Source organism: Helianthus annuus, chromosome 10, assembly GCF_002127325.2.
Source record: "Helianthus annuus cultivar XRQ/B chromosome 10, HanXRQr2.0-SUNRISE, whole genome shotgun sequence".
Lineage (NCBI taxonomy): Eukaryota > Viridiplantae > Streptophyta > Magnoliopsida > Asterales > Asteraceae > Helianthus > Helianthus annuus.
In genome coordinates, this window is record NC_035442.2 from 123,402,465 (window position 1) to 123,474,553 (window position 72,089).

The window sequence follows — 72,089 nt, forward strand, 5'->3', positions numbered from 1 at the left end:
GGTATATTGCACAGTGCTTTGATGTTGTGGTCTAGGGTTTGAGCTGGGATGAGTTATTATTGGACCAGTGGTTTGACTCCTGCATTCCCTAGCAAAATGACCTAGCCTATTGCACTTGTAGCACTTCAGTTTTGATTTATCCAACCCCACTCTTAGATTCCCATGTAACCCTGGGAATTTTCTCCCTGTTCTTTTATAGAATTTGTTTGTTCTTACACTAAGTAAAGCCAATTGATGCAAAATGTCCAACTCTTCTAAGTCAGTGGGATCAAAGTGTTGCAAATCATTTAGTTCAAAACACAAGTTATCTGACATCTAGTTTTCACAATTTGCAGCAAAAGCATAATTTGCAGAGTGCGAATCAGAGTTGTTAAAATTTCCACCAGCAGTTATATCAATAAAGTGATCAAAACTCTGATCCTTACTACTGCTACCAAATTCTTCCTGACCAAAAAGAGCTGTGCTGCCAAATGAATAATCATCAGCAACTTTGCCAGACTCTTGCAACTTCTTTTTCTGGTTTAACTCCCTTTCATAACCATTGGGTATCAGCCCAATGGCCACCAGCCCGCATTCTAACCCGGAGGTGGCGGGTTCGAGTCTTGCTCGTTCCCAATGCCCCTACGGTAGCGGATTTACCCCCAGACTCAGGCTTGCTGGGTGGCGGTCTGTGAGGTGGGATCACCTCAGCGGTTGGGAGGACCGTGGAATATCCCCCCCCCCCTTTCATAGGTCAGGAGTCTACCATAAAGTTGGGTCAGGGTCAGATCTTTAAATTCAGCTGAATTTCTAGTTACAAAAGCAATTGTATCCCATTTTTCAGGTAGTGATCTAAGAAACCTGTTATTTTGTGTTGAATTAGGAAATGTAACATTAACAAGTCTTAGTTCACTAATGAGACAGCTAAATCGCTCAAAATGTTGGGTTAATGATTCACCCTTGATGTGACAAAAAGTTTCATACTGCTGATTCAGAATTTCCCTATTATTTTCAATAACTTCTTCCGTTCCCCCAAATTGTTCCTTCAGTGCATCCCATAGCTCTTTGGCACTGTTACAATGTAACAGTCCAGCATAAAGTTCATTGGGTAATGCATATGCACTGATGCTAAATGCTTTGGCATCGAGTTCGAACTTTTGGAAATCAGGTTTAGTATAATTTTCAGGTTTTTTAGGTTCGAACTTCTTTGTATCCTCAGCACTTGGCACCATGGGAACATGTGGTCCAAAAATAACAGATCTCCAACATCCAGTATTCTGTTGAGCAAGGATGTGACCCATCCTTCTCTCCCAGATGTTGTATTCATTACGTTTAAGCATGGGTGGTTTGAAAAGCGAGCCAATGTTATTCTTATCATCTTGTGATTGTGACGTCATCCTGGTTGTTTTACAGGCACTGATTAATCAACTTTAATGGTGATTAAACCTTACACTATTTTTCAACAAAACGAACAAACTATCAGTATCAACGATTTTGAGCTGAACTATTTATGTCAAAATGATTGTTAAATCAAATTTGACTGTCCGAGCTCTGATACCAATTGTTAGGATCTGAGTTTGGTTTTGATTGTGATTATTGTTTGAATTAAGATGAATAATGAATGAGTAGTGCAGCGGAATATAAATGGAAATAAACTTTTCACAATCAAACAGGAGAATTGCTTTCAACACACATTTTCAACAATGAACCGAATGCTTAAATTTATTCCAAACACTGATTACAATTGCATGTATGCAACAAACTCCCCCTCAGCCTGAGCTCAGTGATTTGTTCGTACAGAAAGAAGATGGTGAAGAGCTGATAGAACAGTACAGGGTACTGTTCTATTTATAGGCACGGACAAACCACTGAAGCATCTAAGCTGACGTCACCATGAAAGTGACATCTAACCTCCTAACAAACTCTAGCATCTGATCCATACAACCACTGCTATGCTAACAACTGTTATACATTACATTTCATAAAGACAAACTAAACTACTGCTGAATCTTTCCACGGATGTAAACCCAGCAGTACTTGATATAACCCAGCAGTGCTTGACTCAAGGCAGTAGATTGAACAACAGGGCTTTAGTCTTCATTAGTCTTTGACTTGATCAGCAGTTGTAGGTCAGCAGTTGTACCGATCAGAGGATTGGAGGTCAGCAGATGTTGAAACCACTTTCAAGGGAGAGACTTGATGACATAACATCTTCTTATTCTGGATCCACTGCTCTGATCTAGTTTTGGCTTTAATTATCTGTTCCTCTAATAGGGTTCAATCCCAAAAACATACATACATACATACATACATACATACATACATACATACATACATACATACATACATACATACATACATACATACATACATACATACATACATACATACATACATACATACATACATACATACATACATACATACATACATACATACATACATACATACATACATACATACATACATACATACATACATACATATATACATACATACATACATAAGTAAATGATTTAGTTATAATAGATACGATAATATAGGTAAGGTTATCGTACAAATGAGTTTAACATACTAAACATCAAAAGTAAAGGAGGGGATTGTTTTTTTTTTTTTTTTTTTGAATTTTTTTCCCATTTTATCAAGCACATATTTTAATCCTAGAATCTAAAAAAAATCGTGTATTTACACAAGTAAAGTAATTATGTAATCACTCTACTGTAATTTCACATAATTACTCTACTAGAGTAAATAAACGATTTTTTTTACATTTTTCAACTAAACACTATGGTCAAGTAGATGGGAAAAAAAAATCTTCTTACATTTCTCATGTTTAATTGTTAAAACTCATTTGTATTTAATCTTTACCCATGATAATATTATGCAACAATATATTTATTGTAAAAATTCAGTTATATATAATGACTAAATTCATTAGGTTCACACGACTCAAGTCAATGAGTTTGACTTTTTTAACGAAATATTTGAATCACTGACGTACCACTGCAGTATCATCGTGCCACCAACAAAACCACCCGATCATATCTATCTTCACTAGGTAATAATTCCTATACACTAATTCAGAAGAAAACTCAACCCAATTCGGGTCTTGTTATCGCACCTTCTAAATGTCACTAGGCTAATTTCATATTTGAGGCTTTGAGCAATTGAGCTTCTAAACCCAATAGGTTGAAAGAAGCCCAGTCACAAAACCCAACCCAACTCGGGTCTTGTAATAAGCCCCGGCAAAATCACGCATCAAATATTTATATCTCTAATGGCTAGTTACAATAGAGAGTCAACAAGTTCAAAACCCAAACAGATCTCACACGCACAAATAAATCATCATCGCAATTGTAATTCAACTTCTAGATTTTTCTCTCCTGTAATGGATGAAACAGTTATTAATGCGGAAGAAGTTAGGAAGGAAGATGAGGAAGTTTATGAGATAATTGAAGCTCCTAAGTTTGTCGATTTCACTAAACCCTACGCCTTTCGCACCGATGATGATCGCTACTGGTTTTGCTCCCGCGTTGGTATGCTGTTCGTTATTATCAGTTTTATATATGAATTTGGAATGTTTTGGATGGTGAATTTTGCTGAATAGTTAAATTAGGGTTTGATTTGATCAGTTCTTTGTTTTGTCTACCTAATTAATTACCTTCTAGATCTAGAATATATATAGAATTTGGTTAAAAAAAACTAGAAGCTCTAATTTGATTATTATCAGGGGGTGATTCGGGTGAATGTAGCCAGCCATATATAGAGATTTAAGCCATGATGTTCCTTTATATACTTTCATTTAATGCATCTCAAATTGATAATTTATGTTCTTCAATTAGAATATACAAACACACTAGGTTAGAAACCCATGAATTTACATAGTTAGTAATGAAGATTTAGGAATTATAAAACGACATTCTGAGATAAAACATCATCATACTCAGTAAATCCCACCAATAGCAAAGCTAAGGTAAGATCTGAGAAAAAGTAAGATGTAGACAGCCTTACCTCTACCCCGTAGGAATACAGAGGCTGCTTCCAGTGAGACCCCCGACTCGACATTTTTAGATAAGATACATACTGTAAATAGAATACGAAGAAGTGAAATAAGAGAAGTGGGAACAATAATCTTGGGCGCACATAATTGTGACATGTGGCGCAAGAAGCTACTTATTAGTTTGAGAGGAGACAAGGGCATTTTTGACATTTTCCTTTTAACCTTTTGACTGGTGAATGTGTAAGTGTGTAAGAGACTTGATGCCGCAGACTTTTCTTCTTTTCATTAGTTTCATTTAATAGGTTTGTACTTGTTGTATCTCCCTCCTCTCTCACATATCTTCTCTTTTGTTTTATATAGATATCCATATCTCACATCTCATTTATCCCAACCAGAAAGTGGAGTGAAAGAAAAAAACCATACTTACCATTGAAGAGTTTTTGCATTAAACATGGCCGAGTTGAACAGCCAACAACCTCGGACTGTTGCCGGTGGTACGACGACACTCAATGATCATCCGGGTTCACCCTTCAATGTTGTCCACATAATCTTTTACCTGATTTTGCATTTAATGAAGATGAAAATGCATTGGGTGAGAGTAGAGTTGTTGAAGATCCTGAACCTATTTCTTCAGAGTTTCCAGGTGAGTGATACTTTTTTTTCAGTTTTATTAAATGTACAGCTTTAAATGCATACGAGTAGTTGTGTAAATTAAGGTTTTCTTGTTTAGATTTTGATTGGATTCTTCTTGATTTTTTTTTTTGGTTTTTGGTATTTGTTTATGTGTAGCCTCAGATCTGCATCAAAATGGCACAAATGATGATGAGGATGGTGTTCAGAATTGTACTTTTACAGAGCTGCTATCTACATGTCATTGTTTATGTGAAAGCATGAATTTTTTTCTATAGGGTTATTATAACACCTCTAGTTTTAATGTTTGTAGTTTGTTATTATTATTATTTATTTTTGTTGGTAGAGGAGGAAAAAAAACAGAGGATGTGTTGGTTAGTTTGGTTGAAAATGTGGTAAACTTGTATTAACAATACCATTTTTATTTTTTATTTTTATGAAACAAGCTTTTATATTTTGTAGAAGGTAAAAACATGTGTGGTTACACTTGTATTAAGTTTTATATTTTTTTGGAAGGGAAAAACATTCGAGATTACATTTTTGGATCACATAAAAAAATGCACCAGCGTCTACACTTTTTGGTGACATCAAAAAATGTACCACCATGTTTTGTTTGCATTGTAGCAAAACGTGTTAAACTTGTATTGACAATACAGTAAAATGCATCAGTTTGTTAGGTTTCATGTTACAAGTAATTTTTTTTTAACTTATATGTGTTAAAATTTATTAACAATACAATGTTTTCTAAAAGACTCGTGACCTTTTTTGTAGGTATTCATACGGACGAGGAATTTTATGTTCACCACACACCCAATGGCACTAGAATGTGGTGTCCTAATGTTCCTATTGTTCTAAAGCCTGTTGTTGGTTGTGTATATGAAACGTGGAAGAAAGTTACACATAATGTAATACTTATTGCTCATTTTTTTTGTTTACTGGGTGTTTACATTTTTTGAAATTATACAGAAAATGTATGTTTACACGTGGTGTAACTTCATATATATGTATAATATATGTAACATCTTTTTTTGTAGTGTACGTACCAACATGTAACATCTTTTTGTAGGAAGACGACTTTTGTAACAATGTGATGTAATATAACACTTCGTGTTGGAGGAGAAAGAAAAGAAAACGCGTTACACTCTTATGTATGTGGATATCCTTTAAATGGTAAAAAAAACAAGCATTTTTTCTTGTTTACTGGGTGTTTACATTTTTTGAAATTATACAGAAAATGTAACGTTATTTTTTGTACTTTTTTTTGTAAAATGTTACATATAATTTAATACTTATTACTCATTTTATAGAATGTAACCTTAATAAGATGGTACATATAAAGTAACATTTTTTCCTCATTGGTTACATTTTTTGTTTTTGTTTTTTGTTTTTTTTTTTTGTAAAATGTTACATATAATGTAATATTTATTGCTCATTTGTAGAATGTAACCTTAATAAGATGGTACAAATAATGTAACCTTATTCAACGTGTATATCCAGTTTTTCACCTAATGCTTTTACATTTATTTGTTATATACAACACCAATGGCCCAAAAAAGTATCGTAAAACAGCTTTATGAATAAAATACTTAAGTTACAAAATTTTGCCCCCACAAATGTTAAGGTGCAACATTATTATATAACCTAACAACGCATACAACACACTTGTTCCCTAAAAAACAAAATACTTAAGTTACAAAAATATTTTTTTCTTTTCTTTCAAATCCTTTGCTGGTGTGTCCGATTCACTGCCTTCCAACACTGTTACAAAATAAATTGTCAAACATAAATGTAACAAACCATCTAACAATTTAATGTTACATACCAATTAGTTTCTTTTTTATTTTATTTTCTATTTTTTTAGACACCCGCTTTTGTTTGTGAAAAAGGAGTTCTAACTTATAAAATAACCAAAAGAACAAAAATAAATATGACTGTTACTTTATTTCAAAATAATTGTCAAACATAAATGTAATCTTTTCTTCCCAATAGAACAATTTTTGTAACAGCTTTAAAAACATGAAACCACTTTTTATGAACATACAAACCAAAAAATAGGGAACGTACATTGCCTTCCAACACTGTTTATGAACATCACATAAAGTACATAAACCACTTTTTTTAAAAAGGAAAAAAAAACCCAAATGTCTATGAAAATAACAACCAAAAACCCTAGATGAAACCCCAAATTATACAGAAAACAAAGCTCGTAAATTTGCCAAGAAAAAACACATTTTTACCCCCAAAAGAAAGCCGGATGGCGGACGCACCTGAAACTTTGCAGTTGATGGAAATCTCCGGGAAGATCATTTGCAAATCTATCAGCGTTATTTAGGTTTGGAGGAGGATAATTGTTTATTTGCGGTGTGTTTTTCTGCAGGAGCTTTTTGGATGAAGATGAGATGAAGAGAGAGAGAGAGAATAGGTGCTTTACTAAAAACTGATAAAAGAAAATTGAAGTTGTGCAATTATGGTTTTTGTATTTTTGTGGTGTTAAAAGTTGTAGCCAGGTTTCATAGGCATGCAGTTCAATTCTCCCAAGAAAACAATTGTCACACTTCATTCCCATTTTACCCATAAGGGTACTATTACTAATTATTATATTAAAAAGTAAGAGAGATAATACCCAAACACGTCACAACCATCCATCTCTTCTAATCAATGGTAGATATTGAGTTTTCAAGGTTTTCTCAACTGGAGGGGGTTTTGATTTATCCTTGCCCTATATATATATATATATATATATATATATATATATATATATATATATATATATATATATATATATATAGAATTAGGTTCAAGAGTGAACACTAGTGTAGCTTGCGATCTGAGTGAACTAATCCTGGCCATACACGTGTGTAGATCAATGGCCAGGATTTGATGTTGAAATACACTAGTGTATTTTACGATTTGATGATGAAGTCCTGGCCAAACACGTGTGTAGATCAATGGCCAGGATTTGTTCACCCAGTTCGCACATTAGTGTTCACTCTAGAACCCCACCCCATATATATATATATATAGGGGAGGGTTCATTGGGGAACACTAAAAAAGCGGGAAACAGGGGAACACTCTTCAAAATTATACTTAACACGTTAAAAATTATTTTTTTCTAAATTTTTTCGGCGCTTTTTCTTATAAATACAAGTAGAAACATTTTTAATAAAAAAAATCAAAAATTAAAAATAAAAAAATGTTTAAAAAACAGTTATATCTTATAGAATTAACTTAACATGTAAAAAATCATTTAAAAAAAAATGTTTCAGCGTTTTTCTTTATAAAAAGGAGGAGAAACTGGTCAAATAAAAAAATATTTTTTCTAAAAAAAAATTAGCCTTTTTTTAATTGTTTTTTTCAATATTTTTAGTTTTCTATTTTTTTTTATTAAAAATGCTTCTACAAGTATATATAAGGAGAACTGCCGAAAAGTTTTTTTAAAAAAATTAATTTTTAACATGTTAAGTTAAATTTTTAAGAGTGTTCCCCGGTTCCCCACTTTTTTAGTGTTCCCCAATGAACCTCACACTATATATATATAATGTAAGTATCTATGAAAAACCCATTTAATCTAGAAAACTTGGGAAACCTGGATTGTGTGGACAGGATTGATCCAAATCATCTATTAAAAACACATGATCAAAGGGCAATTTAGTCATTTTGTTCAAACCATCACCTCACCCTTCCCCATCCCATCATTTTCTTTATGTCACATCTCTCTCTCTCTCTCTCTCTCTCTCATATATATCACTTTTCATCCAACCATTTTCAAAATAATTCATTAGATATTAGAGAGAGAAACATCACCTTTTCATCAAAGCCACCATCAAAGCTACGAGATCTGAATATCGAAGATCAAAGCCACCAGATCTGAAGATCAAAGACACCATGTGTTCATGTACTCATCCCTTTCTTTTGAAGCCACCAGATCTGAAGATCGAAGCAGGCTGAAATCATTTGGTTGCATGAGCTTCAAGAGAGGGAAAATTATTGGAACACCAAGACCAAAAACACACACAAGTGTGCGAGTGAGAAGCAGGTCAGAAATCATTTGGTTCATAGGTTTTAGAGAGAGAAAGTTGTTAGAACGCCAAGAACACACACACAATTGTGTGAGAGAGAAGCAGGTCAGAAATCATTTGGTTCATGGGTTTTGGTTAAGAGAAAAAGTTGTTAGAACACAAAGAACATACTCACAAGTATGACATGGACTGGTTCCATGTCTTAATGTTATTTATTTGGTAAAAGTTGAATGATTTTGTGTGTGTATGAGTAAAATAGATTGATAGTTTGTTGGGTATTTTTTTTTTTTAAATGTACTAAAATTTTTTTAGAATTGAGATAATGATTGTTGTTGTTGTTGTTGTTATATATTAGTTACCATTAAAAAGTCCATAATCTAATCGTTGATGATCTCGTATATTTTATAAAAAAAAAATTGTGTTTGGTTTGGTTGCTTGTTTGAGACTTTTGATCTGAACAGTAACTGCTTATGTTAGTTTGGTTGCTTGGTTGGGGCTTTTGATCTGAATACTAACTGTTTTTTTGTGTTATACTAGGCGGTAACACATGTATAGGCATGTTACATGTGTTACAACAAAAAGTTTACACATGTGTAACACGTAACACATGTTATACATATGTTACCACTCTAGTGTAACACAAGTTACAAACATGTGTTACATATGTGCAAGCCCCTATATGTTGCTTGTTTGGGGATTTTGTTTATCCTATATGTTATGCGTTATGTGTTACCTTTAGAAACTTCATAATTTATTAAGAATATCTCGTTTATTTTAAAAATAAAAAGTAGTGTCTTTTTGTGGGATAATTAGATACATATATAGTAACAACGTTACACATGTTATTTATAGTCACCCCAACCCTTTTTGGACATAAAGGGGGCTGCACATATGTAACACATGCTTGTAACTTGTGTTACATTAGAGTGGTAACACATGTATAGCCACATTACACATGTTACATGTAGTTGTTACACGTTGATGTAGTGCATAGTACGATAATGAAGATCAAACACGTTGATTCTACGAATACCCGTGTAGTTCTTCCCCAACCCCCAACCCCCAAATTGCAACCCAAAGGCCACGGAATTTGAAGTGAAAATTTCAGTAGTTTCAAAATTCAATTCTGATCATTCATATTACTAGAGGGACATATAAATAGAAACCGAAATTCGAAATGGGCCTAAAAAAGATAACGGGCCAAACACACGGCCTAAAACAAAAAGCCTAAAATAGTTCAAAAAACATAAAAATGCAAATAAGTAAGAGAAATAAGCGTTTTTTTTGCCCGGACGATGACCCAAACCGCCGTAGGCCGTTTGCAGCAAGATGGAGCTCGTTCTCACGTTCGTTTCGCCTGGTCTCACGCCCAAAATGGACCCCCGTAGCCCAAGTTAGAGTCATTTTAGTGAAGCCCCTTTTGTTACACGATCTTGGGCCTCCAAATACAAGATGGACCGCTCTTCCACACTTAGGCCTGCATCATTCCCTCCTGGGTAGACAAAATTCGACCTCGAATTCGCAGCAACATCACCATCAGAAGAATCCCCATGAAAAGGCAGCAAATGTTTGACCTTGAAAACATCGGAACAACAAATGTGGCTTGGTAACTTCAGACGATAGGCATTAGAATTTATCTTCTGCACAATCTCCACTGGCCCAATCTTCTTGGCTAACAATTTATTATCCTCCCCCACTGAAAAACGATCCTTAGTCAAAATGGCCCAAACAAAGTCACCCTCTTCAAAATCAACTTGGCTACGCTTTTGGTCTGCAGCTTGCTTGTACTTTGAATTAGCGTTGGCCAAGTTATCCTGCACAACTTTATGAACTTCATGTAACCCAACCACAAAATCTTGCACCTTCTTGGGAACAAAACCTGGGGTAGGAAGTGACATCAAATCAAGAGGACCCCAAGGCTTAGCAGAATAGACCACCTCAAACGGGCTAAACCCAGTACTCCTATTAACAGCATGATTATGAGCAAACTCAGCCTGACAAAGCTTTTGATCCCAAGACTTCACATGATCACCCACAAGACACCGCAAAAGATTACCAAGTGATCGATTAACAACCTCCGTCTGCCCATCAGTTTGTGGGTGGTAAGCACTGCTAAAATTGAGCTGAGTGTTCACCATTCTCCATAGACTTCGCGAAAAATGACTCAAGAAACGAGTATCCCGATCAGAAACTATAGAGGATGGCAAACCATGCAAACGATAGATATCCCGAAAGAATAACTGAGCCACATTAACTGCATCTGTTGTCTTCTTGCAAGGAATAAAGTGCACCATCTTTGAAAACCGGTCCACCACTACAAAGATCGAATCATTACCACGCTGAGTACGGGGTAACCCCAACACAAAATCCATGCTAATATCTACCCAAGGTTGCTGAGGAATGGGTAGAGGCATATAAAGCCCTGCATTGGTAGCTGTGCCTTTTGAAACTTGACAGATCCTACAACGTCTAACAAACCGATCAACATCCCTCCGCATAGTAGGCCAAAAATAAGAAGACTGCACCAATCGTAAAGTACGGTCTCTACCCACATGCCCTTCTCCATGCAGTTCTTTAATTATTTGAAGGCGGAGGCTGGAATTAGGAATACATAATTGATTTTCCTTAAAAAGAAAACCGTCATGCACAAGAAAAACTATCCTCTTCCCAAACTGCACATCCTGCAAAATGACAGAAAAATATGGATCTGTTGTGAGTTGTTCCATGAGATTGTCTAGCCCGAGTACAACAACTCTCATAGAAACAAGCAGGCTACAACTTCTGCTCAAGGCATCTGCCACACGATTCGAAATCCCAGACTTATGCTTCACAACAAAAGTAAACTTTTCCAAGAAAGCCATCCATCGTGCATGCTTATGTGATACTTTATCTTGACTGCGAATATGCCTCAACGAATCATGGTCTGTAAATAAAACAAACTCCTTGTGAAACAAATAATGACGCCAATGTTTCACAGCCTGGACCACTGCATAAAATTCAAGATCGTAAGTGTTATAACGTAACTTTGGCCCAGTCAACTTCTCACTAAAATAAGAAACTGTACGTCCCCCCTGACTTAGGACTGCCCCAACACCACCCTGCCAGGCATCTGTGTGCAGCTCAAAAACCCGAGAAAAATCTGGCAATATTAGAATTGGTGTTGTTGTAAGCTTTTCCTTGATTAACTGAAAAGCTGATTCCGCCTCCTCAGTCCATATAAAGGTCTTCCCTTTCATGCAGTCAGTCATTGGCGCCATAAGGGAACTGAAATTTCGAATGAATCGTCTATAAAAAGAAGCAAGACCATGGAAACTATGTACTTCAGTTATTGTAGTTGGAGTTGGCCATTGCTTGACAACCGCTACCTTTGATTCATCCACCTGTGTGCCGTCACCAGAAACAACATACCCCAAAACTAGGACCTTAGGGACCATAAAGACACACTTCTTTTTGGCTGCATACAAGTTATCCCTACGGAGCAAGGTCAAAACCTGTCGTGCATGCTTCACATGTTCATCAAAATTAGTGCTATAAATAAGAACATCATCAAAATAAACCACCACAAATTTTCCAATAAAGGGTCTAAACAACTGGTTCATGACCCGCATAAACGTACTAGGGGCATTGGATAAGCCAAAAGGCATCACTAACCATTCATACAACCCCTCCCGAGTCTTGAAGGCGGTTTTCCACTCATCCCCAGGCCTGAGTCGGATCTGGTAATACCCACTCTTCAAGTCTAGTTTTGTGAAAATAGTGGCACCGCTAATTTGATCAAGTAAATCATCAAGTCGAGGAAAAGGAAACCTGTACCTCACAATGATCTTGTTGACTGCACGACTGTCAACACACATACGCCATATCCCATCCTTCTTTGGAGTCAACAGAGCAGGAACAGCACAAGGACTCATGCTTTCCCGAACATACCCTTTAGAAATTAAGTCTTCAACCTGCCGACGTAATTCCTCATGCTCCTTTGGGCTCATTCTGTAATGGGGCTTATTGGGTAGCTGGGACCCCGGTTCCAAATCAATGTGATTTTGGATATCTCGTAGGGGTGGCAACCCGGCAGGTAAATCATTTGGGAAAACATCAACAAACTCCTCGAATAACGGAACCATACATTCAGGAATGTCGACTTCCTCAGGCACTGGCTTCCCAATCAAAATAAAAACATTGTCTGCTTCCTCCAACTCATCTTGAAACTGACTAATGGTCAACAGAGTACCCGACTGTTTTGTGGCTAACTGCTTAGGCTTGCTAGGAACAAGAGTGATCTTCACACCACCAAACAGAAAGCTATAAGTATTGGACCGCCCATTATGTTCTATATTACGCTCGTACTCCCAAGGTCTACCCAACAATAAGTGACACGCGTCCGTAGGGACCACATCACACACAACATCATCTTTGTACGTGGATCCAATGGAAATTGAAACAAGTGCCCTTTCAGATACCGTCACTTCACCTCCCTTTTTAAGCCATTGAAGCTTATAAGGTTTCGGGTGACTCTCTGTCTTCAAGGCCAACTTTTGAACTACCTCTTTAGAAATCAAATTGTCACAACTCCCCGAATCAATGACAAACGTGCAAACCTTTCCCAAAATAGTACATGTTGAGTGGAAGATGTTATGCTTCAGCCAGTCATCTCCATCTGCCTTTGGTGTATAGCAAGAACGCCTAACCACCAAGTTCACCCCAACATCACCGGTCACAACCTCCTCTTTATATTCAGTTTCTTCATCGTACACTGGGTTATTCTCATACTCTTCATACTGATCATCCTCAGACTCAGCAAATAAGTGTCTTTTACCAGCCTTTTTACACTCAGCTTGACGATGGCCTGTTTCACCACAATTGAAACATCTCGGACCACTACTGCTAGCCCCCTTAGAAGTAGGCCCGCCACGAGGTGCCCCACTGCCTGACCCAACATTTCCCCCAGCAGGGTTAAACGAACCGCCCACCCGACGGTTTTGCTTCTCAAAGGCCAACGCCCGTTGGTGTGCCTCAGGAATGGTTAACGGATCAAAAAGATTCACGGACTCCATGATTTGAACCCTTAGACCCCCAATATACCGAGAAACAAGTTGCTCCTCCGGTTCTTGAATATCATTCCTCGCAATCAACTGGTAAAACTCTGTTGTATAATCATCAACCGATTTAACCCCCTGTTTTAAATTCTGCAGACGCTGGTACATCAACCTTTGAAAGTTATGAGGCAAAAAGTTGGACCGCAAGCATTTCTTCATCTTGGTCCATGTCACGATCCTTGACTTCCCGAGCCTGTTTCGTGTTAACTTCAATTGTTGCCACCACGCAGAGGCCCTACCACGTAACCTGGTAGCGATCAAGGCCACCCGCTTGTTTTCAGGCACCTCCTTGTACTCGAACACCTCCTCCACGGTAGCCAACCAATCGATGAACCCCTCCGGATTCAAACTAGCCCCATCAAATTCTGGAATATCAATCCTTATCCTAGAATCCCAACGCCTGTTACCCCCTCCACGTTCACCCCTTGGCCGCCCTTCCTGTTCGTCTTCGGAAGTCGAACCATCACCAAATGGGTTACTAAAATCAGAACCATACCCGTCATTGGGTCTCTGCCTCCTACGATTGTTATGGGTGAAATTCTGAGCCCATATCCTGACTTTGTATCTTGATTTTTTATTAGTTGTATATGATCAGGATATCGGATCAGGATACCATATCAGGATACTGGGTCAAGATATTGGTAACATCCTGAGGCAGTATCCTGACTATTACTAACGATTGGCTTGTAAAATGTTGGTTACAAGGGACTAACGTTCATAAGGACCAAGTCATCCTGAAGACCCGCTCAAATTGGTCAGGATAAAGACGTTGATGGCAGAAGAATAGCTCTTGTAAAGGTCAGAATAGAAGAAAGGCATATTCCGCAAGAATTTTGGATGCTGGTCAATGTTATTAACGTTGTAACGGTTATGTGAGCTGAAGACCTGGTTTTATAGTCAATAAGCACGTGGAAAACAAGTAAAAACAGGCCCCCAACGTTCAGAATGGAATATTCCCAGCATCCCAGAATAATAGGAGAGTTAGTTTGTTATTTGTACTATAAATAGAAGGCCAGATCAATAGGAACACACACTTCACTCTCTACTCTCGAACTCACACTTTTTTTTCTTTCTATTACGCACAAACACTCACCACTTGTAATCGTTGTACCACTTAGCATTGATCTGAGCCATATCCTGCACTGTATCCTGACGTTTAAAGCAATAAGAAGAACAAGGCAGCTGCGATTGTCAGCTCCCGAGGTTTTGTGCCGGCGATCTAGATTGATCAAGGGCTTTCCTCGTATATCTCGTGTCAACCTTTACATTTTTGCTCATTGTTTGATCGTAGATACAGCTCAATATCCTGAGCCGTATCCTGAAACTGTTTTTGCAAACAACTTAATTAACATCTTTTTGAACACATTCTCTTAGCACACTACCTCACAAAACTAATTTGATCACTTAATTACTTAGATAATTTTTTACCAAAACAACGATTAATCAAGTCAGCCATCCGGTCAGTCAACTGATCGACCACTTGATCCAACCGCTGATCTACTCTCGCCAAAAGTCGCTGCTCCAACTCTCGTTCATACACTTCATCGAGAGGCCTGTTGTTGTTTCTCCTCGGAAGCATTTTGAGCCAGGAATTCGGCTCTGATACTAACTGATGTAGTGCGTAGTACGATAATGAAGATCAAACACGTTGATTCTACGAATACCCATGTAGTTCTTCCCCAACCCCCAAATTGCAACCCAAAGGCCACGGAATTTGAAGTGAAAATTTCAGTAGTTTAAAAATTCAATTTTGATCATTCATATTACTAGAGGGACATATAAATAGAAACCAAAATTTGAAATGGGCCTAAAAAAGATAATGGGCCAAACACACGGCCTAAAACAAAAAGCCCAAAATAGTTCAAAAAACATAAAAATGCAAATAAGTAATAGAAATAAGCGTTTTTTTTTTGGCCCGGACGATGACCCAAACCGCCGTAGGCATTTGCAGCAAGATGGAGCTCTTTCTCAAGTTCGTTTCGCCTGGTCGCACGCCCAAAACAGACCCCGTAGCCCAAGTTAGAGCCATTTTAGTGAAGCCCCTTTTGTTACACGATCTTGGGCCTCCAAATACAAGATGGCCCGCTCTTCCACACTTGGGCCCGCATCACACGTGTTACAACAAAACTTTACACAAGTACACATGTTATAACATATACTGATGTACTTATTTTGTTCATAGGTGAATGGATGTTTTATGTTCAAGATGAAGATGGTTATCAAGGAGCAAAGCATATTGTTTTGAAGTAACAATGAAGGAATCTTTTTTCACAACATTATGCAGATAAATATTAGAATGCCTATTGTTACTTCAAAACAATGGACAATTCTAACATGTGTAACACATTCTAACATGTTTACGGACCTATTTTTTTTAAGGGTGCACCCCCGTAACCAATTCGGTAACAAATGAAACCATCATGTATTACTTGTGTTAAACACTGTTGTTATGTGGTTACTTGGTTTATATTATATAACAGTGATTCCCATGTGTTGCATATACTTTTGTAACTTGTGTTACAAATCACGTGTACTAGCATGTTTGGATGTATATACGTTACATATACCAAGTGTTTTTCATACACATATATACCATGTGTGTTTCATACACACATGTAACATGCGTATGACTTGTGGTGCATATACTCATATTACTTGTGGTGCATATACTCATGTTACATGTATACGTACGTTATTACATTTTTTGCTGACATAATTAGCTGCGTATGTTACATTTCTGCCAGTTGCATTCTAAACTGTTTGTGCTATATCTGGTAACATGTGTTACACTTTGAGGTAATATATGTTGTTACAGGGAGTTACACATATATACTTAACGTAATAGTGATTTTAAATGCAAAAATGTTTTTTAGATGGACTTCACTTGGATAACACATTTTCATTACCTTTAGAAACTTCATAATTTATTTGGAATATCTCGTTTATTTTACAAATAAAAAAAGTTACTTATATGTAGTAACAACGTTACACATGTTACTTATAGTTACCCCCAACCCCTTTTTTGGACACAAAGGGGGATGCACATATGTAACACATGTTTGTAACATGTGTTATATGTGTTATAGCAAAACTTTACACATGTACACATATTACATAGCAGATTAATAAGTTTAACTACAGGAGATTAATAGTGATGTACTTGTTTTGTTCATAGGTGAATGGATGTTTTGTGCTCAAGATGAAGATGGTTATTAAGAAGCGAAGCATAGTTAGATTTTTGTTAACTTATGATTGTTTTTAGTTGGTTTTTAATTTTTTTTTTGGGGGGGGGGGATATACTTTTTATGATCTCGTTTATTTTACAAATAAAAAGCCATTTTTTTGCTGACATAATTAGCTACGTATGTTACATTTCTGCCAGTTGCATTCTAAACTGGTTGTGCTATATCTTGTAACATGTGTTACACTTTGAGGTAATATATGTTGTTACAGGGAGTTACACATATATACTTAACGTAATAGTGATTTTAAATGCAAAAATGTTTTTTAGATGAACTTCACTTGGATAACTCATTTTCATTACCTTTAGAAACTTCATAATTTATTCGGAATATCTCGTTTATTTTACAAATAAAAAAAGTTACTTATATGTAGTAACAATGTTACACACTATAGAGTGAAACAACATTTCCCATTTTGGCGTAACACATGTTACACACTATAGAGTGAAACAACAGTATTGAACGCTGTTGTAGGTATCGATGTTGTATGTTTGTTACATCATGTTACACACTATAGAGTGAAACAACATTTCCCATTTTGCCGTAACACGTGTAACCTTTTTGTGGGTATCGATGTTGTAGGTTTGTTACATCATGTAACATGTATAGAGAAGTTGGATGATATTGCGTTGACATTGGATTTGAGTGAAATTTCTTGTTCAATCACAATCACTTACGTTGACTTTGGAGTTTAAGGGATACAACCTGTAACATGTGTTACACTGAAGTGTTACATAAGTGTTTCCAATTTACACATGTTTCATCTTGTGTAATATGTTATACATGTGTAAACTTTGGTTGTAACACATGTAACAACTATATGTAACATGTGTAGCGTGGCTATACATGTGTTACATATGTGTAGCCCATTTTTGTATCTAAGAAATGGCTGGTGTAACTATAAGTAACATGTGTAACATTGTTACAACATATGTAGCTAATTATGCCAACAAAAAAAAACATAACTTTTTATTTATAAGATAAACGAGATCATCCGTCTTCATCCAAAAACATGGCCTTCACAACACATTACAATAAAACTTAAATGTAACAAAAATGTTTATACAGACTTAAATATATACAAATGATCCAAAAATGATCATACATGTGTTACCCTCTAGCGTAACATAAGTTACAAACATGTCTTACATATGTGCAGCCCCGATTTTTGGTAACAAAAGGGTTGAACATATGTAACACATGTTTGTAACATGTGTTACACTTGAGGGTAACTTTTGTTCAACGTCAAAGGTACCCACCACCTGCCCTTCATCGACTTCTTGTTCCCATTCTTCGTTGGTTTCTCCATCTACCTTCTTTCGCTTTATGGCCACCTGTTGTCGTATCCGATATTGTGGTTCTCTTTCTTCCTACCAAGATCCCTTCTCGTTTTGCTGCAACTGCTATGGTCAAGTCGTAATAGCACAAGTTACAGTCCAATATTTTTAATCTACTAATTAAAAAAATTGAAGTAACATAACTAACACAAGTTACCCTCTACCCAATTATGCCCTAAAGTTGAAGATTCCCCAAATTTTGAGTTTTATCTGCATCATTTCACATATAAAGAAAACTAAATAAAATCACCCAAAAAAAGATTACATATGTAAACAGTTACCATAAATACCTTTATTTTTCCTACATTTCAAACTACTATCCGGTGGAACCAACTCCCTCGCTGCAAGCACTAAAAAAACATGTAACATATGTTAGCAGAACCTTTCGTATTTGTTTGTCGTCGTATCACATTTTTTTTTTACATCTATAGCTTTTGTTTTTGTTTTCTAGACTGAACAGTTGTGCTCCCCACAACAATTGTTTTAGATGTGTTACATATGGGTAGCCCCTTTTGTGTCCAAGAAAGGGCTGGTTTTAACATAAGTAACACGCGTAACATTGTTACAACATATGTAGCTAATTATGCCAGCAAAAAGAACAACTTTTTATTTATAAAAAAAAGAGATCATCAACTCATCAACTATTAAATTATGGACTTTCTAAAGGTAATGAAAATGTGATATCCGAGTGAAGTTTATACAAGACAACTAACAACCTATCTAAAATAACATTTCAACATTTAAAAACATATAGTAAGTTAATAACAACTGAATAATATCAAAAAATAAAAATGATTTTAATACAAAAACAAAAACCTGTAAACTACATAAACATTTACCAAACTTGTGGTGTAAAAAAATGTAACATATAAATTTTCAACATATTATGTATGTCCAAAAAAATGTAACATATAAATTTTCAACATTTAAAAAAAAAATAGTAAGCGTTTTTTTCATTGTTTTTCATAAATAGGTTCGTGTACATTTATATTACATTTCCTATTTTTTTAGAAAAAAATAAAAATGTTGCATAGGGTTTATTTGGGTTTTCTCAACTCACATGGGTTTTCGATTTATCTTTCCCCTATATATATATATATATATATATATATATATATATATATATATATATATATATATATATATATATATAGGGGAGGGTTATCTTGAGAACGCTAAATATTGCGAGAACCGTGAGAACGAATGAAAAAACCAATCAAAACCAATTTTTTTTATACAAACCTCATTGTAATTAAGATACAACATCAAAACAAGAATTTATAACATCAAATAATTCATTTCTTATTTCAAAATCATTCTTTTTAGATTTTTTACACATGTGTAAATATAGCAGATTTACACATGTGTAAATGGCAAACTTACACATGTGTAAATTTTCTTTATTTACGAATTCACGTAAATTTAAACGTGTAAATTGAATTCCTAACATTGTATTCGAATAATAATGATAAGTGTTGAAAAAATTTTTGAATTTGAATTGTTTTTGACCAAGTTCTCATGGTTTTTTCATTTGTTCTCACGGTTCTCACAAATATTTAGCGTTCTCATTTAAACCCTCCCCTATATATATATATATATATATATATATATATATATATATATATATATATATATATATATATATATATATATATATATATATATATATATATATATATGTATATGTATATGTATATATATTCCTTATTTTTATTTTTAATTTATGAGTTTAATCAATGTTATATATAATACATCAAACAAAAATTATTATTTTTACAAATACATGCTCGTATATCAAACATGCTACAATTTAACTTGAGCATGAGCTCAAGATTGCATAACCTTGATTTGAGTTGTTAGCAAATTATTTCAAATAAATCATGAACAACTTAATTTGTTTATACCCTTTCTTCAAAATGATTACTTTACATACATTAGTGTGTTATTTAAACAAATATTTTTAAATAATTTGATATATTGCCCCAATATGCTATCATAAAATGCATTAGGTTCGAGTCGTCATTCATCTATATATTGAATCACAAAAACTTATTGTACTTTGGTCATCAAAAACTATGCCTTGATATTTTTTGATACCATAAATAAACGACACCACCATCTTTAATGAGCTTTGAACCTACCATCTTGAATCCTTCTAATTCGGGTGTCACATATTGGTGCACGTCTCCATATTATATTGAATGGTATATATCGTATTCATTTATTTATTATATGCTCAGTGGCGGATCTAGGATTCGCGCCAAGCGGTAACGTTTTATAAATAAGCGGTAACGAAATCGGAAAAACGTCAAAATTTTCCAAAATTTACACTAATTTTACACTACCGCCGGAGCGCCAAGCTGTAGCGGAGGCTACCCCTTATATCTATGTACATCCGCCCCTGTATATGCTATAAATAAAGAAAAACACATAAGACTAGTAACACGAGCTCGGATTTGTTGTCTTATGAGTGTAAACAAATCAAGTTGAGCCTAGCTGAACTCGAGTTTGGCTATTTTAACTTACGAGAGCTTAAGTTAGAGCTAGGCCTGTTTTGAGACTATATCTCTAAAGTTGGCCTGTATTTTTTTTTATTATACATACATACTTATGTAAATGATTTAGTTATAATAGATACGATAATATAGGTAAGGTTATCGTACAAATGAGTTTAACATACTAAACATCAGAAGTGAAGGAGGGGATTGTTTTTTTTTTTTTTTTTTTTTGAATTTTTTTTTTATTTTTCCCCATCTTATCAAGCACATATTTTAATCCTAGAATCTAAAAAAAATTGTGTAAAATCGTGTATTTATACTAGTAAGTGTAATCACTCTACTGTAATTTCACATAATTACTCTACTAGAGTAAATAAACGATTTTTTTTTTACATTTTCCAACTAAACATTATGCTTAAGTAGATGGGATTAAATTCAAAAAAAAAAAAAAAAAAAAGAAATCTTCTTACATTTCTCATGTTTAATTGTTATCACTCATTTGTATTTGATCTTTACCTATGATAATATTATGCAACAATATATTTATTTTAAAAAAAAACAGTTATATATAATGACTAAATTTTTTAGGTTCACACGACTCAAGTCAATGAGTTTGGCTGTTTTTTTAACGATAAATTTAGATCACTGACGGAATGCTGCAGTATCATTGTGCTACCAGCGAAACCACCCGATCATATCTATCTCCACTAGGTAATAATGCCTATACATCAATTCAGATGAAAACTTAGGACCTCATGGTCCCTAAAAAGCCTTATCGCACCCTCAAAATCTCACCAAGCTATAATGCTATATGCAAATGAGTTTGACTTTAAATTTCATATTCAAGGCTTTGAGCAATTGAGCTTCTAAACCCAATGGGCTGAAAGAAGCCCAGTTACAAAACCCAACCCAACTCGGGTGTTGTTATAAGCCCCGGCAAAATCACGCATCAAACATTTATATCTCTAACGGCTAGTTACAACAGAAAGTCAACAAGTTCAAAACTCAAACAGATCTCACACACACAAATCGTCATCGCAATTGTACTTCAACTTCTAGATTTTTCTCTCCTGTAACGGAGAAAAATGGATGAAACAGTTATTAATGCAGAAGAAGTTAGGAAGGAAGATGAGGAAGTTTTTGAGAGAATTGAAGCTCCTAAGTTTGTCGATTTCACTAAACCCTACGCCTTTCGCACCGATGATGATCGCTACTGGTTTTGCTCCCGCGTTGGTATGTTGTTCGATATTATCAGTTTTATATATGAATTTGGAATGTTTTGGATGTTGAATTTTGCTTTAATAGTTAAATTAGGGTTTGATTTGATCGGTTCTTTGTTTTCTCTAGCTAATTAATTACCTTCTAGATCTAGAATATATATAAAATTTGGTTAAAAAAACTAGAAGCTCTAATTTGATTATTTTCAGGGGGGTGAATGTAGCCATATATAGAGATTTAAGCCATGATGTGCCTTTATATACTTTCAGTTAATGCATCTCAAGTTGATATTCTATGTTCTTCAATTACAATTTACAAACACACTAGGTTAGAAACTCATGTATTTACATAGTTAGTAATGTAGATTTAGGAATTATAAAAGGACATTTTGAGATAAGATCATCATCATCATCATCATCATCATCATCATCATCATCATCATCATCATCATCATCATCATCATCATCATCATCATCATACTCAGTAAATCCCATCAATAGCAAAGTAAAGGTAGGGTCTGAGAAGGGTAAGATGTAGACAGCCTTACCTCTACCCCGTAGAAATAGAGAGGCTGCTTCCAGTGAGACCTTCGGCTCGATAGTAGTTTTGCATCAAGCCTTGGACACAAGGCACATAACACTCAACCATCGGGACAAAGGCCGATTAGTGCATGTACCCTTTTGTCTTTCGGCTATCAACGCCACCACATAACGTTAAAATTAGTGCATTTTCACTTTTGCCTCCCGAGCGTCCACACATATATACATTATATGTGCATACCGCAAGCGGGGCTAGAATACGAAGAAGTGAAATAAGAGAAGCGGGAAATAGAATACGATACATACGGTAAATAGAAAAGTGAAATAAGAGAAGCGGGAAAAATAATCTTGGGCGCGCATAATTGTGACATGTGGCGCAAGAAGCTAGTTATTCATTAGGTATAGATATATGTAGACACACACTTGAAGCCTACCGGAAGAATTTGGTTTTCGGTTTTTTGAGTGGGATTATAGTCCAATTCGAATTCAGATTTGCGGAGTCTAGACCGAAATTGAGTTACTAATTTACAAATTTTCTCCTAATTATGTTTTTTTTTCTTTTCGAATCAACCCAAATTCAAAATTTCAAACTCAAATTGGTTTTTTTAATCCTAATTCGAATTCACTTTTTAAAATCTCCAAAACCGGATGATTCAGTTGATGAGAAGTTTTATGAAGAGTGATTTTAACTGGATTCGGGTTTGTAAATCGAAATTCTAGTTAGGTTCTTGTTTATTCAAACTAACATAATCTGAATTGTCTTCAGGTTGTGACCAAAAGCACGAGGAGGAAATAAACCACGAAGAGATCTCAAAACACTTTGTTTTTAGGGTGAGTATTTGTTTCTCCTTCGATTACGACAACATGACCGAATCTAAGTGTGACATACTCTAAAATTTCTGATAGGTCCTGGCAGCAAGAAGTCCCAACATCAAGCTTACGAAAACACTATATAACGAACACTCCAGGTGCATAATAGACCACACTTATAACATATTAACAGAGAAGGCGTAGGATCATACAACTAATAACTTTTTTTTTCTTTTTTTTAGAATAAAATGTCCACTTTCAGCGCCTGCAAAACCATCCAAGCCCAAGATACCGAAGTTAGCCACAAATGCTTCGTTAATTTCTCATAAGAATGATGACCCGAAAAGCAAATCGAGACAAGTTGCTTCCAAATATATGACACCACCAAGTAACAAAATGAATCAACCCAATCACAACTCGTTTCTAAGCGTTGATGACCCGCAAAACAAAAGTGGACCCCGTTCAAAAGTTGGTTCCGCCCCAGTGATCAGATCGAGGCAAGTTGCTTCCAGATATATGACAACACCGAGGAACAAAATGAGTCAACCCAAACACAACTCGTTTCTGAGTGTTCCGAATTCAAAGGCAACCGATGTTGATGGGCCTAAAAGTGGAACGGTAGCAAAGGGTCTCGTTTTTCGCTCTCCGAAGAAGGCCATAACTCTCGAAAAGTCTGTTGAATTGCATACACCCGTAACAAAGATATGTGAAGGAACAAAGAGGCTTGAGATATTAACGGGTAGCAGAAGCAAGCCCAAGAAACCAGAACCTGAAGATTCCTCAAGAAAGTTAAAGATTCGCAAGAGTGAAATGAACGATTTGTGGAATATAGAAGATAAAGAGAATACAGAAAGTCCTGAAGATCTTTCAAATGTTGGTGGTAAAGAAAACGCTTTGAATGCTCAAGATAATAACAGGTATGATATTGTTTAATCTTTAAATTTCATAATACGTCACGTGCTTTTTACTTGTTGCTAATTTGCCATCTATGCACACAGATCAAACAACCAGCTATTTGGTAATAAGATTGTCAGCAATGAGATACAAAAAAAGAACAAGGTCACATATTACATATACTATCTTTTCTTGACATTTTCGTTCTTATAATATTGCACTAACCTTTTATTTTTTCCAGTATCTTGTTATTAACGTTGGAAGTCATGCAGATTGTTCAAACTGCTGGTCCTGCGGTTATAAAATGCAAAAAACCGAAGCCCACAAACATCAAACCGTTCAGGCTAAGAACTGATGTAAGCAATTCTTTTTGCAGTTTTAATGGATGATATAATTTCTCTTTAATATCTATGATTAATTACAAGTTTTTGGTTTCATTTAGGAAAGAGGGGTTCTTAAAGAGGAGAAGAAGTTTCATTTTACCGTTCCTGAAAAAGAGGTCGCAAAAGATACATGTGTGAAAAAGCAGACATATAGGGTTGCGGTGAGTTATTACACATGTTAAAAATACTACTAATCTTATATGATGCTATACAGGTTTTATTCATATGTTATCATTTGTGTTTCCAGAAAAATGAAAAGTCTAATACTGTACTTAGACGACCAGAATCATCACAGCAAAGATCCAGTGCCAGCTTAAGGACAAGATCTCCAAGGTAACCAGTTTCTTGGGTCAACAAGAAATATAAAAACAATAGTTTCGTTTTAATTACTGGATTGTATATGCAGTGTACAGATGCCAGCAACTCGGTGTAATAGAGAACTCTTCTAAATTGACTAGCGATGTAAAGGTGGCGGGGAACAAAACTAGAGGAGTTTCTGCAACAAGATCCACATCAAGAGGAAAACCGACTGTGACCGTTGCTAAAGAACCAAACTTTCACACCTCACATTTGCCGAGGACTTGCTCAAAGACAATTGCTTAAGTTGGCTGTGGTTTATGTTTATGCGAGTTCTATTTTGGCAATCATACAAGTTCTATTTTGGCAATCATGCATTGAATTTGCCAAGTTCTATTTACTTATCTGAGTGACTCTTGTAAAGGAACATTATTAAAGCAGTCAAGTATCAAAATCACACCCATGACAAAAGTGAACAAAAAACCTTTGTGACCGGTTAGTCTTAGCCTAAAACTGGAGCAAAGATGGCTCAAAAATAAAAAAAAAAATGTTTGTAACCGGTTCATTAACAAATTCACTTGTTCCTAATAATGTTCTTCAGCTTCTCATTTGCTGCTACAAGTTCTGCTGCTATGCCCGGTTCATTAGCAGAATGCCCTGCATCTGTAACTACCTGGTTTTACAGCAAAAATACGGCATGGGTCAGCGGGTAAAAGGTCGACGTTTTTTATAGCGATCAAAACAAAATACCGTGAAGTGTACATACCTTAAAATCTGCCTCTGGCCAAGCTTTATGCAGATCCCATGCTGACATCATTGGGCAACAACAATCATATCTTCCCTGGATATCCAACATATTAAATAGTTAACATATGATTCCCTTTAAACATTTGACCATTGACATTGCCCATACCTGTACAATTACACCATTGATATGCCTGATTTTATCGATATTATCCAAGAGATGAGAATCTGTAGAAAAGAATCCCTTATTTGTAAAGTAATGGTTCTCAATCCTTGCAAAAGCCTGCAGCATATTAACACAATCCTTTTAATATCGATATTATATTGTTTTTTTGCGCAATTTAAAGACTAGACAATCCTATATGTATTACACGTGTAGTGTATAAGAATCATGAAAGTAAAATACCAGTGAGAACTCATCACTATCCCCTTTCTTAATAGTCTCTTCATTTGGTATCAGATGAGCAGTCATCATTTCCCATTTCGTCCATGCTCTAGCAGCCTCATACTAACAAAAATACGATATATAAGACAAAAGTTAAAACAATTAAAGAAGCTTCCGTATATACAAAAATACAAAGATTTTATTTTTAGTTTTCTAAAAAATTATTACTTGAGTGTTCAAGTCATCAGAATTCAATCTCTTGTGATATGCCTTCACAAAGCAATCTCTTTCATTTTCCGGTATAAGATCTCTAAACGGCTCCCACGCTGTTGCATTTATAAGGAAATAAATTGCAAAAAAAAACAATTAGCGACTAAAAAGAAAGAGTCGGTTTTAGTTTATTAATAATCAAAGAGGATGAGAGAAGCATACCGTCAGGGTATAATGCAGCAGCGCCGCCTTCGTAAAACCAATCAATTTCTTTCTTCCTTAATAAGAAGATCCCTCTAAGGACGATCCCGGTGACTTTATCAGGATGCGACTGACTGTATGCAAGAGCAAGTGTGCTTCCCCATGAGCCACCGAAAACCTAAAAACCAAGAAGGTGAGAAACATACATGACTCAAATCGTGGTTTCGAAAAACGCGAGGCGCTCCGAGACGTTTTGCTCCCAAAAACCAAGGTGCAAGGCAAAAACTTCACGTAGTTTTCAGTTTTTAAAAACCGTTCGGTTTTCGCTTTTAGCTACGGTTTGGTTTGGTTTTTTCGGTTTTTGGAACAAATTTATGTAAGACTAAAAAATAAAAATTATAACCCAACGTTTAAGAATCTTTCATAGATGTTTACATTTAAGTTATTATATTTAACCTGATTAATTAATATTGGTCGCATAAACCTAACTTTCTAATCTATTTTCATTATCCTCCAAAGTTTTTATTAAGACATTTTCTTTTATAATACTTTGAAAATCATTTAATTTTTGTGTTAAATTTTGCTATTACATACATGACTCAAATCTTGGGTCTAAAAAGTGTGAAGCGCTCAAGACGTTTTGTTCCCAAAAACCAAGGCGTGAGGCAAGAGCTTCACGTAGGGCTGCAAACGAACCGAACGAACACGAAATAGACCTTCTTCGTGTCCGTTTGTTAAGGAAATATATGTTTTCATGAACATTTACTAAACGAGATTTTATGTTCGTGTTCGTTCGTTAAGGAAATGAACGTGTTTGTGCTCGTTTGTCTCTGTTTGTTAATTTAAGGTAACGAATGCAAACAAACGTTCATGAACACAAGTGGACACAAACTATGGTTCATGAACACAAACGAACACAAACAAGCATTCTTGAAAATACTTTATAATACACTGATATTTATTAAATATTTTATTTGTCGGAATTTTTGGAAATATTTGAACACAAACGTACATAAACGAACACTTTACCGAACGTTAACGAACATAAATGAACGAACGCGGCCTCTTCTCATGTTCGTTCATTTAACTAAACGAACAAATTTCTTGTCCGTGTTCGTTTGTTTATTAAACAAACAAACACAAGCGAACTTCCCGCCGAACGGTTCACGAACCGTTCGCTGAACGTTCGGTTCCTTTGCAGCCCTAGGCTTTCACGTATGCAAGGCGTTGCTCTGTGTACACACTAATCTCTTTTTACATATCAGCCTTTTTGTCGAGTAAACCAATCCAACATCACCCAACATAAATAAAAATCAAACCTGCCATTCCGGGATTTCGAGGTGTTCTCTTAGTTTTTCGATATCTTTAATGAGATCCCATGTTGTATTCTCCTCCAAACAAGCATGGGGTGTACTCTTACCGGCTCCTCTCTGGGACAACGATAATAACATGGTGAAATAACTTCAAAATCGTTAGTCGTTACTATTTAGCAGAGGGTTTAATAATGAACCTGATCAAAGAGAATAATTCGATAAAACTGAGGATCAAAAAATCTTCTATTACCCGGTGAAGTTCCACCTCCTGGACCCCCATGTAGAAATAGAACTGGCTGCAAGCCATGAAAATGTCATAAGCAAACTTGTATGAAACGAATTATATTGCAGGTTTGCAACAACGAAATCAGATCGCCAAGACTTAGAAAATGGCATTTAAATAAAACCGGTTTTCCAAAAAACTGAATCAGAATCTGATCAAACCAAACCAGAAAACTATATCATTATTTTTTTTTTTATTTATTACTGTTATTGTTATCAATTTAGGGGTGGCAGTTCATGATACAACGCAAAACACGACACGAAAATAATAAGGTTTCGGGTTGTCGTATTTAATTCGTTTAATAAACGGATCGTGTTCGAATTGACCTGTTTAACCTATTTAATTCAAACAGGTCGATCCATAACCTGTTAGACCCATTTGCTACAACCCTCCAACACACGATTACAATTTAATTACAACCCGTTTAAAACACATCAACCCGTTTAGACAAACGGGACGTGTTCAAGTTGGATACTTTTAATTTTTAAGTGTTCGATACGAATAAACATGTATTGTCCTCATGTTCAACTATTCAACCCGCCAACCAGACACGATTAACACCATAGACTTTTAAGAATGATATTTGTTGTTGCTTTTCTGCTCTAAAAATAATCACACATAACCCAAAGATCAAAATCAAAAATCAAAAAAATGAACACTAACATGACCAGAAGGATTCCCAGATTGCTCCCAGTAAATAGTATGAACATCAGAAACTTTCAAGAAGCCAGTAGCATAAGGCTCTATCTGTTCATAAAGATTCTTATTCAACTCATTCTTTATATCCATTGATTCTGCAACCAGTTGTATTGATTCACTCTTACTGCAAGAATTCTGAGCCCTCAAAACCCAATTCTTTCCACCTGCAAAAAACCCAAAAAAATTATTTGATCATCAATGCATCCAAACAAGGGTTTTGATCTTGGAAGCTCAAATCTTGAAAAAAGACAGTCAATTTTCAAAAAAAAAAAAATCAATCAAATAATAAAATTGTAGTCAAATTAACATGAACCCATAAGGGTTTCTTCCAAAGTATGATTTTTTTTTAAAGATGAAACTGATCTCTAGAGAGAGAGAGAGAGAGAGAGAGAGAGAGAGAGACCTGTGAAAGTGGGATTCTTGAAGAAGAACTGAGAGGAGATAGGAGTAGTAGTGGTAGTGAAGTGAGGGAAGAGGAGGGTATTTTGAAGAAGCCCTAAATTCATTTGATTTGTGATTTCTGTAAAATCAATGGGCATCGAATAAAACGCCCAATATTAGGTTTGATTGATTCCATCACAGTTTGTTTCTGTCGATATATTTTATTTTGGGAAAATCGCCAAAATGTCCAAGTTTTGGTCAAACCTTCCAAAATAGCCTGGTCAACCGTCTCGTGGAGATGTCTGAACTTAGGTTAGACGTCTTGACGGCTGTCCAACCACATCGTGCCACGTGTCTGACAAACATGTCATGTTACCTGGACGGCTGAGACGTCTTGGCTAAGACGTTTGAGACGGCTTGAGACGTTTCATAGTGGCTAGCCGTTAAGCTTCTATTTTGCATGGCTTGAGACGTTTGAGAGTGGCTTCGAGACGTTTTGAATGGCTTGAGACGTTTGAGAGTGGCTAGCCGTTAAGCTTATATTTTTTTTTAATATTTGATTGTAATGTTTTTTTTTTCTTTTTTTAATATTAATTTCTAATTTTTTAAAACACTGAAAATAAAAAAAAAAAAACCGGTCACATGGGGGGGGGGGATCGAACTCGGGGCGTTTCATTCAAGAAACGACGTCGTGACCAGCCGGGCTAAACCCTCATCCGTTGATATGTTAGACATATATTAAATATATAATAATTTGTTTTTTAACCCGTTTATTTAGATTGTTTGTTAGACATATGTTGAAAGTTTTTTTTTAGTTTAGATTGTTATTATAAATATATATTTATTTATTTATTTTTTAATGTTTTATTTAAATGTTAAGACGTTTCACGGTTTTCAACGTTTCAGACGTATGAGACGTCTCAGACGTTTGAGACGTTTGAGATGAGACGTTTCCCGAATTTCGAAGAAATTTTCAGGACGTTTTGAACCTCTTTTTAAGTCACAATTTTCCACCCTGTTATACACAATGTTTTCTTATTAACCATATTTTCTACAACATTGGTGTTTACAGCTTAAAAAAATGGGCAGACCCCCGGATTCAACAAATGGTTCTATGAAGTTATCTACAACTGGTTCTAAGAAGTCATCTACAACGGACATAGATCTTCCCAGTTTTTGTGGGATCAGGTCTAATATCCCCTTCTACGTGCTCTGCGGGGTTGATCGGGTTCAAGAACTCATCTACAACGGACACGTGAAGGGTTAAACGGGTTGTTCAGGTAATGACGATTCTACCCGTTTTGGATGGTTAATAAGACTTTGGCTAACACAATGGGCTGAACCAATGTGTTCGCCAAGTCTTGTAACATCACCCAGCGGGGGAACCGCTGAACCAAATTTGGAACAACCCGTTACATATCACCTAGGCCAAAAAAAATATGGGTTGATGGAACTTACCATTTCACAACCGATACTATTTTTTCCTAGGTGTTTTGATGCGAATTTCCGGAATCAACTTCCGGATGGGAAACCCCATTTTAAATTTATGGAAGTTGCGGTTAGTGTATTCAAGTTCATATGAAGTATCGGTTTAGTGTATTATAGTTCAAAGAGATTATATTTGTATCAGTGTTATGTTATTCTGATTATGTACTTTGTATTAAATAATAATAAAGTTAAAAATTTTAGTATGTTACGTTTTAATTCTTAGTCAATCAGTATTATCAATGTGTTTAAAGATGTTATAAATTCAAGGCGTTTAAGACGTTTCAACATGTTAAAAATTCAAGACGTTTCAACCTTTCAACAGCCACTTCACCACCTATATATACCCCTAAATCTAAACATTCACACGCCGTTGTTCTTCCACATATTTGTTCATCTTTCTACACACAACCAGACATGGCTGCTCACGGGTGGACGGAAGTTGAGGACATAGCTTTGGTGGAGGCTTGGGAAGAGGTGTATGTCAATCCTCCTCGTCGAGGGCAGGGGGTCTATGGGTCCGGGTGCAACAATATTTTGCACAACTCCGTGGTCCGAACCACGGCCGTACCGTTGATGCATTATCTTCACGGTTTCGGGTTATACGGTTGGAATGTAAGAAGTTCGAGAATTATTACAAGTCTGTGGAAAACTCATCCGAGGGCCTTAGCGAGGACGACATCAAGGCGGTTGCCCTTATGAACTTTCGCCACGATGAAGGACATGATTTCGAACATGTCTCGCAGTGGGAAACGATTAGGGTTTGGATTTAGATGTTTGTTTGTTTTTTTTTTTTTATCTTTTTTAGTAATGTAATGTTTTTTTTTTAAGGAATGTAATGTTTTTTTTCTTTTGTAAAAATTTGTCTTTTAAATTTAACGTTTAGTATGTTTTAAAAGTTAAAGCTTAACATAATACAACTTGTGTATATATATAATATATTTGCTGAATATTAACGGATGAGGGCTTAGCCCGACCGGTCACCACGTCGTTTGTTGAACTACACGTCCCGAGTTCGAATCCCCCTAGTGACCGGTTTTACAGTATTTTTTGGTTTTAATGTCTTTGAGTTATTACTATTTAATATTAAAGTTTGTATATATATAATATATTTGCTGAATATTAACGGATGAGGGCTTAGCCCGACCGGTCACCACGTCGTTTGTTGAACTACACGTCCCGAGTTCGAATCCCCCTAGTGACCGGTTTTACAGTATTTTTTGGTTTTAATGTCTTTGAGTTATTACTATTTAATATTAAAGTTTGTATATATATAATATATTTGCTGAATATTAACGGATGAGGGCTTAGCCCGACCGGTCACCACGTCGTTTGTTGAACTACACGTCCCGAGTTCGAATCCCCCTAGTGACCGGTTTTAAAGTATTTTTTGGTTTTAATGTCTTTGAGTTATTACTATTTAATATTAAAGTTTGTATATACATAATATATGTGCTGAATATTAATGGATGAGGGCTTAGCCCGACCGGTCACCACGTCGTTTGTTGAACTACACGTCCCGAGTTCGAATCCCCCTAGTGACCGGTTTTACAGTATTTTTTGGTTTTAATGTCTTTGAGTTATTACTATTTAATATTAAAGTTTGTATATATATAATATATGTGCTGAATATTAACGGATGAGGGCTTAGCCCGCCCGGTCACCACATCGTTTGTTGAACTACACGTCCCGAGTTCGAATCCCCTATGTGACCGGTTTTTACGTATTTTTTTGTTTTAATGTTTTTGAGTTACACTTAAGTCCCTGTGTTTAAAAAACTGACGCTAGTGTACTGAAATGGTTACGGAAATGAACCTAACGGGCTGAAAACGTTATGTTTGACAAACTTCAGGGATGAAAACATGAATATAACTCTTATAAAAGAAAAGAAATATCAACTTGGAACATTTGATTCAACATGTCCTCGTCTTCTACCTCTGGTCTAATTCGAAGACCACGACTTTTCAAGGTCGATTTGGATGGAAATGTGTACTGTCATCACGACATTCTTGCTGTTGTTCGGGTTGCTGGACTTAAAAGTCAAAGACATGGTGAAGAATTTTACGGGTGTTCTCACTGGCCTGTAAGTTGGATTTGTTTTTTTTAGATACTCAATTGCAATTACTTTATAGTTTCTGTGTTTTTGTAGAGAGGTGATTGCAAATTCTTCTTGTGGAAACAAGATGTTGATAATATGTTCCTTGAACGTTCATACGGCACCTCAACTACAGTGACGTATAAAGATATGAAGATAAAGAACCTAGAATTACAAAACCAGTTATTAATAGAGGAGAACAATAACTTGAAAGCAATGAGATGTGACCCAAAGATGAAGTCGAAGAAACTATATGTGCTAAGCTTTTTAATTGCAAGTGCAATATTGTTGTATTTGTGGAATTAGTATGTATTGCATCGCTATCCTATTTAGTGTTTGTAATTGAATTTGCAATATTGTTGTATTTGTGGAATTTGTAGGCAAATGTTTTGAACGGATTTGCAATTAGATAAAACGATAAAACATGTTTTTAATAAAACATAAAAAACGATACAAGATAAAAAAAAATCCTAAAACGCTACTAAATATAATTTTTCAAGATTTCAAACACTGAAATGTGTTCAAAATCCTCGTCATAAATTATTGCGTAGTCTAACAGGGCTTCTTCAATCACCTCCTTTTCGTCCATGTTGTTGTTCCGATCCTTTTTTTTAACGTTCTTGTACCTTCCTAAGAAACGGCTACATTTGAAGCATAGTAAAGCACACCGAATGTCGAGGTCATTCGGGCTACGGGTCGTTTGTTGCACGTGAATGCAGAATAAGTTCATAACTTGACCCCAGAACGCCGGATCGGAGACTGAGTGAGTGCCTTCATCATGAGCGGCAGCGTACGAGACGGCAATAGCAATGTCTTCTTCGTCAGTCCATGAAGAATCCATGATGTGGTTAAATGGCAAGAATGTCTATGCCATTTTATAGTGGGTTCATTGATTACTGTTAACATTTAATGTTAAAGTCTTTATATTTAATATCAAATGAATAAATTAAAGGCAAAATAAATTGAAAACAAGTGTTTTATTGCATAAACTAGCCAACATTTGGACGGGGTAAACACCGCCAAAAATACAGTTTTTCTGCAATAAATTGTCTGTACGACAAAAAACTTTTACAAATGTCTCCAGTTATATTTATTGGTTTATCCGTAACCAGATGCTCCATAAGCATACACAGGTAGACTGCTTCATTCCCTGCGATTGTTGGGTTAGATAACACGTAGTTGTCATTGAGTTCGGCACATATACAAATTTCTGGTTTTCCCGTTTTTTTCCAATATTGCAGATGCACTAGTAATGCTCCTAAGTAAACTTTAACCTTCGTCAAACGGGGTAGAATAACGTTTCTGTATTTATTGCCCACACAAACATCTTCGCACGGGTAGTACACCAACTCCTGTGACGATAACTCTAGTCTAGCTAGGAGCCATTCGTTATTTTCTAACGGTAACGGAAATAAGACGTAATCCACCTCGAAGAAAGATGGAAATGGGTGTAATTTGCCATTGGCATACTTGACAACGGTTTTTGGAGTAGAATGTAACAACATTTCATAAAATTGTGGTGGAAGAATTGTCCACCGAAAGTTTAACAACGGTTTTTGGAGTAGAATCATTCTATTTCTCCAAGCCATTAGCCTTCCCACCCATCCTTCAATATGTTGTATAAGTTTTAATTTAAAATTAATTAAAAACGCGAAAAAAATTAGTAAAATTAATAAAAAAATTAGGAAGAATAATTAACTGTTGAGGTTAGGTAGCCGCCACAGCGAAAACCTAATAGAGTCCCCCAAAAATTTTTGTCCAACTCTATTGATCTTGTGAAAACTGCTGAATAACAGAACGGCGCATCCCCATTTCTGTAGAATGTTTCCACATCTTTTGACCAGTTCTGACTTTCGTCGTCTGGAATTGCCCATGTACCAGCCCTGTGGAGGTGAAAACTTTCTCTATTGTGTACAAGGTGCATTTGGTTTGAATCATTTCGTTGTGGATCTTCAGAAGAACTTTCACCCTTGTTAGTTCTCCATCTTTTGAGAATCCAAGATGATGTTTTGTTTGCTGGTTGAGAGCAGTATACATCGTTTTTATTGTTTTCAGACATTTTTCGCGTGCTACAGAAATATACTGAAATAGGGAAGAATTGTTATTGAGATCCCGTTCCTATTTATTAAAAAAAATTTAAAAATATTTAATAAAAAATCATTTTTGCACGTCCCGAGGTATGCAAGACGTTTCAGCAGTTTTCAAGACGTTTCAGACGTTTTCAAGACGTCTCAGCATGTTTCAAGACGTTTCAGCAATTTTCAAGACGTTTCAGACGTCTCACGCTAATCAAGACGGGTAAGCGTTTGCCACGTTGCATTTATGACGTTTCAAAATTTTGAAGACGTTGAAGACGTTTGACTGTAACTTGAGACGTTTGACTTCCATTTTTCAGACGTCTGGGACGTTTCACGAGATCCTTTGACGTATCAGCTTTGAACACGTGTTATTTTTTAGACGTTCAAGACGTTTCAGGAGGTCGTGAGACGTTTCACGTGAACACGTCAGGAGTTTCATTTCGATATGCCCTTAGATGAACGACACGTGTGTCCCCGTTACCCATCGCTTGACACGTGTCCGGGAACACGTTTTGAGTAGGACAGTGTGGGTTCATGTGTTTCATTTCACACGGGCAAACGGCATTGGGACCACGTTCTTTCTTTCCTTTGGGGCCATCTTGAACAAGGATCCGAAGACTGTTGAAGATCCGAAGAAAAACCCGACGAGCAAACACCTGACCCGCGTTGAAAGCTGCGTTGAAACCACACGACATTCACGTTCCGAAGCATCACGTTTCTCGTTGACTCAAAATGGATCCAAATTACTACGGTTTCCCACGTCAAGAGCACATGCAACCACCTGAACATGACATGCAAGACGTTGGACAAAACGTTATCCCATCTGTAGCGGTGATATCTTATGTCTTTTCTTACATTATTCTTAGTGTTTTAGTATTTTACTATACTTACTATTCTTTTTTTTTTCTGTTTTTTTTTTGTTACTTTACAAGGTCCAAAAAGTCAAAGTTCGTCAATCATGGAATATAGTGAAGTATATAAACAATAGAATGACGGATCCTATTATATCAAAGATTAGGCAGACATGTTTTGGTCCGTATTTGGATATTAGGTGTGTCATGTGTGACAGTCTACTCTTATTAGGTGTTGCACAACTACAAGTGCATACACCTACACCCAGACTGGGGATTACATATCGCCTAGGCCAACAAGCGCTAATGTTTAGCCCCAAACAATTTTGTCTAATAACGGGATTAAGGTTTGGGTCCAATAATTGGACGCCGATTGACCACCCTGAGTCATTTAAAAACCGTCATTTCTCGGGCCGAGAACGTATTAATTTCAAACGAATTAGAGATATGTTTGAAGGTCCCATGCAATATAGCGATGAAGATTGCGCAAGAATATGTTTACTGATGCTCTTGGGTCAAGGGTTTTTAGGGTTGCAGGATACAAATGCAGTCGATATTAAATTGTTACCCCTGGTGGATAATCTGAATGCGTTTAACCAATATCCATGGGGTAATTATTTTTGAGAGAGCACGTATACGAACGTGTATGATATGCACATTCGTCAAAAGGAAGACACGAGGGGTTTTTCGTTAGATGGATTTGTTTGGCCGTTTAAGGTACCTGAAAAAGCGTATATTATATTTTATATTTTAAGTGTAATGTTTGTCTTAAATTAATTTGTATACTAATAGTTGATAAATAATGCATTTACAGATGTGGATTCTGGAGGTATTTCCGGAATTTAAACAAAAGAGGGGGTATTTTGAATGTCCGACCATCCCGAGATTTTTAGGATGGAAAGAAGGACATAGGCTATTGAAGGTGAATGTTGATGGCATCTTAGCCAATGCGGTAAAGGTGAGGTTTTTATACTTTATTTATCAAAATATAGTTAGTTTAAACTAACTATATTTTCATTCCGTTAACAGTTACAAAAGGAATTAATTTATCAAAAATATAATTACATAAAATTTTGAAAAACTGTTTAAATTATAAATTTAAAAAATTACAAAATTTAATTTCGAACATTTAACACTTTGAACCTATTATAAAAATTTTTGAAAAACGATAAATTATAAAATTTTAGAAACTGTTTTCATTCCGTTAACCGTATTAAATTATAAAATAAAAAGGTAAAAATGTTAACAGTTACAAACGGAATTAATTTTTAAAAAAACTGTTTAAATTATATATTTAAAAACTAAAAAAAATCAACTTATAAAATAAATTAGAAACTGTTTAAATTAAATTATAACATTTTTTCGTTTTCAACATGTTAGATATCTGAATATAAACCCCTAATGGCTATACTACCAACTATGTTCGAGGCCGAGACTGAGTGGTATAGTTCAAGCTCGGATTATTTGGACCTTGAACGTCAAGTTTTTAATCCTGCTATGGCGACTGAAATACCCCCTCAAATTCATAATCCAATCGGCCTGAGTCAAAACTACGGCCAACCACAGAAGGACTTCATTGCCAGCTTGTTCGGCGATGATGAAGTTCAGGTGCCTCTAACGCACGGATTTTCACCGGAAATCCCGGTTCATACAAACCATGTTCCGTTAAAGACGGCTGAGTTTGAACGTGATGCTGGTCCCGGTCAGTTTTCATCGGGATTTTATTCTGAAGAGCAGCTTGTCTCTAAATTTCAGTCAATGATGTTATCAAACAACCGGGCATTGACTGACATGATCAACTCGGAGTGGTCGCAGAAGATGTACTCAAACAACCGCGCCTTAACTGACATGTTGAAGTCGGAGTTGTTGCAAAGTTTTCGTATGGCTCCGGTATCAACTCCAAGCCAAATACGAACACCGATGGACCAATTGCCAAAAGTATATGATAATGTAACCCATTTATTTTTTTATTTGCTTAAAAAAGTCTAAAAAATTAAATTTAGTTTAAAATTTTTTCTAACTTTTTTTAATAATTTTTAGGCGGCAGCTGATTCCTTTTTGAATTTCAATAATGAAGTGTATCATGTGTCTTCAATTCCAGAAAATGTTACCGAAGAAGCCGTAAGTTTGGCAAGCGTATATAATTTTTATAATCCATGTATGTTTTGTTAATTTAGTTCTTAAATAATGTAATTGTAGGATGACGATGTGGAGATGATTAAACTGAGACGGTCCGAAAGGCTTGTGAAGCCCGCCAAGGCTACGCTTTCACCATTTGTAGTTTACAAAAATCTTCGGCGGAAGCAAAAAAATATTTCAAATAATGAAGATCAATTAATTGAAAAGATAAAAAATTGGGCACCAAGTAGTGGAGTTAGACAACTAACACTCACAGCAGGCGGCTATGCTGGTCCTGATTTCTGGGGGTCTTTGCTAGGCACTGAGGGGAATGGCTGGTTAAGCGATGAGGTACACTTGTTAATACTAAATATACTATAGTTTGGTATAAACTTTCGCTAAAATTGTCCAAACTTGTAACAGCATATTTTTGCATGGATGCTACACATGTATAATTCAAGAGATCCATCCGCTCGTTGGTCCATTTTACCCCCATATTTTCAGATGCATTTGCAAACTCTAGATCAGAAATTCGCTTGTTATTTCAACGGGAAAGTAGAGCCTTTTCCTCGGATAACTAGCGTTGACGAGGTGTATGTACCATTATTTATACCATCAATTCACTGGTTTTTAGGAGTTTTCAACCTCGTTAACGGGACCCTCACTATTTATGACAGGTAAAAATTTAATTTTAAACAGTGTTTATTTTATACTTTTAATTTCGAAAGTTGACTTTTAAAATTAATGTTTGTTTTTTTTTTTTTAGCTTGATGGGTATGCGAGATTTGGATAAAGGAAGAACGGAAGTGGTTTGCCACATCAATTTTGTTTTTGACCATTGGCTTCGTTTGCATGGTTACTATGACAACAAACCTTTACCGTTCAAATTTCCGTTTCAAACAGAATATGCAAATGATGTGCCACAACAGTCAGGACCATTAGGGGACTGTGGGGTTTGGGTTTGTATATTTCTAGACCGGTTGATTAACAAAAAACCGCTAAATGATGGTGAAAAAACAAGCATAACGGCTACAAGGATGAGGCGCCATATGTTGACACTTTTCTACAACTCGCTTATTCCTAAAGAATTAGTCAACGAGCTAGAAGAGGACGACCTCGAATTTATTCAATGATTTATATTAATTTAAATTATAAACATAACTATTTGTATTAAACTTATTTTATATTATTTAGTTTTTTTTTACTGTGAAAATGTGTGTATATATATGTGTGCCCTCACTATCTCAATAATGCCACACCAAATGTCTTACTCAAACATTCCACATTCTGTGCAACGCACCATTTGGATAAACCAAAACGATGGGTTTGAACATTGGTCGCCAAATATTCTAGAGTTTTATTATGACGGCGATAATCCAACTTGCTACTCAACCTACATGGGTAAAACACCTCTGGGAAAAGAATGGTGTGGCGGATTACTTGGATTTTGTGGAAACGGATTTATTCAGGAAACGGTAACTTCGAAATACCTATTATGTTAATGATACGTTTATTAAACTTTTTTTTTTGTCAAACATTTACCATATTTTTCTTAGCATATCAATGCCTGGTGCAACAAGCTTATGTATCAACGGGCGATGTCGTCAAATGATGATCGGTGGACAGTTCTCCCGCCTACTTTTTTTAACATGATAGTAGAACAAAATAGAGAGGCCTACGGATATGGAGATGGCACAAAAGAATTTTTTCCTCCCATTTGGGAGGTTGATACGGTACATTGTCAAATATGATTATTCGGAATGTACACTTTTTTAAAAAAAAATCCATTAAAATAATACCTTTTCCAATACTTATTTTCGTTTTAAATTTTTCCAGATTTACATGCCCGTAAAGCACAACGAAAACCACTGGTTACTTCTAAAAATAAATATGCGTTCGTTTAAAATATATGCTTATTTTCCCGTTAACTGTAACGTAAGTAACCGCGGAGAAGGATTTTGCATACACAGGAAAATACATCAAATTCTTTTAGAATTTGAATCTCCATTTGTATGGTTTCTGGGACGTATATCATACTGGCAACAATCAAGGAAAGATAGTGTACAAGCCTTAGAGTATTTGGGGGATGTTGTGTGGCCTGACCACGAAGCTCATATTGGTCGAAACTCCGGGGTTATCATATGTATGCTATTGGAAAATCTAGTTAACAACCGTTCATTAACATGGAACGAAGTAAACATGCAGGATGTTTGTGTCAGATATAGACGCTACATGGCTGATGAACTATACGCCGGGCGCTACAAACCAAGTAATTTTTGATGGCTTGACGTACGGATTGTAAAATTTAATTCTTATATTAATTAAAAGTAGAATTTGTTACATGATTTTCATAAAATAAAACATAAAAAAAAATATATATATTATTAAAATTCTGCTAAATTATAAGATGGAAAAATGTTATCCGTTGAACTCTGCGTTTCTGTCTCTTTCTCTTTTCCTTTGCCTGATGATTTTTGTGAACGAATATGTGATTTCATTGGATCTAAACAAACGTCACGAACATGTCCGTATGTTCGGCAACGCGAACAATATACCGGAACAGGTTCTTCCCCACGAGACAAGATTCGCTTGTTTTCTTTTGGACGACCTGATTGACGTTTTGTAATATTCGGCGGTAATACACTGCCAAGGCCTTCTGGTATTACCCATTCAGACCTATGAGGCAGAGGATTAATCGATTCTTCATACGTTTTTTTGTATACTTCGTTTGAGTAACACGAGAAAGCATAATGACTACAGTCAGGTTCACCCAAAAATCTTGAAACAGCAATCACATGCCCACAAGGTAAACCCGAAACTTGCCAGACACGACAGCTGCACGAACGATTCGAAAGATCAACTACACCCCTTTTCCCACCAGCATCAACAACAAAGCTGTTTACCCGGATGCCTGCAACAGTCCAGGTTCTAGAGCCTTCAATTTTCTTTAAAATTTTCTTCTGTGCCCACTGAGTAAGTGAATGGCTCTCCTGCATGCCCTGCAATCGACGGTCATAAAACCATTTTTGTACAGACTCGCGGAAAAATTCGATAAGTTGCGTTATCGGCATCTTACGCGAGAATCTAGACAAAGAGTTAATAGACTCCGCACTATTAGATGTCATATAGTGGTATCGATTGCCGGGACAATGAGCTCTTGCCCATCTACCAAACCCAATATTTGTTAAAACCTGGCGTATTCGAGGAACAGCAAGACACAAAGCATTAAATGACTCGTTAAAGTCAGACATCCGATAAGATTTACACGTCTTCCACCATAGTGCCTCGTACTCTTTTTTTTTAGACGACGGCAAACGTAAATTCATCATTAAATGACGACAACACAGGTCGTGGTACACACGTGGAAACACATTCCTAACACCCACATGTATCGAATTCGCCCTATCCGAAATGATCGCCATATCTGCTATTTCACCAACACAATCTCTAAGCTTTGAGAGAAACCATGTCCAAGATTCACCATCCTCTGATTTTCCAATGCCATAAGCAAGGGGTAAAATCTGATTATTTCCATCCATGCCCACTGCTAAAAACAACGTCCCTTTAAATTCACCCTTTAGGTGTGCCGCGTCAATGATAACAACAGGTATCAGATTAAACATAAAGCTACGAATCTGAAAATTAATGAAAATGAAATAAGACAAAAACCCATGTTACTTTAAAAAAAATAAGAGAAAGTAGAAAATATAATGTATAATTTACCGCCGCCCCTAAAGCAACAAAAACCATTTCAAAACGACTCTGCTCATCAACCAAGATGTGGGTAACGCTTCCAGGATTTGCAAGTTTCAAATTGTAACAATATATTGGTAGTTCCGCAAAAGAGTCTCGTGTAGTTCCTTGTAGTAGTTCAAGTGCATAGCTTTTACCACGCCAAGCTTGAAGGTTTGTTATCTCAACCTCGAACCTTTGTCTAAAATCTTTGACAATCTCTTTCGCTCGATATATCCTACCACTGTCTTTTAGTTGTTCCTTCAAAAAGTGACCCAAAACCTTTGGGTTAGCCTGACGAAAATGTGGGTGTGTTTGCGTCTTCGAACAGGTGTGACTATCGTTCATATGTTTAACAAACCATAAATTGCCACAAGGAATAGCATGAGCCTTAAATCGCCATTCACAACCATCACCCCTGCATGAAACTTCATACCGCGTCTTAGATGATCTATCAACTTTAAACTCGAAATGCTCTAACAAACATTTCTTTCCCAACTCGAGCTTCATCTCTTCTTTGTTATTGAATATATGACCGGCCTCGAACACTATAGATGAAGAACCTGATTGGTTGTGAGACGTTAAATATTTTTCAGAATATTTTTCTAAATTTGGACACTCATCGTTTAAAACATCAAAACTTTCTTTTACTGGAATATTTAGATCTGGAGCGTTTAAATTGTTTAAACAAGACAAACCAGATGAACCAACATCAGACTCTTGAATAACATATAATTTATATAATTCAAAAGGATTCTGCATCGCCAGATCAAAAAAAAATCTAACATCTCGATCGTTAATAATATCGATCGGATCAGTAAACGTAGACATCCGGTATGACAACCGTGTAATGTTTGGAGTATCACACATCTTAGAAACATAGTTTAAAAAACTATTATATGAATGATCTGTTTCAATTTCTAAACCACGTCTCCTTGAATCGACACCAGTAACATACTCAATGTTTCCGTTAATCAAATCCCACTTCCCCCTAGTATAAACAACAAACCTGACCCTCATGTTGTGAGATAATCACCAAAAAACAATTTTTCTCTTAAAGTTCGTGTTTAAAATTAACTGATCTATATAAATTCAAAAACAAACGTCTTGAAATTCATCTAAAACGTCTTCAATTATTTTTAAACGTCTTGAAATGGTACAACGCGTCTCAAAGAAATAAATGAAAAAAAAATGGACTAACAAAATGGACAAAAAATGGCTCAAGCCAGCTAAAGAGACAAAAATGGCTCAAGCCGACCAGACACAGCTCGAGCCGAGGGGAAACATCTCAAGCCGTATTGATTAACGGCTAGCCACTATGAAACGTCTCAAGCCGTCTCAAACGTCTTAGCCAAGACGTCTCAGCCGTTCAGGTAACATGACATGTTTGTCGGACACGTGGCACGATGTGGTTGGACAGCCGTCAAGACGTCTCACCTAGGTTCAGACGTCTCCACGAGACGGTTGACCAGGCTATTTTGGAAGGTTTGACCAAAACTTGGACATTTTGGCGATTTTCCCTTTTATTTTTTTGTATTGTAATTGGAACTTAGTGTGGATTCAATAGTGTTAGGCGTTACGGACCGGTCGTTGTCGATTCGTTTTGTTACGATATTATAGGAACCGCAAGTCAAAATCAATAAAATTTAAGTCGTGATATGATTTAGTAGTTATCGATGCGTTTCGTTCAGTTACGATACCGGAACTCGTTATCGCAACCGAAAGCCAAAATCAAGAAAAATAAAGTCGTGATATGTCAAATGATATCAACCTGATTTTATATTGATAAAAAACTAAAAATGAATACCAATAACGATGCCGACACTGTTCGTTGTGGATCAGACCGGTTCGTTTAGTTTCTGTATGGTACTGGCAATCATTATAGTTAGGGCTGGCAATTTTACACGAATACACGACACGAACCTACACGAAGTTAACAGGTATCGTGTATGGCCTTAACAGGTATCGTGTACCAAACAGGTAGACACGAGATTACCTGTTAATTTTCGTGTATAAACAGGTTAAATACCTGTTTACCTGTTAATACCCGTTAGTACACGATAAGAAATTAAATTAAATAAAACTCATCAGTCATGTGCGTGTGGGTTCCTTAATTCCTTTCTATTTTCATTCCTCATTCAATTAAAAAAAATAAAACCCTAAACTCTCTCTATAACTCCCAGATAGCATGTCGTGTTCGTGTTTTTGTTCGTGTTCACAGGTATTAACAGGTAATTTTCGTGTATAACAGTCGAACAGTCATGTTAACAGGTATTAACATGTAATTTTCGTGTATATCGTGGCGTGTTCGTGTTTGAAAAAAAGGACACGATAAGTTATCGTGTCGTGTTCGTGTATGAGATTTCGTGTATCGTGTCTTATCGTGTCGTGTATTATCGTGTACGGGTATACACGATATGCCAGCCCTAATTATAGTTTACAACACAAAAAGTACATTATAGAGAACACAACTTGTACGATACAAAAAAAAAAAAAAAAAAACCCTTGTTTACAACAAAAAGTTATTTGATGTAACCCGAAAAATAAAGTCGTATTACAAAAAAATAATAAAGTCGGGGGGGGGGGGGGATATTCCACGGTCCTCCCAACCGCCGAGGTGATCCCACCTCGCAGACCGCCACCCAGCAAGCCTGAGTCTGGGGTAAATCGGCTACCGTAGGGGCATTGGGAACGAGCAAGACTCGAACCCGCCACCTCCGGGTTAGAATGCGGGCTGGTGGCCATCGTGTAACCAAAAAAACAGTTTTGTGTTTTGGATCGATTGGAACCAATGGAAACGAATGTCAATACAAGTTCCAATAACACCGATATAGGTATTGATGTTGTTAAGTTGATATCGGTTTCATTCGTCATGATACTTTTATAACGTTGGCACTTGATATAATATATGATACCAAAAAAAACTCTATTTCACACAACCTAATTCTCAACAAAATATATACCGAAACATCCAAAAAAAAAAACATGCACAATTACGTATTTTTTTTTTTAAAGCTTTTGAACACAAGTTTGACTTACAGGAGAAAAACTAATTTAGTAAAAAAAAAAAAAAACCGAGTTAAAAGCTTATATTATAAGGTAAAAATGCAAAATCCTAAACTTATTTTAGTTCAAACTTTGTTTTTAAAATATATAGTAACAGTAATGATTTGATCATCACAAATTGGTTACTTCTCATTAGGGGTATGTATAAAAGCGAAGACCGAACAAAATTTGACGACTAGATCACATATGTAACTACCATTTTGAATTGTAAATTTGGTTTTCGGTTTGAATATTATTTGAATCAGAATTCGGTTTTAGACCAGATATCAGATATGCAATAATTTGAATTCAATCAATTCGGTTTGACTGATCAATTATCTTCAGCCGCTACAAATGTAAATTGCGAGTTGCAACTCCGTTAAGCCGCTACAAACAGAAGATATAAGTTAATTCTTTACGTACGTTCACGGTTCACATCTTATATTCTACGACATAATTACCCGAAAACATATACATACGTTATGCGATGCATATTCCATAATTTTTTTTTCATTAACGCTAGTTAGTAACTTTTCACTCTAATAGTTTCATTATGTAGAAAATAACTTCAATTTTTTTTTAATTATGTATTTGATTATATTATTTATACTAGGTTAGAACCCCGTGTATTACACGGGTTGAATAAATGTAATTTTATATATTAAATAATAAAAAGTTATATATCTTTATGAACTCTGTATATTGTACGGGTTATATAAATGTAATTTTATATATCAAATAATATAAAAGTTATATCTTTAAAAACCATGTGTATTACACAGATTAAATAAATATAATTTTGTATACTAAATACTAAAAACGTCGTATCTTTAAAAACCCGTTTATAATCGGTTGAATAAATCTACCAAATAATAAAAAATTACATCCTTAAAAACTCCGTATATTACACGTGTTGAATAGATCTAAAAAAGAGTTATATCTTTTAAAAACCATGTGTATTACACATGTTAAATAAATGTAATTTTGTATATTAAATACTAAAAACGTCGTATCTTTAAAAACCCATAGTCGGGTTGAAAAATCTACCAAATAATAAAAAAATTATATCCTAAATAAATGTAGTTTTGCATATTAAATACTAAAAACGTCGTATCTTTAAAAAAACACGTGTATAGTCGGGTTGAAAAATCTACCAAATAATAAAAAAATATATCCTTAAAAACCCCGCATTTTACACGAGTTGAATAAATATAATTTTGTATACCAAATAATAAAAAAAGTTATATTTTTAATAAATTAGGATAACATTTAATATTAATTTATTATTTATATATTTAATATAAGATAAGTAGATAAGAGAGATATTTATTTTAAAAATATATTAAACTAACAAGTTAGATTTAGGGATAATATTTTATTAAAGTATGATAAGATTTAATATTAGTTTATTATTTATTTATTTAATTAATATAAAATAAATATAAATTTGAGGATATCTTCAATAAATGACACGTATCCAAAAGTTGATTTCTTTTATTATAGTAGTTAGACTAGAATTACCACCCGCCACAATGCGGCGGGGATTCATTAGTTATATATCATGTTAGATGAATGGGAAATGTTTCTCACATGACCACGAGCCTATGTGTAAAACCGAGAAAAAAATAACTAAGTCGATCTTTGACTCGCACGTTGCGACAGACCTATCAAACGGGAAAAATAGACGCGCTGCGATGGACATGTCAAAAAGGAAAAAAAGAGATGAAAAAACGTTGAACCCCACACGCACGTTGCAGCGTGTTAACTCGGAAATTTAGAACGACACGTTAAAGGAGAACTTATGAAAGATGATAAGTATATAAGAGACTAAAGTTGAAAGTAAAAAAAAATGTTGAGATTAAATTGCAAAAGATGAAAACTTTTGAATTAAAAGTGAAAAATCAAATTAATCAAAGGGGTTAAAATAACAAAGATTGAAACTTTAGACATAAATTGCCAAAGGTTGAAACTTTAGAGTTAAAAAAGAAATCAATTTCAGATTATGAACAAAAGAGATAAATAGATTTAGTTAAATTGATGTTTAATATTATTATTATTATTATTATTATTATTATTTAATAAAAGAGATAAATAAAAAATAAGGGTGAGAAATCACCAGAGAATGACACGTGTCCAAAAAGGATTTTTATTTATTAGTATAGAAAGATTTTTATGATATGAAATATTAACTTGTATCTAAAAATTTATATCATAATTTCACACATGTAAAGATATTTCAAACTTTTTATAATGATATTGTTATGTATGAAATTATCATTATCATTATCATTATCAATATTATCAATATTAAATCAAAGTCATGAATAGTAAAAATATATTTAAATATTATCATTATCAATATCAATATTAAATCAAAGTGTTTATGAATAGTAAAAATATATTTAAATATTATTATTACAATCAAAGTGTTCATGAATAGTAAAAATATATTTAAATATTATCATTATCAATATTAAATCAAAGTGTTTATGAATAGTAAAAATATATTTAAATATTATTATTACATTATAACATTTTTTTCATATTTTATTACTATAATGCCATAGTATATATAAAGGGCTTAATATATTAACTTGAGTGGAGATAAATGATAACATATAGTTTTTTTTTCTTAATTTTTAAGATTGTATTGTTATAATTATTTTCAAACACATTTTATTTTTTCTTAAAATTTTTAAGATATAATGTTTTATGAAGTAACGCTTATTTTTGTTATTCTAATAATATATTGTAATGCTTTATAAAACTATAAAAGTACCATTGCAATATGTTTATTTTATCTGCGTTACGATAAAAGCTTTGTTAAAAATTGAATGAGTCGATTATAATTGATTTTTTCTTGTTCGAACAACTTCGGTAGCGGAATATAGTATCTTTTTTATATTACAAGAAATAAGCTACAACGAGTGTCACTGACGAACAAAATTGATATCGTCCGATCAACAACGATACCAACTGAACATCGGTACCAGTATTTGTACTTTTGAAACCTTTGTCAATATTCATTTTTAAAGTTTTTGATCAATGTAGAATATGTGTCGATATCTTTTAGGGCATATCATGACTTTTGTTTGGGTTTATCTTTCAATCGCTATACAAAGTGCCAGTTACGATCCTGATACCTTATGAATTGAACTGATACAGACTTCCCGTTGCAACGCGCGAGGGAAGTCCACTAGTTATTCATTATTCATATGTAAGATATTTCAAAGTAGTTGTTAAGAATATAAAATTATATAATATTTAAAATGGTAAGAAAAAAATGTAATTTGAAATCCCAACATGTATTTTTTAAAAGACTAACGGGTATATTTGATATCCGGCAGTAATTACCTGACATATACTCGAAAGATATGGGACATGGTTTCACAGCCAGGTATTGAACTAGAACTATCAATACTCGTCTCAAACCCCTCCCATTTACATCTCTAATCACACTTCACATGTACCTCGCAAAACCCAAGGCATCGTAGCCTAGTGACATCTTGAGGGTGAGATAAGGCTTAGAGACCATTAGGTCTTGGGTTCGATTCCCACAAAGGGGTTTTTCCCAGTTTTATTAGGTTTACTCATGAATTAATTGGTGTATAGGCATTATTGCCTAGTGAAGATGTATATGATCAAATGGTTCTACTGATAGCATGATAAATGATTCGCCAGTTATCCAAATTTGTAATTAAAAAAATGTACCCCACAAATTTACATCCTATAAACAAAGGCTCTGTTGATTCCAGATACTTTTGACACATAATACAAAAAGTTGGAATCCAAATTTATGCTCTGATTGAATAATGCATCTTTTGTGGGAATCCGGTTCTGATTCGCTCTCCATAACATTGTCTTTATTTATACTAGATTACATGATTCCTAGGAAAGTAATAAATATAATGTACCTTATCTATACTATCTATACTTTCTATAAAAGGGCAAATGACGCTAACATCACAATGCTTAGTTGGCAATCAGACAGGTTGTCCAGTAATGCCTATCTGATGTCATTATTGCATCATAAATGTTAATTTAAAATCTTTTAAAATACATTTTATCTATACAAAATTCAAACATCTGCCCACTATTCAAAATTCAAAACCTCTGGCCACATTCAAAATTCAAAATTGCTCAACATATATAACACACATGATTCAGACTCCACATTCAAAATTCAAACCATACTTTCAATCCATCTCTCTCTCAAATCTAGAGCTCCCATGATTCAGCCGGTTAATCTCCAATTACACATCAGCGTTCGAACATTTCCGTTGCTCGATTATTCGAAATCTCTGTAAAGAGATATGTTTTACTGATTCCGTTTATACATCATCGTTCCAAAATTATCATTCCAACGAAGCTTCCAATTACACATCATCGTTCCAAGGAAGCCTCAAAATCGCCAGCTAATCTCCGATTACAAATCATTGTTCGAGCATCATCGTTCCAAATAAGCTTCCAATTCGTGGAACTCTGTAACTCTAATAGCTCTGATCGTCAAAGATAACCACAAAAACCACCGTTAGTGGTTGACCATGTGCTAGCTTCTTTGATGGGAGAGTTGCATGTTAGGTTTGTAGCTTATTTTTTTTTATTGTAGTTATACTTATTTAAGTTGATTATGAGGAAACAAGTGTTGATAATTTTTATTAACACTCAAATTTAAGAATATGTTAATATGGATATTGATTTTATTAAATTAAATATAAAGAAAGATTAAAGACTGAAATATGCATAAAATATTACACGCTAGAATTAACACTTACCAGGATTTCAACGACTCTCACCTTCTTCCACGCGATTTCATTCTTTCTTTTGTTTTGTAGATCGGCTAGCATGTTGCAGATTTTCTGATACTGTTTCAGCAGTTGTGTGATCAATTCTCCTGCGCTGTTCTTGAGATCTCATGGAGGAGAGTGGATGACTTCATCAAGCAATCCGATGCTGCAGCAGGTTTGCTTGTAATTGTTATCACTGATGATGCCAACTTTTCTGTTTAGTTCTTCATATGCTCTCTTTTCTTCGAGAAACCATCTAGAGAATTGCGTTTTAACAGCGCTGGTGTCTGCCAGTGGTAAAAGCATCTGTTTGCCATCTAGATTATTGTTGGTGTTTCTGTTTTTGGTTTGTTTTTTGACAAACAGTTTTTTTAAAAGACAATTGCTGATGTTTTCAATCAAACTAATCATCAGGCTTTTATAGTGTTTAAAATGGAAAATGAAGAGGTTAATCGTAATTATGATAATCTTTTTTTTTTGAAGGTTTAAATTTTGTCCTTTGGGTTTCTCGATATTTAATTTTATTAGCTTGCCATGAAAACTTATTTTTGAAATTTTTTGCATTAAAAGCCCGTTGTTTTTAAATATAAATGTACATGTTTATATTAAATGTACACATTTTCCCTCCTAGATTATCATTGCCAATTCACCTGTTTTCCATCACGTTTTACTACCAACATACCTTTCTTTCACATCAGTTGAGTAATATATAACATAAAATGGCGTTATACACTTCTGCAGAGTCTGATGATCTAAAGCAGCGCTTTATCAAGCAAGTTGAGGAGCAAGTATATGCGGATAGGGCTACTCTTCAAGAGCTGAAGATGTGTTTTGATGGACTGCACCTTGGTCTGTTTACGAGGGACCAGGTTTCTAGAAACCTGATGGCAATGCCTTCGACTTCCGTTCGTGACCTTTGTGTTGTCAGTAATATAGAGTGCGGTGATAGAGACGTGGAGTTCATGACGATGCTAAACTCGACGGAGTTGAAGCTAAAATTTCTTAATTCTTGCTATTAGAATTTTAAATTTCTGACTGTTATTGTTAGATTTAAAAGCTTCTTAGTTCAGTACTCGATGTAGTTGTTACTCTTTTAATGTCATAAATTTTAATCGTATTAATCTTTCTTGTCACATTTTACTTTTACTTATTTTAGCAAGCATAAGTATTATGATATAGTATGAATATAGAATCTGAGGATTGCAGATCGATATTGATGTTGATGTTAAATTGTGTATGAATTTGATTTAGTTTATGTTGATGTTAAATTGTGCCTGAATAAATTGAGTTAGTGGTTTGGATGAAAATTTATAAAAAATTTATGTGACAAAACTATTAATGTTTTTATAAAAACTACATGTGTATTCTGTTTTATATATATGTGACAAAATTAATTAAATAAAAGAAATTAACAGAGTTTTAGTAAATTGCTAAAATCGTCCCTGAGGTTTTATATTTGTCAGTTTCATCCAAATATCGTTCAACTTAACATAAAAGTAAACTAAATTAGTGGTTTGGATGAAAATGACAAAAAAATGCCAAAGGTGAAGGGCTATTTGGCATAAAAAAGTCATTTTAGATGAAACTGACAAACAGGCCTAAACCTCAAGGACGATTTTGGCAATTTACTCTTTTATCTCTTATATACTATATATGACTTACTTTTTTTTAATCCATTTCATTTCTAATTCTCTTTTTCTCTAAATATTTTCATTTGTTAACTTAAAAAAATATTGCCATTTTAGTCCCTGAGGTTCGGTTTAAATTGTCACTTTAGTCCAAATAGTTTTTTTTTTCTATGGGTCCCTGACTTTTCCTGTTTTTTGCGATTTTGATCACATTGCCTAACTTAGTCTAAAAACTCGATTATAACCAGGGGTATTTTTGGCATTAACAAAAAAAGGTTTCTAAATTGCCATTTTAGTTCAAAACTTATTTCACATTAAAAAAGAAATTAAATGTTATAAAAAAACACACGCACATATATTTATAGGGTGAAGTTATTGTAAAAAAGACCAAAAGTGTGAGAAAGGTAAGAAAGAATCTCAACCATTAGATCTAAATTAATTGAAAAGGGTATGATTGTAAATGCACTAACAAATTCAAATATTGTAATCCTTGATTTAAGGAATTTGGAGAGAGAAAATCCTTGATTTAAGGAATGATAACCGTCCATAACATCATTCATTTTAATTTTTTTTTGCATCATTCACAGAATCAGAGCATGTTCATGACATGGTGTTTTAAAAAAATTCATAGTTCAATTCATGGTGTTTTTACAAAATAATATAACACCATTCAGTAAACAAAAAACACAATTCAGAAATAAAATAACACCATTCAGAAACAAAAAACACCATCCAGTAAACAAAAAATAACATCATTCAGTAAACAAAATAACATCATTCAAGAAATAATATAACACCATTCAGTACAAGAATATAACACCATTCAGTAAATAAATATAGCACCATTCAGAAAAAGAAAAAAACACCATTCAGAAACAAAATAACACCATTCAGAAAAGAATAACACCATTCAGTAAAAAATAACACCATTCAGTAAAAAATAACATCATTCAGTAAAAAATAACACCATTCAGTAAAAAATAACATCATTCAGTAAAAAATAACACCATTCATAAAAGATAACACCATTCAGTAAAAAATAACACCATTCGGTAAAAAATAACACCATTCAATAATCCTTACATCTTTGTATCATCTTCTTCTCCGCTGCCGGCACCACCACTGCCGGTCCGCCACCGCCGTCGTCGAACACAACCACCCGACAGTAAAATCTCATGGTTCCCAACCGCCGCCGTCATCTAACCCAACCACCCGCCGTCGTCGAACCCAACCACTGCCGGTCCGCCACCGCCGTCGTCGACCACCACTGCCGGTCCGCTTCCGATTGATGTTTGATCTTCCGATTGATGTTTGATCTTCGTATTTGTCACACCCCCAAATTACCACCTAGGGTATGTCCCTATTGGAGGTGCAACGATCCAACAAAGAGCCACCAATCATATCAAACACAAGTCATAATGTATTGAAATACCCAATTGGAATAAATATAACGTTTGAAAAGTTTAACCAAAACCAAAGTATTGAGCGGAAGCATAAAAGTATAAATGTATAAATGTGTCAAAACCCAATCAATATAAATGTTTATCATGACCATAACCACTCCAGCAGCATCAGACAGCAAGTTCCCAAGTTCCTTCAGTAATTACCTACAAGCATGCGACAAGTGTGTCAGACTACGCTGGTGAGTTCAAGGTTTTGTTAACAAGTTATGTTACCATATGTATGTTAATGCGATTTAATGTTGCGTTACGATGTTGCTCATGTTAGATACCCCAGGGAGTGTGCCCATAAGTATCCGGGGAGTGGGTACCCCTTAACGACCGTTTGCTATGTTGCCTTCGTTAGATACCCTAGGGAGAGTGCCCATATATATCCGAGGAGTGTGCCTCTAACAACCATAGCCATACCCAGATAATTAGTTCACGCCCGTCCTTACGGCCCGGTGTGAGGTTTCCCACCTAATAGCGCTATCAACTAATCACCCCCATTGCCCTCCAGGCAATAACCAAAACCGATTAAGTTATTTACCCAATGTTTCCCTTCCAAATGTTTACCAGTTGTCCAAAACCACCGGGACACATGCTTGAGAAAAGTGCAGTGAACTCACCTTGATTTTGCTCGGTAAGGTTATTTACTCGTTTAACCGTTTGATCAACCACGCCCTAAAAGGGTTATCGATACAGTTAGTCACGACTAATCCATGTACTCATGATTTACACCAAACATGTAGATTGCTCACAAAACGCGTACATATAATCTAACTTACAACAGTATGCATGTTATACACATGTAAACACAATCTACTAATCAGTTCATCAACAAATCCATCACCTTACATTCATAAATATAGCATACTGGGTAATTTATCATTAACATATTAACATGAAGTCAAAGTCATACATGACACTTCTATAAGCTTTATGATCATGGTAACTACTAAACCAACTAACAGTTCCTCTAATAATCCCAAACAATAATTCGAACATTATTAAATCATGTCGGTTCAATCCCTATGTTATCATCAGCATCATAAATTATCATTTCAATCAGTACCATCCATCCATACCAATCATGTAGTACATGCTTGGTCAACACAAGTTCACAACAAGCAATATATAACTAACCAAGAACATGAAGTCCTTGTACCCAGTTCGTGATCCAGCGTGTAATGCGGCCCAACCCACCCATAATATTTGTGAAAATTCAAATACAATTAACAAGGGCCCAAGACATATATCACCATGTATCACGTTGCTGTTATAATCATGCAGTTCTAAACAAAACTCACATCATGCAACTCATGAATAATATTCACTATTATTTATAATCTTACACAAGTCCCATGTATCAGTAATTCAACCACATAACAGGTACTCAATTGACTTTTGAATAGCTACCCGAGAACATCAATCAAATTAGACCCAAAACATCATTCACCTCACATGTGTTTGTACATATTGTTCAACTTTTAAGGTCCCAAGCTCTCCATAACTTTCAACGATCGACCGAGCATGATGTCGACGGTTGCATGAAATCACCCAAGTAAGGACACATAACATTCCTAGTTCGTTCATATATGTCGACATCGTTAACCCGTTTCGTGTCTACGCGCCTACGGCTTGGTTACATAAAGAAAATCCATATCAACAGGTTCACAGATCACGTTCAGACAATTATATTCATACTCTCTAAACAATTTCACAAAAACATTCATATATAGGTATGGTATTCCTCATGCATAATTTCATAACCTGTCAATCCATTGTTGTTTATATACCATCATATCCATATAACCAGGGAATTATGTGAACATTAACTACAACTCGAACCGAAACCGTGACGAATCTTATAACTAGAATTACGAGCGAGTGGGGGAATAGGGGATCTTACCGGTGTTCGGCGAAGACTGAATTCGCTGGAGAAGACGATGGTGATGGCTGGTTTATCGTAGGGTTTCGAGGGAGGAAAGGAACTTGCGACGGTGAGATGATGGTTATCTTGCTGCCGTAGGGTTTGCAAGATATTGGGGTGTCTTATGAGTGCTACGCAACTGATAGGGAGATGGGTATATGTAGCCTACCTAGTCACGTATCCCTTGGTGTGAGTAAATTACCTATTGTAACCGGCCCCCCTTATTGTAACCGGCCCCCCCATCCATGCAAACATTTATCGATTTTTACCCAGCCCACCATTGTTTCAATTAAGTGATCATGCATGGTAATTATATTCATATTATATTCATATAGCCGGCCCATGTAGAAGTAACAGGGCCCAAAATAACAACCGGCTCTAACCATAAGAGTGGACAGCCCAAGATCATTTATATTGTACTTGAGTGAGTTTGCCTAAGATGATATGTACAAATGAATGTTACTCAATGTGACTCCATTTATTCGCACCCCGCATGCACTCGGTTGGCAGTCACGTTTAAAGTTAACACACAAGATATAACCTTATAAAATCACGTACTGCGTAGAGAGGGAAAACAATGAGAGTTTTAGAATCGCTAACTAAACTACACTAACCTGAAATGTTCGAGTTGTCACATCATCCCCAACTTGGAAGAAATTTCGTCCCGAAATTTGGCAAGTCAGCACTGAACAGTGACGTGAGGAAGTCAAGATTGTTGCGGATTCTGCTCGGGTGTCACATCCTCCCCATGTTACAGAAATTTCGTCCTCGAAATTTAGGCTATATTATACTCTAGGCTCCAATTATGAGTTTGTCGATAATTCACTAAACACGTAGTTAAATACGGTTTCACGAAAGTTCACTAAATAATATATAAGTCCTATAGCATATAAAGTCAGATAACATATAAATTCACATAAGTTATATTTCTTTATGTGTTCAGGAATAGTGTTCTAATTGTTCATCAACGTTCGAGTACAACCCATGTGTAATTCCGTAATTCCCCGAATTACCGTTATGTGAGTGTTATGCATGAATGAGTGTTTGAGGTACTAGAGTTTGTGTTAATTGTGTTAAACTAAAAATGTCTTGCTCTTAAGAAGAAACACAAGTTGAGTTAATAGGAGCTTGATAATGAAGAATGTTGTGACAAGTTATGCTAAGCTCAAGAGATGCTCACAAAAGTTGAAATACGAGTGTGTCATACATCTGTATGGCATTGCCTGATGCATTTAACATGTGCGACCGGGGGGGGGGGGTTGTTGCACTAAATATAACTTGGGTGAGCTATACGCCTTCGAATTTGGGGACTTGCAAAAAGGCAATGTTTAGTTATCATGGATGTTGTATATTAAGTAACCAACACTTCACGAAGCAAGTGTATCTAATGTATATCTAGAGCTTACCAGAATTGAGGCGAATGTCGTACATCATAAACGAAGGGTCGACGAAATAAACCGAACCGGAAATGTGTTAAGGTAGTTTGTTACAGGCTAAAATGCTCAACCTTAAAATCACGTGTGTTGGGTGCACCACCAAGATTTACTCGAAGCAAAGTATGTGAAGGTGATAAAGTGAGTGTAAAAGATATATGTTTATATATGATATCGCTACCGGCGATCAGAACTGGTGTAGTCACCCCTATCGAAGATCAAAGGTGATGCCATCGTATGTGAGAATTCGAGAAAGAAATTATAATTTCTTGGAACAGGTGATTCAAGCAATTCAATCAATCGATTGGATGAAAACTCAAGTTAGGCATTAATCCCTAATTCAGACGGGTATCGTCTTGACTCGCTCATTCAGAGGGGAAAAGAGATTTTCAGTTGATATTGATCGTGATATTTTGGTCGTAGTTGGTTGTAGAAGATGACCAGCCTTCGGTCAAAGAGAGATAAGCATGGAACAAAGAGGTCGATGAAGCTATACATGAGTATGGTGCTTTCACACAAGAGGGAATTTTGACCTTGGCATACCTTACGTAAGTAATAATTTTATTTTTATGTTCTTGCACTTGATGATCTTAAGTATGACTCATTCCTCGAGTGACGTTCGTAGAGAGTGATTTAGCCAAGCGAGGATTAGCATATAACGGGGCTATGCAAGAACTATGGTATTCATTTTAGCACAACAAGATAAGACGCGAAGAATATACCAAAACGCGGTTATCATCAATCTGTTCCATCTAATTGTTTTAGAATCATGAGTAAAGTAGCAAATCCGATGATGAGGATGTAGCTGGTCGCAAACAAGACGTATAAATGGAAATAAAGTGACGTACCAGTCGATGGAAGCGTTACTTTGAGGGTGTTGGCGCAAGAAGAATTATCTATGAAGGTGATAGTTGGCTAAGTCTGTAGCATCTCGGTTAAATCAGAGCGTTCTCTACAGTCGTCGAGCTGCTCGTATGCGAATAAGAATAGATTCACTAAGATCCATGTAAGTAATTGAGTATGCAATTAGTCGAACATGTATGCAACCAAGTTTGAAGGTTTGAACTAAGACGGGTGTACCGGGGACATCACATATGTCGCCAAGAGGTTTCATTACAAAGGTGTGTAAAGGCGTTCAAAATGGTATGGTGATGATAACAATACATCACCATTTTCAGAGTTCAATATTGAAATGATGGAACTGTTCTTATGGAAATCCGTTTGCAGAGTTAGATATGTTAGGATGAAAACCAGGTTAGACTAACGATAAGTCACAAGGCAGTATAATGGGACCAAAGGGAATTTTATAGTTAAATGCAAGGGGTAAAGTATTAGTGTACGAGGGATTCTTCATACTATGTTGATATGCTGATGTCGAAGAGCTTACACTAAGAGTCTTGTAGGGTTTAGATCGAGATAACAGGTTCTGATGAGAATCCTAGTTTCACCAAGTTTCTTACATGAGTAAAAGAAAAATAATGAGGGATTCCCGTGATGATAGCTCATTGTGTTCGAGAACATCTTCGGTCTAATAGTTGCGCCTATCAACTACCGCATGGGTTTAACTGTTCCAGTTAGTCGTTGAGTGGTTTATGAGAACTTCTACTAGCGCTACGGAAGTTATAAGCAAATAAAAAAAATATCACAGGTTACACAAAGATTCACATGCATCCACAAGAATGGTGGAAAGAATAAGGATCAAGATTGAATAGGAGTCAATCATCGCCATAACCCCAACAGATTGTTGAATCCCCAGTTATGTCGATTAATGAGTCAGAATCCCTTTCACACTTGCTAAGCCTCACTGGGACTCACATGCACCCCACATTATTATTATGTGTGCACCCATAATGATAATGTAATTTGCATGTTTATCTCAGTTCCTCTTAGCTTGTGTCAAAAGGTTCCTTAGATTCGAGTAGCAAAACGAACGTTGTCAAGATAGTAAAGATCACAAAAGTCTAGAGGTTATGCCATACTAACAATGCATCATAAGGTAGACAAATAATTACATGTAATCAATCATACTATAGTGCTGAGTGTGTAGCCATATGCAATGTCATAAGTAGGTGTACGCTAGGCACGTAATGCATAAGGTAAATGAAAAACGAACCTTGCAATCTGAAGCTGAGTGTCATGGTCGATTTCAGAACTGTTCGGTTATAGTCTGGTTTTATGAAAACGTTTTAAAACCAAGTTCACTATAACCAGTGGCTCTGATACCAAACTGTCACACCCCCAAATTACCACCTAGGGTATGTCCCTATTGGAGGTGCAACGATCCAACAAAGAGCCACCAATCATATCAAACACAAGTCATAATGTATTGAAATACCCAATTGGAATAAATATAACGTTTGAAAAGTTTAACCAAAACCAAAGTATTGAGCGGAAGCATAAAAGTATAAATGTATAAATGTGTCGAAACCCAATCAATATAAATGTTTATCATGACCATAACCACTCCAGCAGCATCAGACAGCAAGTTCCCAAGTTCCTTCAGTAATTACCTACAAGCATGCGACAAGTGTGTCAGACTACGCTGGTGAGTTCAAGGTTTTGTTAACAAGTTATGTTACCATATGTATGTTAATGCGATTTAATGTTGCGTTACGATGTTGCTCATGTTAGATACCCCAGGGAGTGTGCCCATAAGTATCCGGGGAGTGGGTACCCCTTAACGACCGTTTGCTATGTTGCCTTCGTTAGATACCCTAGGGAGAGTGCCCATATGTATCCGAGGAGTGTGCCTCTAACAACCATAGCCATACCCAGATAATTAGTTCACGCCCGTCCTTACGGCCCGGTGTGAGGTTTCCCACCTAATAGCGCTATCAACTAATCACCCCCATTGCCCTCCAGGCAATAACCAAAACCGATTAAGTTATTTACCCAATGTTTCCCTTCCAAATGTTTACCAGTTGTCCCAAACCACCGGGACGCATGCTTGAGAAAAGTGCAGTGAACTCACCTTGATTTTGCTCGGTAAGGTTATTTACTCGTTTAACCGTTTGATCAACCACGCCCTAAAAGGGTTATCGATACAGTTAGTCACGACTAATCCATGTACTCATGATTTACACCAAACATGTAGATTGCTCACAAAACACGTACATATAATCTAACTTACAACAGTATGCATGTTATACACATGTAAACACAATCTACTAATCAGTTCATCAACAAATCCATCACCTTACATTCATAAATATAGCATACTGGGTAATTTATCATTAACATATTAACATGAAGTCAAAGTCATACATGACACTTCTATAAGCTTTATGATCATGGTAACTACTAAACCAACTAACAGTTCCTCTAATAATCCCAAACAATAATTCGAACATTATTAAATCATGTCGGTTCAATCCCTATGTTATCATCAGCATCATAAATTATCATTTCAATCAGTACCATCCATCCATACCAATCATGTAGTACATGCTTGGTCAACACAAGTTCACAACAAGCAATATATAACTAACCAAGAACATGAAGTCCTTGTACCCAGTTCGTGATCCAGCGTGTAATGCGGCCCAACCCACCCATAATATTTGTGAAAATTCAGATACAATTAACAAGGGCCCAAGACATATATCACCATGTATCACGTTGCTGTTATAATCATGCAGTTCTAAACAAAACTCACATCATGCAACTCATGAATAATATTCACTATTATTTATAATCTTACACAAGTCCCATGTATCAGTAATTCAACCACATAACAGGTACTCAATTGACTTTTGAATAGCTACCCGAGAACATCAATCAAATTACACCCAAAACATCATTCACCTCACATGTGTTTGTACATATTGTTCAATTTTTAAGGTCCCAAGCTCTCCATAACTTTCAACGATCGACCGAGCATGATGTCGACGGTTGCATGAAATCACCCAAGTAAGGACACATAACATTCCTAGTTCGTTCATATATGTCGACATCGTTAACCCGTTTCGTGTCTACGCGCCTACGGCTTGGTTACATAAAGAAAATCCATATCAACATGTTCACAGATCACGTTCAGACAATTATATTCATACTCTCTAAACAATTTCACAAAAACATTCATATATAGGTATGGTATTCCTCATGCATAATTTCATAACCTGTCAATCCATTGTTGTTTATATACCATCATATCCATATAACCAGGGAATTATGTGAACATTAACTACAACTCGAACCGAAACCTTGACGAATCTTATAACTAGAATTACGAGCGAGTGGGGGAATAGGGGATCTTACTGGTGTTCGGCGAAGACTGAATTCGCTGGAGAAGACGATGGTGATGGCTGGTTTATCGTAGGGTTTCGAGGGAGGAAAGGAACTTGCGACGGTGAGATGATGGTTATCTTGCTGCCGTAGGGTTTGCAAGATATTGGGGTGTCTTATGAGTGCTACGCAACTGATAGGGAGATGGGTATATGTAGCCTACCTAGTCACGTATCCCTTGGTGTGAGTAAATTACCTATTGTAACCGGCCCCCCTTATTGTAACCGGCCCCCCCATCCATGCAAACATTTATCGATTTTTACCTAGCCCACCATTGTTTCAATTAAGTGATCATGCATGGTAATTATATTCATATTATATTCATATAGCCGGCCCATGTAGAAGTAACAGGGCCCAAAATAACAACCGGCTCTAACCATAAGAGTGGACAGCCCAAGATCATTTATATTGTACTTGAGTGAGTTTGCCTAAGATGATATGTACAAATGAATGTTACTCAATGTGACTCCATTTATTCGCACCCCGCATGCACTCGGTTGGCAGTCACGTTTAAAGTTAACACACAAGATATAACCTTATAAAATCACGTACTGCGTAGAGAGGGAAAACAATGAGAGTTTTAGAATCGCTAACTAAACTACACTAACCTGAAATGTTCGAGTTGTCACAGTATTGATGTTTGATCTTCGTATTGATGTTTGATCTTCAGATTCGTGATGTTTGCATGGATTATGTTCTGAATATGGAAGAAGAAAGAGAGAGAAAAAGAGAAATTAGGAACGTATGATAGAGAGAGAACGAAATTGCAGGGATTTTGGATTGAATTGATTTACAAAATGAAGATAAAAAGACACAATTGCCCCTAGATATTTCAATTCAATCCAAATTAATATAAATATTTTACATTTTGGTCCCTATTGATTTCAACCATTAGATCAAAAGATCTAATGGTTGAGATTCTTTCTTACTGTTCTCACACTTTGGGCCTTTTTTACAGGATCCTAACTCTATATATATATATATATATATATATATATATATATATATATATATATATATATATATATATATATATATATATATATATAAACACATTACTATATATATTATCGGATAAATTACACAAACATTTCTTCTCTTTTTAATTACACAAATAATGTATGTACACAATGTTCTTCTCTCTATCTTTCCCTCCTTGTACAAAATTACCACCACCATCACCTTCACCTTCACCTCCACCTCCACCTCCACCTCCACCGTGGACATCACCACTTGCTACCACCCCACAGCCACCATACACTACCACCACCCCACTGTCCATCTCCACCGATATCCCCAGTATCCTCCTGTAAGACCCTAAAATTCATGATTCAACAGCAACAACCACCATCACCTTCAGCCAATCCTGTAAGATCGGGTTTCCGGCGAAAATCCAACGAGAATCAACCAGAATGGCAGATGAAACGATGATGTCAGTAAAGATCTAACCTTTGTTTTATTTTTCCGGAAACCGTTGCAAATGACTTGACAATATGGGTTTTTCAAATGGTTGTGGCATTAGATTCGGTGGACTAAAGAATTATGGTGAGATTTAGGTGAGACAATGGTGGTGTTTGGTGACTTTGACGTTTACCAGAGAGGAAGACGATGGTGAGAGTGGTGGCTGGATGTGGAGGTGATGGTGGTGGTGGTGGTGTGGTGGAGGTTGAGGTGACGGTGGTGGGGTTAGAGAGAGAAGGGGTGGGGGGATTTTATAATCTGATTTATATTCTTTATTTGTATAAAAACTACAAAAAGATGTGAAATACTATTTATATTATAATTATATTATATTATATAAAGTAATATATAAAAATATATAAATGATTAAAAGAAAAAAAATATATCAAAATGATTTTGGATTAAAATGGCAATTTAGAAACCTTTTTTTGTTAATGCCAAAAATACCCCTAGTTATAACTGGGTTTTTAGACTAAGTTATGCAATGTGATCAGCAATGTGATCAAAATCGCAAAAAATAGGAAAAGTTAGGGACCCAGAGGAGAAAAAAATATTTGGACTAAAGTGGCAATTTGAATCAAACCTCAATGACTAAAATGACAATTTACTCTAAAAAATTATTATACAGAGTGGGATAACTTGAAAAGAGGGCATGAAGCACCATGTGGCAAACACGTTAGCACCCGTCAAAAAAGTGGGGTTGTGCAAAAAAGAGCGGAGTTGGACAGGGCATGAAAGGGTGGCGTTGTGTGACACGTGGCATACACTTTTTATGTTTATTTTATATTTAAAAAAAGAAAATCAAATAAAAAGCCCATCACTCAATCAAAACAACCCAACACATCAATATCTTCTTCACCACACCGGTGAAGAATCCAACGCCCAAACATCCACGCCGTCCTCCACGCCATCGACGGGCTGGTGTGCCCGACGTGGAGAGGCTTCCACGGCTCCAAGCCACGCCCACTCCGTGTGGTCTAATACGCGGTTGTGTTTAATTTTTGTTCCACTACATTCCTGTATAAAATTTATTGAAAACAAGGTTGTATCGAAAATTGAAATAAAGTATTTTTTGGTATCCTAGGCTATACAGCAAGTGCTGGTAGGTGTTATCGAAACTGCTACTGCTACTGATATTCTTTTTCAGTGGTTCTCAATCGACGTAAAATACATGTCGATATCCTTTTGGGTATATCACGACTTTAATTTATGGGTTCTCTTTTGGTTACGAAGGTCGGTATAACAATCAACTTTAGCCCCCACCGCAAAGTGCATGTAATAATACTAGTTACAAATAGTCTATAGATTAGGATAAATTTAGAAAATACAAAATTAATTAAAAAGAAGAGTAAAATGCACGCATTATCCCTGTGGTTTGTTAAAATAACACCCTTAGTCTCTAACTTTTGAAAATTACACTCATGCTCCCTGTTGTTTGCTCGGTTGTTACTCGGATAGTCCCTAGAGTGGATGAAGGTTAGTTTTCTTTGTTAAGTGGAAGTAAAATGACTAAAATGCCATTACCATTAAAATAAATAACTTAAATATAAAAAGAAATAAAGTTAAAGTTTAATAAATTAAACGGGATCCACTTTATTTCAACCTCCTGCTTCCACCCACCATCATCACCCACCTCCACCCACAACCTACTTTATCTTCCACCACCACCACCACCACCACGGCACCACCACCACCGCCACTCCATCTTCAACCAAAATTCACAATTCAACCAAAATTTAGGGTGCATTTTACTCATAACTTAACTTTCTATAAACAAAATTCACGTATTTTTAACCAGTCCCTCTAACACAAGTATCCCAAAATTAGGCTTATAAAATGGTGTTTTAGAGATTCACAGATGTCAGAAAACAAACACACACGGTTTCATCCTTCACCTTCAAACTTGTCACACCCCGATTCCTGGCGGGCCCGTGTCACACCCCGACCCGCAGCGGAATAGGTGACCGAGGCATAATCGGGTCGATCCAAAGCTTATGACTTGCTATTGCGTGTTTTAAATAATCAGTAATTCATAACAAATGTTTCACATAACAAACAATCCAAATAAACAATTACATATGAGACATATAACAATTAAATTCCACTACCGTTTTTTGTTATCTAAGGACAATCTTCTCTTCGTACTTGTTCACCTGTATCATGTGTAAAAATGGTTTCTGGGTCAACAAAGGTTAGCGAGTGAACCTTATTGTTATTTGAAAAATTATTATGATTAAATTTGATTTATTGAGAAAAAGTGCGTTAACCAATGTAAGTAAGCCTGTTATATGTTATATATCGAACTCATAACACAACCTCAAACAATAAACTAACCAACTGAAATGATTCAATCAATGTATGCATGTTGCACGATATTATGGTGTGCCAATGAACGAATGTATGTTGCACGGTATTATGGTGTGCCAATGAATGAATGTATGTTGCACGGTATTATGGTGTGCTGCAAGGTCTAAGCTCAATCAAACATAGCTGACCTCGTATGGTTGACAACGTCAAGTTCCGCTCATAGGTAATGGGGAACAAACGAGCCTATGATGATGTTATATCCAAAATGAATGAAAATGCACCAAGTGATAAACAACCAAACAACACATAACACAACCTTAAATAATAAACAAACCAAATGTAATGATTCATATAAAGGTATGCATGTTGCACGGTATTATGGTGTGCTGCAAGGTCTAAGCTCAATCAAACAGAGCTGACCTCGTATCGCTGGCAATGTCAAGTTCCGCTCATTGGAAATGGGGAACATACGAGCCTATGATGATATGATGTCCAAAATGAATGAAATGCACCAAGTGATAAAAAACAATCAACACATAACACAAATACTTCACATAATGGTAATTGCACGTATTTGAATTGGTAAAATGAAATAAAGATATGCGACACATGATACACCCCAAAAACGTATAAATAAAATAAAAATGAGAGTTGTAAGATTCACTCGCAGTGGTTGCGTTTGCGATTCCTTATAAAATAACACACGAGTAAGAATTAAGAAACCGTATGAACGAAAACGGTTACTGATGTGTGTAAAATGCCACATATAAAATACATCAATTGAGGCATAAAACTAACCCTTTTTAGTACTAATATTGGAAAAAGTGTGTTTTTGTCTTCCTTTAGTATTTTCAGGACTAAATGAGTGTAAATGAACAAAAGGAACAAATATGCATCAAAATCTAACATAAATACAAGAAAAGGAATAAACGTGGCATGCCCGACCCCTCGACAGCATCTTCCCAAGCAAAAACAAAGAAACAGAAGGCTGACCACGGCCCCGTGCCCAGCGGACACGGGGGCGTAGCCAGTTGTCTACAGAAAGGACAAAGCTATAGAAGCTTCTATTCCTGACATGGGGGCGTGCCCAGCTCAACACGGGTCATGGTCAACGCTAAGATTCGCAGACTCCAAGCAAATCTTGATAGTACAGATACGCTTATGCACACGGGGCCGTGCCCAGCAAACACGTGGGCATGTGGAGCTAATGCAGACAAATTGAAATTAATGAAGAAAGAGAATAAGGATTGACACGGGGCCATGTCCGGGCTTCTGTGCAGGCTATAAATACGGGTGCTAGGCTCACTTTAAAGGCATCCCTTGGCAAACCACCTCTCTCCCACTTCACCCACACTCCACCACCACTACAACCCACATCCACCACCATCATCCATCATCCATCTTAGAGTGTGTGTAGTAGTCTCGGGATCCAAGATTGATAGTAAGAGTTCTTGACAATCAAAGGCCATGCTTGCCTAAGTCTCTTACATCACTTGGTGAAGACAAGCATTTAGTGTAATACTTTTGATTTTTAATCTTTTCGCACTTTTTATTTGGTTTTGTATTAATGACTTTAATAACTAGTTTCTTATGTTGAAGGTGAAACTTCCTCATCATTTGTCCGTGGTGTCTTAGCGTTATTTTACTGTCTATATAAAATAAAAGATTTACACCATTCATATCTCTACGGTCTATATAGAGATATGTTGGCTACCTGGTCGGGGGTTAAGGGAATGGCTTGGCAAGGTTCTTGCCTTATTCAGTGTATAGATCCTACAAGGACCTGGGTCAAGCTTACTAGGACCTCCTTCAATACCCACTGGTATTGGATGGCGAGGGTGCGAATGGCTTGATCCCCTCATATGTAAACTACTATTAATACATTAACCCAGCTACTTGGGATTGTATCCCTGCTGACTCAAACCACTTAGCCGAGGGTAACGTCACCTTCAAAAGAGGGGCCTACCACATTACGCATTAATAACTTAATTAATTATCTTTCAATATTCCGACCCTTTAGGATTGTATCCTTGCTGACTCAAACTACTGGGTTGAGGGTAACGTCACCTTCAAAAGAGGGGCCTACTACTATAACTAAGATAATCTCTTAAAAAGTGCAAAAGTGTGGAAATCATCAAAGGTTACACTAAAGGCGAGTCGGATCCAAATGATTCATCTTGTCTATCTGTTTTTATTTTATTTTTATTTTCAGCATTTTTTTTCATGTTTAAAACCTTTTCTAAACTTTTGATTTGATTAGACGTTGAGGATAAACCGGTATTAAAAGCTCTTGTGTCCTTGGACGACCCCAGTATCTTACCAACGCTATACTATGCTCACGATGGGTGCACTTGCCCATATGTGTGTTTAGTGTTAGTAGAATATCGTGTTTTATAAATTTAAAACTTGACTAAAGTGTTAAAAAGGGCTAAAAATATAATTAAGAACATATCACACTCGACACTCATCAAGTTTTTGGCGCCGTTGCCGGGGACACAAGGATTTTAAGAAAACTTAAAATCGATGGCCTAATAAGTTTTTCAAAACTTTTTTTTTTAAAATCGCGCGCACATTGTCTGCATTTTAGTTAGTTTTTGCATTACAGTAGTCTGAACACGGGGGCGTGCTCACTGAACACGCCCCCGTGCTACACAATTTTTATTAAAGTCCCAGATACAGAGTCTAAACACGGGGTCGTGTTCGCTGAACACGCCCCCGTGTTGCATAAAACCAGTCACTTTTATTAAAACGCCCAGATACAGAACCTGAACACGGGGCCGTGCTCACTGAACACGGGGCCGTGTCCAGTCTCTGTTTCCGTTTTTATTTTTGTTTACTGGTCCCGAGACTTTGTTGTGGTCTGCTGAGTGATTCTTATGGATCAATACTCAGGAGATTACAACTACCACTATGAGGAGGATGATTATAGGGAAGACTATTGCACCGTTGTGGTAATCCTCATTCGGTACAATATTGTGACTTCTTTGAGCCATCCCCTTCATACACCTACTATGAGGAGCCCAGTTACGAGCTGTCAACTTCATACACACCCTATGAAGAGCCAAGGTATGAACCTTCTCCCCCATACTCATATTTTGATGAACCAAGGTATGAGCCTTCATACTCATACTTTGAGGAACCAAGATATGAGCCTTCACCTTCATATGCTTACTATGAGGAACCATGGTGTGAACAACCCACCTCATATGAGTACTATGAAGAACCAAGTTACGACCCTTATCCATCATATACTTACAATGAGGAACAATGGTGTGAACCATCTACCTCATATGAGTACTATGAGGAGCCAAGGATCGAACTTCCGAATTCACGCTTTGATGATACTTATTCAACTCACTTTGACGAACCACCAACTATCTCACCTGTAGCCGAAAAGATAATAGAACACCTTAAAACTATCGAACGCTATATAAAAGAAGCCCGCGCAAGGGAAGAGAAATTCCGCGCAAGGGAAGAATTAACTTGTAATAAAGAAGAGATAGTTGAAGAGGTAAAAATGGAAGAACAAGTAAGTGAAAAGCCGACACATGAGTTAAACAACGAAAAAGGTGAGTCCGACAACATTAAAATTCAAGAAGAGTCTAATTTAAAAAAAATTGATCTCTTGTCACCTTCTTTCAAAAATCATTGTTTAGTACCCACTCATGCTAAGTTTTTAAAAGAGTTAAACACTAACACTAAAATTGACGAAATGGTAAGCATTAAGTTAACAAATGATCAAACTACGCTAATAAAAGAAGATCCATTTAAAATTAACATTACACCGGTTCCATTTTTTTTTTCAAAATTCCTTTATTAGTAATATTACAATTGATAAAGATCTTTGTGTTAATATAATGCCAAACTACATTTTCGAAAATTTAAGTATTGGTGATTTTTCTCCACTTCAAATACCCATTTTTCTATCTAATCGGAAAACAATAAAATTAATAGGGATAGTTGAAGATGTGTTAGTCCAAACCAATCAAATGGTAATCCCAACTGAATTCGTCATCCTTGATGACGCTCCACTAGTGTTGGGACAACCTTTTGTAAAAACATACGAAGCTTTGAAAAATCGGAAGCATAACAATCTACCCATTCAATTAGGGGCATTCAAAAAAGTGTCGATCTTGAGCGTTCAATGAAATATCCATTCGGAAATGATGACCCCCTAATTGAAGATGAGGATGAACCACCCGATACAAGAGAAGAAATTGACCACTTTGTTGAAGAAGAGGTCGCCTTAGAACAAACCTTCTTGGTTCTTGATCAAAATGAGCAACCAAATAAGGAGTCTCCTAAAGACCCACCTCTTGAGCTTCAAGAACTTCCAAAAGGTTTGGAATATGCTTTTCTCGACAAAGATGGTAAATTACCTGTAATTATTTCGTCAAAATTAACTAGTGTAGAAAAAAAAAATTAATCACACTTTTGAAAAAACACAAAAACGCGATCGCTTGGAAGCTTGTAGATATTAAAGGAATAAGTCCTTCCATGTGTACGCACAAAATTTTAGTGAATGATGACTATAAATCGGTAATACAACCACAACGTAGAGTAAATCCAAACGTCCAAGAAGTGGTTAAAAATGAAGTCATCAAATTACTTGACGCCGGACTCATTTACCCAATCTCCGATAGTCCTTGGGTAAGTCCCGTCCAAGTAGTTCCTAAGAAAGGAGGTATGACGGTAGTGACTAACGAGAAAATTGAATTAATACCAACAAGAACCGTCACAGGATGGAGGGTATGTATAGATTATCGTCGATTAAATGAAGCTAATCAGAACTTGAATAACTTTGCAGCAATTATCTGATTCTTTCATCTCAATCTTTTCAATCTCCAACTCCTGTTTCAACTTTGCACACACCTCAATATAGTGATTGATAGCCTTCTGCTTAGACATCATTGACGGGTGGTCCATAGGACAACCCTTAATGATGTTAAAAGGCGAATTTATCCTTCACTTAATCACGTAATTACCTTGAATTAGATAACTACATTTGCTTATGTTTCAGGTATGTTTTGGGAGCTAAAAGTGGATAAAACGCTGCTTAGGACGGTTTGAAGAGGATCGGGTCATGCATGGAATGAAAGAAGAACAAAACCCAAGAATCAGGGCTTCACAGTAAATTATGGTGGCCACCGTAATTTACGGTGGCCCTGAAACTTGCATTCTCCCATCGTACCTCAGTCTTGAATCACCGTAACGTTTTGGAGTCCACCGTAAGTTACGGTGGAGATGACGGGAAAAAGTGTAACCGCTCATTAAAATCGTTTTTGATGGTGTCTTTTGGGATTATTCATCATTGGACAGCTTCTCTGCACTTTGGGGGCGATTTTGGCTGGTTCTTGTTGGTTTCAAACATTTCCAAACATTTAGTTTGTGTTTTCAATTCGTATGAACTTGAACATCGAAGTTATGATGATCAACCGAACAATATCCAGCTAATTTTGTGGGGATCATCCTAGATGTAAGGTTTGCTTTTGAAACACTATGTTTATGCTTGAATTTCTAGAATAATAACTTTGAATGTTTGTTTGAGTTATTATGGTGTTTGAATGTTTGTTTGTAAAGTGTTGATTTTTGTTTGATGTTAATCTAAACCATACGTTCTTGGTGTCGTGGCAATCGAGATATCATGGGAGGGATTAGGGTTGGATAATTGTCAATTGATCATCGGGTAACAACCTCGCATTTTATAATCCGAGTACTTAGTTCTCTTTCATCACAAACAGATAATCAAACACGAGCCATGTCTATGTAGTTCTTTCTAGTTAAGCATAAACATTAGTGTGGATTAAAACCTGAAATCTAGGATGGTCGCTTGTTCCTAATCTGTTTACAAAACCATTCTTTGATTTGCAATTTAATTAGTTAACATTAGTTCTTAAAACCAAAACAATCAACTCTTGAATTTTAATTTCTGCAATTGTAGTTTAATTTTAGTTAAAGTGCAAAGCTACATAATCGACATACTCTCCACAAACTCCCTGTGTTCGATACCCATTTACCACTATCTATTAGTTGTAATTTGGATTAACTTTGCGTATACTACGACAGCACGTCAAATTTTGGCGCCGTTGCCGGGGAGTAGTGCGCACGTGTGTTAATTTAGTAGTTTTGTTTTGTTATTTTCGGGTTTACGCTGGTTGTGTTTAGTGTGCAGGTACTATAGGTGTATGCATACTAGGGGCTCTCACAAGTCATCACCGCTATCGTTTGATCCGGAAATTGAAAGAACTTTGCAGAAAAACAGGGTTTGTTACGAGAAAACAGAATTATTGGTTCACCCACTTCACCTATTACACCAAGAAACATCATGCAAGAATCTCAAGTACCACCCACAACGGGTCAAACGACCTCATCATTCATACCTACTGCCACACAACTATAACCAAACACCATTATACCTAATACCACTACCGAACCTACTCCACCATTTGAAGTTACACCAACCAACACCACGCAACTGATCACTACTCAAGTTGAACCCAATCTTACCTTTAGCCCTTCTGTCACAATTCCACCATTGTCACACTTCTTTCCTCCAACTACGGGTCAATTATCCTCTAACTTCACAATAGCACCAAATTCAACTACTGTGCATGCTACTTCATCCTTTAGACCACAAAATCAATCGGGTTTTCAATATTCAACTCTTCCCTTTGGGCAATCTTCGGGAATTCAAGGGGATGGATACGACGATGGGTACGAAAAGGATTTTAGAGGGTATAAAGAGGAAATTTTTTACTATGGGGGTGATGGAGGATATTTGGGGCTACAGGGGGGGGGGGTCAACAAAGTCAACCGATTCAACAATTTCAAAATATGGGTAGACTACCGGTTGGAGTGCAACATATTAGACCACAATTGCAACGCCCTACACAGCTACATCAAGTGCGGCCTCAAAACACGCAACCTCAATTTCAAAGGCCGATTAAAAAACAACCCCCAATGCATCAACATCAATATCAACCACCGTTTGCTCCTCAAGGGCCTATGCAAGGGCAAATGGGTCAACCAAGAGCACCATTAGGTGCCCCTCAAAGACATCAACGGGGAATTGAAGCTCACTTCCGGCCTATTATCACTAACAATCCTTCGCCGGTAGTGATTCCTCATCATGCGGATGGAAGAACTTTTGAAGTTAGAACAACCGCTCTCCAAAGTTTACCAAAGTTCAAGGGGTTAGCAATGGAAGAACCCTACTTTCATTTGGAGACATATGATTCCATTTGCAACACGATTGGAGGTCAAGGGTTCTCCTCGGGTGATGTTAACTAACGGGAGAGAATTTTCAAGTTGAGTCCATGCGGGGCATGGAAGAGCAACCTTGGTGAAACGCACGATATTCATTAGCTCATAGGACGACTATAAATCTCATTTCACAGCAACGGTAGGGAAGTTGTGGTTAGCAAAACACACCGGCTTCGAAAATTCTATTCAACTGGATTTTAAAGAAAGACGTTTGGACATGTAAATCTTGTACTGATGATTGGGCATGAAAACCCGTCCAACAATGTATAGGTACGACTTTTGACTTTGGAAAAAGTCAAGGCGAAGTATAAGAAACTGGCAACATCTATGTGGAAGAAGGGAGCAGACTGCTATGAATGCTGCTACTAGTCTATTTACAACTCGAAATGGAAACACAAACAGAAACAATCGTTGATCACTGAATGTGACAAGCACACCTCCTTGCAGTCAAGGGAACTGATGAGTATTCTCAGCTTGTGAACATCTCTCTGGAAGAGACGGATTATAGGCATGAGGTGCCAACTCCTACTACCTATTGGGCTATACCTAATTCCAGGCGGGCATGGCGCACACCTTTGACTCACGTCTTGCCATGAACATTGCTTATTACTGTAGGGCAATCGAGCAAAGTGACGAACCATCTGAACACACGAAGGCATGTTGTAAGTATGTGCATAACTGACTTTAGTAAACGTTTGGGAAGGACACTTATCTTGGGGAGAAGCCCTAATGCAGCTGCACCATGAGTGTATGCATACAGCCTATGCTGAGGCATAACCTGGACAGTAACTCTAATCTCCTTGTTGGACTAATGTAGTTGACAACGTAATCGCAGGTCCAGGACTTGAGCTCAAAACTCACGAACATTGCTTAGATCGGAAATTGTTTGATGGCAGCGCGTGAGCGCTAGGAAAGCTGGTTAGCTTAGGAAACACGGGGAGTTTGTTGTAGGCAAACGTGTCATAATCGAAAGCACCACCCTGGGGGGGGTGCGGTAT

General features: G+C 36.0%; 4 protein-coding genes and 1 long non-coding RNA gene across 7 annotated transcripts; 2 read left to right on the top strand and 3 right to left on the bottom strand.

Moving 5' to 3' along the window:
• The first annotated feature begins 3,352 nt into the window (after nucleotides 1-3,352).
• On the top strand, nucleotides 3,353-25,378 carry LOC110885324. Of its 3 annotated transcripts, none has more exons than XM_035979015.1 (9): nucleotides 3,353-3,515; nucleotides 23,322-23,386; nucleotides 23,462-23,523; nucleotides 23,608-24,282; nucleotides 24,364-24,424; nucleotides 24,532-24,615; nucleotides 24,702-24,803; nucleotides 24,890-24,975; nucleotides 25,056-25,378. In XM_035979015.1, exons 1-9 carry the CDS (start codon nucleotides 3,368-3,370, stop codon nucleotides 25,243-25,245), a joined length of 1,473 nt encoding a protein of 490 aa, XP_035834908.1. In that variant the 5' UTR covers nucleotides 3,353-3,367; the 3' UTR covers nucleotides 25,246-25,378. The 3 variants fall into 3 exon arrangements, with proteins under 3 accessions (XP_035834908.1, XP_035834910.1, XP_035834909.1); XM_035979017.1 differs by having other exon boundaries at nucleotides 25,049-25,144; XM_035979016.1 differs by lacking the exon at nucleotides 3,353-3,515 and adding an exon at nucleotides 21,763-22,031 and having other exon boundaries at nucleotides 25,056-25,377.
• LOC110885326 lies at nucleotides 6,166-8,881 on the bottom strand. The gene is made up of 3 exons (XR_002562096.2): nucleotides 8,414-8,881; nucleotides 6,877-6,980; nucleotides 6,166-6,367 (listed from the first exon to the last, which is right to left on the bottom strand). It is a non-coding gene; the product is annotated as an uncharacterized LOC110885326 (long non-coding RNA).
• Nucleotides 25,317-29,377, bottom strand: LOC110885325 (proline iminopeptidase). The gene is made up of 10 exons (XM_022133004.2): nucleotides 29,178-29,377; nucleotides 28,739-28,938; nucleotides 27,990-28,088; nucleotides 27,799-27,909; nucleotides 26,501-26,657; nucleotides 26,297-26,394; nucleotides 26,090-26,191; nucleotides 25,853-25,966; nucleotides 25,706-25,780; nucleotides 25,317-25,612 (listed from the first exon to the last, which is right to left on the bottom strand). The coding sequence occupies exons 1-10, from the start codon at nucleotides 29,311-29,313 to the stop codon at nucleotides 25,514-25,516; spliced, it is 1,191 nt and encodes a 396-aa protein (XP_021988696.1). The 5' UTR covers nucleotides 29,314-29,377; the 3' UTR covers nucleotides 25,317-25,513.
• A 9,017-nt stretch (nucleotides 29,378-38,394) lies between these two features.
• LOC110882123 lies at nucleotides 38,395-38,941 on the top strand. Its single transcript, XM_022130208.2, has 2 exons — nucleotides 38,395-38,459; nucleotides 38,549-38,941. Exon 2 carries the CDS (start codon nucleotides 38,553-38,555, stop codon nucleotides 38,913-38,915), a length of 363 nt encoding a protein of 120 aa, XP_021985900.1. The 5' UTR covers nucleotides 38,395-38,459; nucleotides 38,549-38,552; the 3' UTR covers nucleotides 38,916-38,941.
• Nucleotides 38,942-40,166: 1,225 nt separating this feature from the next.
• Nucleotides 40,167-42,534, bottom strand: LOC110882071. The gene is made up of 2 exons (XM_022130168.1): nucleotides 41,506-42,534; nucleotides 40,167-41,417 (listed from the first exon to the last, which is right to left on the bottom strand). Exons 1-2 carry the CDS (start codon nucleotides 42,532-42,534, stop codon nucleotides 40,167-40,169), a joined length of 2,280 nt encoding a protein of 759 aa, XP_021985860.1.
• Between the last annotated feature and the right edge of the window lie 29,555 nt (nucleotides 42,535-72,089).

Excerpts from the sequence above, each read along its gene's own strand:
- LOC110885324 (XM_035979015.1), top strand. The coding sequence starts at position 3,368 with ATGGATGAAACAGTTATTAATGCGGAAGAAGTTAGGAAGGAAGATGAG. Across the intron at positions 24,283-24,363 it reads AATGCTCAAGATAATAACAG|ATCAAACAACCAGCTATTTG; the intron begins GTATGATATTGT and ends CTATGCACACAG. Across the intron at positions 24,804-24,889 it reads AGCAGACATATAGGGTTGCG|AAAAATGAAAAGTCTAATAC; the intron begins GTGAGTTATTAC and ends TTGTGTTTCCAG.
- LOC110885325 (XM_022133004.2), bottom strand. The coding sequence starts at position 29,313 with ATGCCCATTGATTTTACAGAAATCACAAATCAAATGAATTTAGGGCTT. Across the intron at positions 26,395-26,500 it reads TGCTGCATTATACCCTGACG|CGTGGGAGCCGTTTAGAGAT; the intron begins GTATGCTTCTCT and ends TAAATGCAACAG. Across the intron at positions 25,613-25,705 it reads GGCCAGAGGCAGATTTTAAG|GTAGTTACAGATGCAGGGCA; the intron begins GTATGTACACTT and ends CTGTAAAACCAG.
- LOC110882123 (XM_022130208.2), top strand. The coding sequence starts at position 38,553 with ATGGGTATGCGAGATTTGGATAAAGGAAGAACGGAAGTGGTTTGCCAC.
- LOC110882071 (XM_022130168.1), bottom strand. The coding sequence starts at position 42,534 with ATGAGGGTCAGGTTTGTTGTTTATACTAGGGGGAAGTGGGATTTGATT. Across the intron at positions 41,418-41,505 it reads TTGTTGCTTTAGGGGCGGCG|ATTCGTAGCTTTATGTTTAA; the intron begins GTAAATTATACA and ends ATTAATTTTCAG.